The 72,089-nt window shown below is 36.9% G+C and overlaps 1 protein-coding gene across 1 annotated transcript; it reads right to left on the bottom strand.

Moving 5' to 3' along the window:
• Nucleotides 1-36,580: 36,580 nt before the first annotated feature.
• On the bottom strand, nt 36,581-40,972 carry LOC131029942 (oligopeptide transporter 4-like). Its single transcript, XM_059218446.1, has 6 exons — nt 40,193-40,972; nt 40,018-40,115; nt 38,753-39,319; nt 38,396-38,648; nt 38,116-38,298; nt 36,581-37,462 (listed from the first exon to the last, which is right to left on the bottom strand). The coding sequence occupies exons 1-6, from the start codon at nt 40,685-40,687 to the stop codon at nt 36,848-36,850; spliced, it is 2,211 nt and encodes a 736-aa protein (XP_059074429.1). The 5' UTR covers nt 40,688-40,972; the 3' UTR covers nt 36,581-36,847.
• Between the last annotated feature and the right edge of the window lie 31,117 nt (nt 40,973-72,089).

The raw sequence follows: 72,089 nt of genomic DNA, 5'->3' as shown, positions 1-72,089 counted from the left end.
TTGTATAACTTCCAAAAGGGTGTTTGAATCCATAATTTTTTTTCCAAGGTGTTTGGGAAAAATTTAACTTAGGGTCCCTTTACCCGCTAAATAGGGCTACAAGCAAGTAGGCCTAATTGGGTGAGTTTCTTAAGGAATGAGCATGTATCCTTGCAACTGGTGCTTTGTCTGGCCCTAGGGAGTCTTGTATGAACCAAAACTAGTGTGTAAATGATTTTTAACCCTTGGAGGTATCATGGAGTGTGTTGTAGCAAGATACCCCTAATTGAGTAGGCAAGAGTCTTGGAGATGGTGAGAAGATTGTACAAAAGTTGTAGAGCCTTGCCTTGATAGGATCCCATTCATGTGCTAGGGGGTCAATGTCATACATTTTGAGGTGTTTTGTAGGTAACAAGGAGGGCTCTGCATCAAGTGGTATCAGAGCTAGTAATGACTTTGGTAAGGAGATAGAAAATTGAGAGATTTCAGAGGGACAAGAAGAAGAGGTCCCTAGAGGACCAATCACCAACATGGAATTGGCAAAGATTGTGAGAGAGCAAGCCACTGCTTGCAAGGCAATGCAGAGGGAGCTAGAGAGGTTGAGAGGCAGAGTAGATGGGAAGGAAGATGGAGGCACTGGTAGTTGTGATGAAGGGGATGAGGATGAGATCCCTATGCCAGAGGAAGAGGCAATTCCTCCTGACTAGAGGCACTTCCTTAATGCCCTCAAGTCCATGGAGAGGAGAACCATGGAGAAAAAGATTGATTTGCCAACTTTCACTAGGAAGATGGAACCAGATGTTGTGATGGATTGGATAGACTCCCTATCTAGTTTCTTTGAGTGTGAAGACATTCCCAGACACCAGAAGGTGAAGATTGCTAAGTCCAAGTTGAAGGGAGCAGCCCTAACTTGCTGGAACTTTGTCCAAGAGGAAAGAGAGAATGACAATAAGACCATGATTGTTTCTTGGAAGAGGATGGTTGCCTTAATCAAAGAGGCCTATGTACCAAAAGACTATGAAATACAACTCCATAAGAGGAGACAAAATCTCAAGTTGACGGAGATGGATTTGAACTCATATACAAAGGAGTTCCAAAGGCTATGCATGAAGTGTAAAACAAAAGAGGAAGAGAGTGAGAAAGTTGCCCTGCACCTAAATGGATTAAGGTACAACATTCAAGAAGAATTGAACCTTCTTAGCCCGAATACCATTGGTAGATGACATCAACTTGCTATCAAGGTGGAAGAGAAGATCAAAAGGAGACAAGAGCAGAATAATAAAGGATGAGGAAGACAGCAAAGGGGTGGAAGAAATTTCTTCAGAAGTAAAGGAAATGGATTTGGAGATCAAAGTGAAACCAATCAAGAAGGCACTAAAGGAGAGAGCAATTCCAATAACACTGGAGGATACAATTAGAGAGGTAACTTCAGAGGAAGAAGACCACCATTTAGAGGGAGATCTCAAGGTAGAGGTCCAATCAAATGTTATAACTACAATCAAGAAGGACACATGGCTAATAGATTCCTAGAGAAACCTACTAGTTCCATGGGAGAAAGGAGAAGTAACTTGATTTTAGAGGCCGACTTGCCAAAATGTGGCAAGTGCAAACACATACCAAAGTGTCAATACCCTTGATAGTTATGGATACCCTAAAAGAGGTGAAGCCTTGATGATTAGAAGAGTAGCAACCACTATGAAGATGTCTGATAGAGAACCCCCACAGAGGAAGTATCTATTCAAGACCACTTGCAAAGCAGGTGGAAAGGTCTGCAAGGTCCTAATAGATTCCGGTTCAACTGAGAACTTTGTGTCTCTAGAGATGGTGGAGAAACTGAAGTTGAGGAGACTACCTCACCCTTACCCCTACAAGGTCTCATGGCTCACACAAGGACAACAAGTTCTTGTGGAAGAGCATTCTTGGGTGGAATTTCATATTGGAACCTATAGAGATAGGTTGATGTTTGACATTGCAAAGATGGATGCTTACCATATCCTATTTGGGAGACCATGGTAGTTTGATTTGAAGCTACAACATCATGGTGCTAGGAATACATATTCCATTACCAAGGATGGTAAGTTGATTGAGTTGCTACCTTTAATGGAGGGTGAGGAGGAGACCAAACAAAAGGAAGCCAAGGTGTTGATATTAGGAGGGAAGAAGTTCATAAAGATCATGGCAAATGAAGGCATGGTCTATTATGCCCTTATCCCTATTCCAACAGTAACAAAGGTGGAGAGGTCTAAGGATAAGAAAGTGGACAGATTGAGGTTGATTGACCCTGCAGTGCAGCAGCTACTAGACAAATACAAGGGTGTTATCTCTGATGGCATGCCAAGGTCACTACCTCCCATGAGAGACATAAACCATTGTATAGACCTTATACCTGGATCCAATTTGCCTAATAAAGCAGCATAAAAGCTCACACCAGATCAGAATGTTGAGATGGCAAAACAGGTTGAAGAATTGTTGGAATCCGGATTAATTGGAAAAAGTTTGAACCCATGTGCAGTCCCTGCAGTCTTGGCACCCAAAAATGAAGGCACTCAGAGGCTTTGCACTGATTCAAGAGCTATCAACAAGATTACTATCAGGTATAGGTTTCCCATGCCTAGGATTGAGGATTTGTTAGATTGTTTGGGGGTTGCTAGATATTTTACAAAAGTTGATTTAAAGAGTGGCTATCATCAGATTAGGATTAGGCCGAGAGATGAATGGAAGACTACATTTAAAACAAATGAGGGGTTGTATGAGTGGAAATTCATGCCCTTTGGCTTATCCAATGCACCTAGTACCTTTATGAGGTTAATGAATGAAGTCTTGAGGGATTTCATAGGGAAGTTTTTTATAGTCTACCTAGATGACATTCTAGTTTTCAGTCAAACCAAAGGAGAACATATAAAGCATGTAGACCTAGTTCCAAGGAGATTGCATGAAGAACAATTAATGATCAGCTTGGAAAAGTGTTTCTTTATGCAGGAAGAGATCATTTACTTGGGATTTGTAATCTCATATGGTGAATTTAAAATGGATCAAGAAAAGGTGAGTGCCATATTGTCTTGGCCTACACTTAGGACAATGAATTATGTTAGGAGTTTACATGGCTTAGCTACCTTCTATAGGAAGTTTATGAGAGGATTTAGTCATATTTGTGCCCCTATGCTTGATACAATAAAGGGAGGAAAAAAGTGTAGGTTTAGTTGGATAGAAGAAGTAGATAACTCTTTTGAAACACTGAAAAGAAAAGTTGCAGAGCAGCCGGTCCTTACCTGATTTCAACAAGATCTTTCAAGTAGAATGTGATGCTAGTCATATAGCTATTAGAGCAGTGCTTAGTCAAGAAGGAAGACCTATTGCTTTCTTCAGTGAGAAGTTGAATGAGGCAAAGAGGAGATATTCATCTTATGACCTAGAGATGTATGCTCTAGTCCAATCCTTGAAAAAAAGGAGACACTAATTGCTACCAAAAGAATTCATAATTTTCATAGACAATCAAGCCCTTAGCTTCATAAACAGTCAAAAAAATTTGAATCACCAACACATGAAATGGGTAGAGATCCTACAAGCTTTCACTTTCATTCTTAAGCACAAGAAAGGAGTCAAGAATAAGGTGGCAGATGCTTTGAGCAGAAGAGTCCTAACTGCAAATCAAATTCAGTTTGAGAGTGTTTGAATAGACTCTTTGAAAACCATGTATGAGGATGATGAATATTTTGGAGAGGCCTACAAGGTATGTACTTCATTTGATGAGCGGTTTCATGTTGAGTATTTTGAATTTTTGATTCAAAATGGATTGTTGTTTAAGGGTGCACAACTATGCATACCCAAATGTTCTATGACACTAAATATCATTAAGGAAAAACATTGTGGAGCAATGGCAGGACATTTTGGTCTTGACAAGACATTAGATTTGGTAAAAAGACACTAGTTTTGGCCCAAACTATAGGCAGATGTTAGGGGATTTGTGGAGACATGTGTGATCTGCCAAAAGGCAAAAGGAAAGTCCACCAATGCAGGCTTATACCAGCCTTTACTCATACCTTCAAGACATTGGGATAGCATAAGTATGGATTTTGTTTTAGGATTGCCTAGGACAAGGAAAGGATATGGTAGTTTTTTTGTAGTGGTGGATAGGTTCAGTAAGATGGCACATTTCTTTCCATGCAAAACCACTTGTGATGCTTCTTATGTAGCAGACTTGTTCTTTAAGGAGATTGTCTGGATACATGGTTTGCCTTTGACCATAGTCTCTGATAGGGATGTAAAATTTATTGGTCACTTCTTGAGGACCCTTTGGAAGAAGCTTGGTACAAATTCATCCTTCTCCTAAGCCTACCATCCCCAAACAGATGGTCAAACTGAATTTGTAAACAGATCACTAGGGAATCTCTTAAGGTGTTTGACTAGACAACATGGAGAAAGGTGGGATAGTATATTGTCTCAAGCATAATTCTCCTATAATGATACAGTGAATAGGAGTACCAGTGAATCACCTTTCCAGATTGTATATGGCATCCACCCAAGGGGTGTGTTGGAGTTGAGAGAGATACCTCAAGGAGAAGCCATTAGTGCAGATGGAGAAACCTTTGCTACTACCATAAAAGAGATCCATGACCAAGTGAAGACTCATCTTCAACAATTTGTAGAGAGATATAAAGCTCATGCTGACAAAAAGAAGAGAGATGTTTAGTTTGATGTGGGAGACTTGGTGTGGGTTCACTTGAAGAAGGAAATACTTCCAAAAGGAAGATACACAAAGTTGACGCAAAGAAAGATTGGACCCTGCCAAATCTTGAAGAAATGTGGTTCAAATGCCTATGAACTTCAACTACCATCTGATCTTGGTTTGTCACCTATTTTTAATGTTTGTGACTTAACTCTTTATAAGTGTAGTGTTGATGCAGGCCAAGACACAATTCAGGATATTGCTGATGATGACATTCCCAAACATGAACCGTTAAAGTTGCATAAGGTTCTAGATACTAAGGTTGCCAAGCAAACTAGGAGTAAAGTTTACATGGAGTATTTTGTGGCTTTGAAAGGACAACTTGATACTGAAGCGGTCTGGATGATAGAGCAATAGATCAAAGATAATGGTGCAGACTCTCATCTCAAGTGGACTTGAGATTTCTTCTTCTGGGGAGTATGGTGCGGGAGCACCTCATCAAACCCTTCAAGATAACAAGTCAGACTCTAATAAGGGAGGATAAGGCATTTACAATGTCTTTAGGATGTTTTATATAGGTTTTCAATCATGCATTATATGTTTGTAATAATGACCCCCATCTTGTGAGCCAAACTCCTATTTTGGCATTTCTATGAGCCAATTAGGACTTTTGGACAATAGGGGATCAAATGTGTGGTTTTAAGTGTTTTAAGATGTTTTAGGATGGGTTGAACTTGACCCAAGGCATTAGGAGGTGAAAGATGACATTTTGACAACTTTTGCCAAAGTTGTCAAAAGTTGTCATGAGCAATTTTTATGCACTTTTTGCATTTTGTAATTTGAAACTCCTCCAATGGCTCTAACCTCTTTATTTTTGATTGAAAGTAGTTGAGGTATGGTATATACACCTCGTGGATCCAATTTACAAGATGTGGTTGTACGGAGAAGAGTTTTGATACAAACAAACTAATAGAATTCTGAGTTTTTCCTGCAATTCTGGAGTTTTGGTCCATGGTACGGTTCTGTACGGATTGGGATCCAATCCCAATGATGTGAATTGGTTGGAGAGGAGAGTTAACTATGTTTTGGTTTTGATTTTAACTCTTGATTGTGTTTGTTGCTCCTAATATTCAAGTTTTGTTGTAGGTACCCCGGAAAACTAGGGTTTACCTTGGGTTTTTCCTCCTTCATGGCCATATCTTGCACTTTACCAATCTAAGGCTCATGGGACTTGTGAAAGGAAATTATTGTCAATGAATTTTATATTTCCAATAGTTTTTTTCAGGAGGAGCAAGGGAGAGAAGTGTTTGGAGCGACCCTAAGTAGACATCTCTATGTGGCTACCTAGACCTTGAACAAATAAAAGTACCTTGTGTGAAAATGATGATGCTTCCAGGCATGTAACCCTGGAATCCCTATTGATTTATGTTTCCCAACATTCCCATGGGATTTTAATTGACCGGTTCATTCATCTGAGCATAGTTGCTTCACAAAAGAGGCCTAATTAGCCCTTTTAGGATAGTCAACATCCTACCGACAAAGACCTTTATTTTCCATACCTTGACCCTTCCTTTTGGGGACTTGTATAACTTCCAAAAGGGTGTTTGAATCCATATTTTTTTTGCCAATGTGTTTGGTAAAATTTGAACTTAAGGTCCCTTTACCTGATAAATAGGGCTACAAGCAACTAGGCCTAATTGGGTGAGTTTCTTAAGGAATGAGCATGTATCCTTGCAACCGGTGCTTTGTCTAACCCTAGAGAGTCTTGTATGACCCAAAACCGATGTACCAATAATTTGTAACCCTTGGAGGTATCATGGAGTGTGTTGTAGCAAGATACCCCTGATTGAGTAGGCAAGAGTCTTGGAGATGGTGAGAAGATTGTACTAAAGTTGTAGAGCCTTGCCTTGATAGGATCCCATTCATGTGCTAGGGGGTCAGTGTCATACATTTTGAGGTGTTTCGAAGGTAAAAATGAGGGCTCTACATCAATAAGAATTAGAAATTTGAATCAAATTATCTTTACAGGCTGAGATTTGCTCGTCTATGGAGGCTGTAAGCTTTGAAAAATCTAGACAAGTCTTGTAAATTTTTCCTCCTTCCACCAATGTTGTATCAATGGATTGTAAGAAAATTTGGAGTTTACCCTTCTCAGATGCAATCATTTGTAAAAATGTTTGTTTCTAGGCTTCTACAAATTTATTCTTTGCCTCAATTATTGAAATTTTTACCAAAGAATCATATTGTTTGGGAATGAAATCAATGATCTCCTATATTTTACTGGATGAGCTTGCGCTCTCCTATGCCTGGAAATCAATTACTAATCGATTCAAAACTTCAAAAGTATTCTTAATCAATTCTGTCTTTGGATTCCTCCTAGGCCAATTCTTGAGTAGCTTGTGCTTGGAGTGCTGCAGCAACCAAAATTTTCTCTGTCAGAAACAACATGTGATAAGGCTTGTAAAAATTGATAGAAAATTGATGCATATTTCCTTTGGTTATGGATGATGTGTCAATTCCCAAGCCGAAAGAGAAGTCTATCACAGTTTCTCTTCCTTTTTCTATCGGAGATTTATTCATTGTATCCTTTATTTCTTATGCACCAGTGGCTTTGCCACTTTGTGCCTTATTTTGTTCTGGTGCTTCCTCGGCAACTTTATTATCAATATCCTTTTCTTTTTCAATATTAACTGTGTGTCTTGTACACTTTCTGCCAGAGTATCCTCTGTTTCAAAATTAGACTCACTATTTGGTTCAGTAGTAACCGGTGGAGTGCTAACCGGTGGATCAATATTTACATTTTGTTCATCTATTTTCATTGGTTCCTTGTCCCCTGGTAATTGTATATTTTGTGATTGAACAAAACTAGGGCTCAACTCATATCCTAGACTTAAAAGAATTCTAACCCAACTATCAAGTGTCTCTTTTTGGATTTCCTCAAATCTTTCTAACATCAAGTTATTTATTCGGTGTTTTGGATTGAATTCTGATGAACCTATTTTATTGATTAAATCTGCTATCTCTAGTGGGGTTATTGATGGATAGAGTTTGACTAATTTTGTCTCTTTTATTTGTCGGTCCAGAGATTGAGCATGTAATTTTCTGAACTCTAATTTATCATACAATTTCTTAGGAAATTTTTTCTCTAACTCAATCAATGCTCTACTGAAATAATAAAGGTATAAAACAATAGCTTCCTCTAACTGCTTCTTATCTTTATCATCAAAATCATCAAAGAATGTAGAAATATTATCCAGACTACCATCAATAATAATTTGATCAATGATGTCTTGAGCATCTAGTTTCTTCTTACCGGTTTTCCTCTTTGCTTTTGGTTTAGACTACTCATCAAACTTTGGCTTTCGTTTATGTACAATGGTGATTTTGGGCGTTTTCCAGGAAGGCTCCTTAGGGTAAGTGCACAAAGATGGTGGTCAAAAAGGGGAGTATAAGTGGACACTTTTTTTCTGAAATCAGGTGAACCTGAACTTGGAGGCAAAATTTGAAAGTCATCCACTCAAGATATGAAGATAATCAAAGAACAAATATTGTAGTAATCTGAATCTAGTTTCCAAACTAATAAACTTTTTCAAAATTGGATAAGATTAAGGGGGACAAATCCTTCGTGCAAAAAAGTGACCCTGATTTTTTTTTTAAAACATAACATAGTGTCTGACGTGCGCATCAAAAAAGTCATAGTTAGATTTAGTATTTTGACAAATCCTTTGACAGAAAGATAGTTAAGAGTGAGAACTAGAAGATGTGTATTTTTTTGTAATTTTTTGTTGAGTATTTTTTTTTTATGATTTTTCCAATCGAGCACATCCTGAAAATTAGGTACCTGTTCATGCACGAAGCATAAGTTGCACTATTTAAATAAAAAATACAATTTATTTTTTTTAAATTCTAAAGAATCAAGTGCACTACAATAATTTTTTTTTTTTTAAATTCGGATAAGTATATCAAAAGTTATTCAAAAAAATGGTGCACCTATGTTTGTGAGAACTATGGAGACACTGGTAAAAGAAATTCAATAATAATATGTTATTGTTGTTCAAATTGAAAAAAAATTATATGGTTAGAAAGCTCAGAAGATGGGTGAAAATATGGTGGCAATTTTAGAAACACCCACTTGATGAAGTGTAAACCTGATGATGACAAAGTCGATAAACCAAGTTGATAAAATAAAACACGTCAAAAATGAGAGAAATGGAGGGAAATCAAACTTCTAGATTGTAGCTTTGTCATCCAGACCTATTTCCAAGCCTAAATAGTTAAAAGTGCGTATGGGGTACTTATGGTTTAAAAAGCGCTTATGGGGTACTTATAGTGTAAGAAGCACGTACGCGCTCTTTTTACTATAAACAGCGTGTACGTGCTATTTTATAATATGATATTGTATATATAATATGTGTATATACATATAATATATGTAATATATTATATGTGTATAATATGATATTGTATATATAATATGTGTTTATATATATATATATATATATATATATATATATATATATATATATATATACTATATATATATATATATATACACATGTAAGTGTATTGTCTCCCCCTCTCAAATGTATACAAGGTGCCTCTCTCTCTCTCTCTCTCTCTCTCTCTCTCCCCTTCTCCCTTCCTCCATACCCCATCCCTCTCTCTCTCCCTCCCTCTCTCCCCTTCTCCCTTCCTCCATACCCCATCCCTCCCTCTCTCCCCTTAACCCTTCCTCCATACCCCATCCCTCTCTCTCTCGCTCTCTCCCCTTCTCCCTTCCTCCATACCCCATCCCTCTTTCTCTTCTTCTCTCCCTCCCTCCCTCCATACCCTACTGCAACTGTGTCTGCACTTCTATAGAAGTAAGTGAATTTATTTATTGTCTACAACTTCCTCTTTGATTTTTATCATTTATGCTCTCCTAAGAAAATTGACTGATGGATTTGTGTGTGTATGTTGAATAGGAGGAATAGGGTTTGAAATTGAACCACGGGTGTATTACCGTGACAAACAAGGAAACCTACAACAATATTCTTCTCGAATGTATTTTTAATGAGCAAAGCAGATGCGGAAAATAGTGTCAACAAGGCAACATGATGAGTCAGAGTACCTGCAATATATTTTTCAGAAGGAAACAACCGGTAGGAAGAGAAAGAGGGAGAGTAACACAGATGATGTCCTGGAGAATGATAGTGGTGGGTATGCGAGAGTTCCCATGTTGTTACACAATTCCTGTCACCTAAAGAAATTAAAGTTTGTTGTATGCATGGTAGTGGTAGTATATGATGATCATCACTTGTCAAACGGCTTGGAACGGTACATAACCATGAAACAAATCAATTGTTTAATTCCTATAGTCACAATCGAGATCAGTCCTATAACCTTGCAAATTTAATAGCATCATATGTTTTAGATCTTAGGCAATACTCTTAAGGTTAGGTCAAGCTCTTACACTTGCTTTTTAGCGAAGCCTCGTTGTTTGTTCGCTTGGAGTCTCGTTGTATGATGTTCTATTCATAACTTTAAATTTAATATATCTTTTTTATTATCCCACCATATGACCCCTTAGGTGTCATTAGAGGTCGTATTGTTTCCTAAGAGTTCATATGGTGTCTTGTGACCCCTTAGGACACCATATGAACCCTTAAGACACCATACAACCCATAACAACACCATATGGTGTCCTAAGGGGTCATAGGATGCCATATGACCCCTCGGCACACCAATGACCCATAACAACACCATATGGTGTTCTAAAGGGTCATATGGTGTTCTATGATCTCTTTGGACACTATTTGGTGTCGTTATAGGTCCTATGGTGTGCTAAGGGATAATATAGTGTCATATGACCCCTTAGGACACCCTATGACCCCTTAGATGTTGTTAGGGGTCATATTGTGTTCTAAGGGTCATATTATGTCCTGGATTCAATATCTCTTCCTCTCCCTCCTCTCTCTCTCTCTCTCTCTCTCTCTCTCTCTCTCTCTCTCTCTCTCTCTCTCCCCCCTTCTCCCTTCCTCCATACCCCATCCCTCTCTCTCTCTCTTTCTCTCTCCCCTTCTCCCTTCCTCCATACCCCATCCCTCTTTCTCTTCTTCTATAATTCCTATTATCCCACCATATGACCCCTTAGGTGTCATTAGAGGTCGTATTATTTCCTAAGAGGTCATATGGTGTCCTGTGACCCCTTAGAACACCATATGACCCCTTAAGACACCATACGACACATAATAACACCATATGGTGTCCTAAGGGGTCATAGGATGCCATATGACCCCTTAGGACACTATTTTGTTTCATTATAGGTCCTATGGTGTGCTATTTGGTGTTGTTATATGTCCCTCCCTCCCCCCTCTTCTCTCCCTCCCTCCTCTCTCTCTCTCTCTCTCTCTCTCTCTCTCTCTCTCTCTCTCTCTCTCTCTCTCTCTCTCTCTCTTACCTCTCCCTCCCTCCCCCCTCTCTCTCTCTCTCTCCCTCCTTCCCTCTCCCTCCACCCTACTCTCCCTCTCCCTTCCTCCATAACCCTTCTTATCTCCCACCCTCCCCCATCCTCTCCCTCTCTCCCTCCCTCTACCTCTCTCCCTCCCTCTACCTTCCCTCCCCCTCTCTCTCTCCCTCTCTCTCCCTCTTCCTCCTTCCCTCTCTCTCTCTTCCTCTCCCTCCTCCCCTCCTTTCTCTCTCCCTCTCCCTCCTTCACTCTCTCTCTCTTCCTCCCCCTCCCCCTCCCTCCCCCCTCTCCTCTCCCTCCATCCCCCCTACTCTCCCTCTCCCTTCCTCCATACCCCTTCTTCTCTCCCACCCTCTCCCATCTTCCTCTCCCTCCTCCCCTCCTTTCTCTCTCCATTTCCCTCCTTCCCTCTTCCTCCCCCTCCCTCCCCCCTCTCCTCTCCCTCCCTCCCCCTACTCTCCCTCTCCCTTCCTCCATACCCGTTCTTCTCTCCCACCCTCCCCCCTCTTCTCTCCCTCTCTCCCTCTCTCCCTCCCTTCTACCCCCCCCTCCTCTCTCCCTCCCCCTACTCTCCCTCTCTCTCTCTCTCTCTCTCTCTCTCTCTCTCTCTCTCTCCCCCTTTTCATTCACATTTTTTCTACTACCAATAGTGGGTACGGGGTACTGAAACTATTAGTTCACTACCCTGCCATAACTTTTTTAAGGCGTAGGAGCGCGTACGCGGTACTTATTACTTGTAAGCATGTACGGGGTACTGAGCCCATTATTCACTACCATGTGATAACATTTTTTAGGCTTAGGAGCGCGTACGTGCTACTTATTAGTATAGAATGGGAAAAAAAAATTGTTGGGCTTGCCAACATTTTATGGACTAATAGCGCATACGTGGTTATTAATGTAGCACGTACACAGTACATAGGCATAGTTTTGGCTACCCAAGAGCCTCAACGACCTCAAAACAAGTTTTTGAGGTCGTTGAAGGCCCCACTAGAACTGTGTCTACACTTCTATCACTATTTTATACATAGAAGTAAGTGAATTTTTTTTTTTTGCATGATTTCAAATAATTGAATTATTGTTCTTATTAGTTTTGTCAATAGTATTGTGATTGTTTAATGGTTTGATTCCAAAAAATAGTGATAAGATGCGTATTTATGGTTATTTGTTTGTTTATGAACTTTTGTTTACATATATATGTAATATGATTCTATTTAGGACAACCGATATCAACCATGGGAAAGAACAAGCGAGGAACGATGGAACAATGAGAGGTTGAAAAGGAAAGACAAAGACAACGTATGAAGAAATTACATGACATAAGAACAATGGGAGAAGAAGGTATGTCATCCTCAACATCTCAATTTGATTTACCAAATGAACATACTGCACCTAATGCAATTGAAGAAGAGACATTTGATTTACCATATGAACCTAATGCAATTGAAGAAGAGACATTTGATTTACCATATGAACCTAATGCAATTGAAGAAGATACCCCATTGAATAATCAATTAAATGATGAACATACACCTTCTCTATTTGATGAATTGAATGTACATAATGCACCGATGTTAACACCTCCTAGAATCATCCGTAGGAAACCAAAGTATCGAATTGACATTGATGAGAGTATATTGAAGCCAATGCCCAATAAAATGAATGAACAAAGTTGTAGGAGAATGGTTAAAAGAATATGGCAAAACTATTTTGAAAACTTAAATCAAACCGCAAGATGTCAATTAATTGTTCAAATGATTAAAAATTTGAATTTTAGAGAGACAATGAAAATTCTAGGCCTAAGATCATCTGAAAGTAATAGTGAAAGAACTATTGTTAGAAATCTATTTGATGCATATCAAGCTATTGGTTCAAAATCACGTACTAAAGATTCTAATGTTGCTCGACATGTCATTACATCAACCATAATGAGAAAGAAGATAAAAAAAGATCATTTGATAAGCAAAACAAGTAAGTCATTAAACGTTAGTAGAACAACATTAAGTAAAGCATTAAAGAGGTGGGAAAAAATAGAGGAACCTAAAAATAATTCTCTTTGGGTATTCTTGAGTAGACTACCACGCAAAGACAAGGTTGTTGTTGATGCACTAAGAATTGAAAAATTTTGGCATGACAACAAAAGAGTTTTGCCCAACCAAAGAGATGATGTTGTTAGAAGGCGAATTGGGTCTAAAAATCATGAGCCACATGCCAAACACTATTTGGATATGACTCAAACTAAATTTTATGAAAGATTCCTTCAAAAGTTTCCTCAAATAAGAATTTCTCAAAGATTTTTTGAAATGACAACCTTTTTATATTAAGATTAATCCTGTATGCAGCACGTGTTGTTGTAGGATGCATATTGAATTTTCCATGCACTATGATATTTTTCATCATATTTGTTCTACTTTGCACACTAACGATGTTTTGCAAGAATGCAATATACAAGCACCTCCTAAGTCGGTAAGAGAATTTATTCCAAGTGTGCTATGTAATAGACATGATGGTTGCATTTATTATAAGATGCCTTGTTTGGAAGGTTCTTGTGCTACCTACAAACCAAAAATTGGACCAAGCATTAAAGATTGTTAGTATATCTTGTATTTTTTTGAATTCAAAGTGTACTATTCTATTTTAACATGTTGCAAAATTTATACCTCAAGCATCGAAGTTGTAGCTATAGTAACTGGGGGAGGAGTATGGGATACCGCTGCTACATCCTGAAATGCATATTATTTGTCTCAATTTAAATCAATGTATAAATGAAAATTCATTTATGTAATTACAAATTTAAAGTGACTGATAAATAAAATGCTATGAATTCAAATCAACACACGTGTCTGTTGCTCATGGGAAAACACCATGTCCATCAACTCATCTGTTAGCACGAAATCCTTAGTCATGCGGGCCTGACATCTACTCTCGCAAATCGTGCACAGATGAGATGAGGATCCATCTGCACCAGCTGCATCATCTATCCCCAAGCATATCCCCGAGTAACTGACACACATATGTTGGATGGGCTCTCTATCGCCACCTGGAGCAACTAATGGCTCATCATCCAATACAATAGGGTGTACTAATGATGTCCCATGTTGGATGATGGCACCAGTCAACGTTGTGGCCGCCTGAAGAGTCTATAGCTCCATCGACTCTTCCAGCTCTACTGGGACAACCTGATGCACCTTGGGTTTGGGTGCTAGGGGGTGGCGACTCTTCGCAGGTAATCGCCTACGGGCTCCAGGTCTATCTTGGGCAGAGCCACCACCTCTACCATGGAACTCTCTCATGTCAAAATAGTTTGGGCGCACATTGAACACAAACTCACAATATACTTTTCTCAAAAAATATAATGGCACCTCATAATTATTACAAGGTGGATCATCAAAGACCATCCACCACCTCTGCCAAAAAAGATTCTTCATCTACTCATTGGTACACCAATGTATGGGAAACCTCTTTGCATTAAGAGGTAATGACTGACCAGTTTTGGGATCAACAAAAAGGGCACATATTTGTTGTTTACTAATATTTTTGTTTTTTACTCCCTCGTATGATAGCCCATTGGCATAGAATTGACGACACCTATCCCTATAGCTTCCCCATTTGGTAATTTGTGTGGAAACAGCTATGGCACCACTAGCTAATGTTTCTAGGCTAGTGGCGAGGGATTGATGATGCTCAAGTTCAAATGTTTTCAATTTAACAAGCAGTCTATTCATTTTAGACGTATTTTGTCCTAATTGATTAATTAATTGCTCCTGTGTTTCGGGTGTGCGGTCAAAAGGAGGAATTGGGGGTGTATCTTGTGTGTTTTCAGGAGGTGCATTTGGTTATTCTTGTGGGTTTTCAGGAGGTGCATTTGGTTGTTTTTGTTGTGGATTAGAAGAATCTGGTTTTTGAAACAAAAAATGAAAAAACCTAGTCAAAATTAATGAAATTAAATTCAAAATGTAAAACAAATTGAACAAACGGGAAAGAAAGACAAAAATAAACAAAAACTAACCTTGATCCATAGCCTGGAGGAGAAATCTAACACCCCGTTCGTGGTTTAGGAGAGAAAATGAAGAAAAACCAAAGTAAAAACGCGCTATTCACGGGAAAATAAGACCCAGATTTTTTTTTAAAACTTTTTTTGACAGGCACCGCATACGCGGTTATCTTGGGATTATTAGCGCATATGCGCTCATTTTCCTATAAGTAGCACATACACGCTCATTTTCCTAGGCTTAGCACATACGCACTCATTTTCTTAAAAGCAGTGCATATGCACTACCTTCTCTAGGCTTGAGAACAACAAACCTAAGCGCGTACGCGGTGAATTCAAATTTTAGAACCGCGTACGCGCTGCTTGTTTTTCCATGTTTTTTTTGGATGGTGTCCACTTTTCTGACCACCATCTTTGTGCACATACCCCTTAGCTGGTTCTTTCTTCTACTCCTCCTTCCCTTTTACAACCCTTGCAAAAACACCTTTCTTCTGTAGAGCTTGCTTGATTTCTTCATCTAATTCAGTCTCCTCCGAAGACACAGTCATATACTGCCTAGTCGCATTTTGTTTTCTTTTCATTGACTATGTCGGCTTAGGACTAACAGGCTCACCGGTTGGTGCTTCCGGTTGTTTTGAAGTCTCTGTAGAAACCGGGACCACATTTGGAGTGGCCTGAGCTGCCTTTCTAGCTTCTCTCTCCTCTTTTCTTTTCTGCTTCATCTCTTCTTTTCTCTAGGCCTCAAGAATTTTGACTTTTTGCTCAATTTTGGTTGGGTCATGACCCTCACCTATTAAAGCTTCTGCTGCAACCCTTGTCATTTTCTTCCTTATTGCAGGTGCAACTTGTTCCTAATGAACTTTTAAGCCTTTCTCTTGGGTTGTGCTAAATTTTTCTTCTTTTTCATCAACTGGAGCTTGTAGTAGATGTTGTGCATATGCATCCAGTGTGGCCTCGTCCACTTCATAGCCCATCGACATAATCCAAACTATTCTAGATTGGACTGCCTCCATCATACACTCATCCTTATTTACCATAAAATAAATAGTGTCTTTATAGTTTTCTACAATTGATTTAGGAATCCTAGCCCTATTTTTCATTTCTTCCTAAAAATTTTTTAAAAATTCCCATAAGTTGGCCTTTTGTTCTTTATCTCCTTGGCTATCCAAAATTTGCGCTATCTGAGTGGCTACCAGTCTATCAAAAGCCCACTGTATTTTACCATAATCGGGAACTATATTCAAAAAGTAGAATGCCAAACATATAATAAAAGATCCATACCAGAAAGTATTTTTCTTGTCATGTTTTATTTTCTAAAGGTTTGTCATTAATTCCTCCAGCATCACACTGCACAAGTCATAGTGTGCGTCCTCCTTTACCATTTGATGAGCAATAAGAACATTATTACCGGAGACAGAGTTCAGCCGGTTTGATTGGTAAACTTTGTATCTGATTACCGTTGCTGCAAATTTGACATCAATATCCTTTATATCATTAACTCTCATCAATCAACCATCGAAGGCGGCGCCGATGAGTTTGCAGAGTTCAGTGTTGGAGAGTTTTGACCTAGGGCCGGGAAAACCTCTAACCTTATGTAGGAAGGTGATGTTCTTGATAACTTCCTCGATGATCTTGTAAGGCCGGTCCAACCAAATGAATTCTCCATGAATGTGGCTGAGTATATATTGGACCCATTCAGCTTCGTTAAATGTCGAAAAGTCCATAAATTGGGTAAAACCCTTCTTCTGTAAATGGGCAAATTTTGACTTCAGCTAATTGTCAGTAATCAGATTCTTAGTTAATACGTAGGACATTTCGTAACCTCCAAGCTCTTCGATGTCATAATGGATGTACACCCTAATGTCTTCGGTATGAAGAACACCATGACAAACACTCGAAAATGCTCCCAATGGATCATCCAAAAGAGACTTGAAAGGGTGCTTCTTAAATTCAGGACGGGGGTGGTTCTTGATTTCCACCACCAAAGGAGTATCGACACTTGATGAAGAAGCCATGATTACCAAAGGAGTATCAAATGTGGATACTATAACTAGGGTTAATGCAATGGTAAATACCTCAAGATTCTATCGGATGATGAAATCGCCTTCGAGTGTAGATGCTTGTACAAATCGCCTTTGGACTCTTGAAATACTCAGGAAATCGCTCTTCAGAATGCTCGATTGTTGTGTGAAGAAATGACTTAACTTTTTCCCTTTTATCGCCATCAACCCTAATTTTCCATTATCATAAATGTTGTAGTCTGACCAGATCACATAGTCTGCAAATAGGTTCCGGTAAACACCTGAAATCGCCTAAGTATCCATCCACAATCAAAATTCTCTGACTGCAAATCTAATCCGGGGTGTTTGCATGATATTCAATGATTTGCCTACCCCTAAGGCAGAGTACCTTAGTTACTAGTTGCCCCTGCTTCCAGTGCAGGACTTGATGGCTCTATCGATTGTTCTATTAGTTGTGTGTCTGATCTCCTAACCCATCTTTTCTCATGTTGTTTTCTGATATCTTCTACCTTTGCCTCTCCCTTCTCATCTACATTTCCATTAGTTACCGGTGGGTTCTTACTTCTACAATATTTAGCAATATGTCCAATCTTGTTGCATGCATAACAGATAATATTGTTCCTCTGAATTGTCTTGTTAAACCCTTGATTTCCTTGATTTCCTTTTGATCTGCATTGGTTAGCCATATGACCAAATCTACTACATCCATGATATCTTAGATTTCCAAGACCGGTGAATGATGCATTGTTATAATTATTCCTATTCCTGCTCTAACTTGCTATATGACCATATTTATTGCAAACAAATCATGTACCATTGAATTTGTGAGCATTAGGTTGTCTTACCGGTGATTTCTGGTTCCAATTGTTGGCATGATTATGCTTCTAACAGGATGATTGATCTTGTTGTGCAGTACCAGAGCTTTCTCATTCTTCAAACCAAGACCTCTCTTGTCATTAGCATCTCTCTGACTCTTCAGTATTTCATCAAGTTTGGCAGAGTTGGCTTGAATTTGTCCTTGTACTCATTTGCAGTGACTAAATCATCTCTCATGATTATGATCTGTCTCTCAAGTTCCTGTTCATTGTTCCAAGACTGGATCAACTCAAGTTTCAACGTGTCATTCTCATGTGTCAGTCTATTGCATTCATCATATCTATCCTATAATGCTTGAGCTAGGTTTTCTTCATTCTTCTTTCTGTCTTCAATCTCCTTGCGCATTCTCATGGTTAGGGCTTGCATCTCATTCTTAAAGATAGTGTTCTCCTGAGTGAGTTTCTGACATTGATCCTTCATAGAATCTTCCTCATCACTATTCTAATTCTGCAATTGACCACAGAGTTCCTTTCTCTTAGCTTGAAAAGGTAAAAGCTTTCCTTGTAATGAAATGATGTGTTCTCTGGCTTGCATTAGTTCATTCTTTAGTTTACTGTTTTCCATTTGCTCATTATCAAGATCCTCAAGAGCAAGTTGAAGTTGTTGCTGCAGACTGGTTTCCATTGATTCCAAGTTCCAGATCTTCCTCAAGTGGTTAAACTTCTTCCGAGGAACTGGGCTCTGATGCCAATTGTTGGAATCCAAGAACACTGGGAGGGGGGGGTGAATCAGTGTTCTACTGGTAAATCTAATTCTGAACTTATTGCTTATGAACTAGTTAACAACAAATAAAATTAAAGTGCATAAACCAAATAACACATAAAGAAGCACAACCATAACACCAATATTTATACATGGAAAACCCTAGGTTCTTCTGTTTATTTTGGCTTGAAGGGTAATATATTCCCTCAAGTTTCTATATTCAATCTTATGTAAATTTTCTCTTTACTTCTAAATGATAAATAGAATATAAATTGTCTATAACCAATTTGAAAAAGAGATATATGAACATACAACACACATACTAATTATTGAACAATGTTATTTTTATTATTGAAATATTTGGCCAAAGTAATGCAAAAGCATTGCTTGCTTTATCAGTTCATTGCATCTAAAGATGCAAAAACCAACCCAAATATTATATTTAGCTAGAAGGTATCTAGAGTTGTATGATAGGTTATTTGTATTAGTACACAAGACTTGTTCTTAGATGGCATAATGATCTTTGAAGTTCCTTGGATCCAATACTCTTATGAAGGGTAGAATCCATTCTTATAGGAACATGTGTAGGGGACCATTGAACTGTGATTGGAGAAAAAACAATTGAATGATGCTCTCCCTCTTGTAATTAAGTTTCCAAAGACTAGACATATGTGAGATAATACTATTAATTTCACGTGACTTTATTATAACTATTTCTAGACCATGTTACTAATATGACAAATAAAAATGGATTCTTATGTACCATCCTTAAACATGTAATTTGTTATGAACAACTATGCACTCTTAACATGTCTAAATTTATATCAAATTTTACATCGCCAGTTATGAATGATGTCATTCTTATGAAGGAATGCTAATGTTGATTAAATAGTAATAGTAGCATATTAGAAATGGATGAACCTTCTTTTTTTTTTTTTTTTTTTTTTAAAGATGCTAGCACATATAAAATATATTAATATAGATAAATATTTTGGTTACAAAAGAGAGTAGCAGAGCAAAAACCAGGATATAGCTTCTATCCAGAAATAAGCGAAAAGACAGCCAGAATATGAGAAATGAGCAGCCAAGGATAGTAGATGAACGTCAAATCATACACAACAGAGCAATGAATAAAGATAGTAGGAGCTAGTTATTATCTTCCTCACTGTTCATATCCACAGTATCCTTAAGAAGATCATTAGTAGCCTAGATTGCACAGTTTTCTTCATAGTGAGCAATGATAAGACACTTTAGTCCAAATTATCTCTAATTGGGCAATGAAGAGATGCAGAGCATGGAAGTTGTTCTTCACTTTCTTGATGAATGTTTGATCCAACTTCTCAAAACGGGCATCGATGGTACATTTTAGAAGAATTTGGTAGTTACATAGTGATCCTTCTACAGCATTTCTCTAGTGAATAGGATCCTCAAGAATATCATAGTGATTCAAAGCAGATTCCAATTTGGTCATCACTTACAACAGCGTCCCAAACATACTTTTTTCATAGAATGCAAATCCTAGACTGACATTTTATGATGTCCATTGCATTGGAGAGGAAAGCCATTGCCACATCTTGATAATCATAAAAATAATGGGGATCTAATAGATTTTTCTAATGGCCCATTTGATGTTGCGATAATCAAATTTAAACACTACTTTTAACTTATCTGTAATGAATGGGGTGGCAACCATGAGAGCATGAACGTCTCGTAGACTTCAAAATGACCTTAAGACTGATTCATAGAGACCCTCAATAGCTAAGAACATGAGTAGAATAGAATGGAATGACTGATACTTGCTCAAAGAAGCAGAGATAAATTTGACATCAAGAGAAATTAATGCACAGATTTGACAGGATAAAACAGATCTAAACAGACATAAAACTACTGCAACACCTTATGACTGCGAATATAATCCTTCTCAACATTGAACCAACTGTATCACCTTATCATTATTCAATTCCAAGTAATCTAGATTGTCTGTAAGGATCTTCGCCTCTCTGTAGCAGCGCATTACTTCATAATTGTTCAACTTACTGATGATCTAGAAGACTCTTGTTGTCAAGTACCCAAGCTTCTAATTTGGAGAGCATTTGTGCACCAAAATAATAATTTGAAAGCTAGTTCTAAGCCCGTTCTTATCCATTAACTATGATTAGAATTATAATGTTACATCATGCCTCAGTTTAAGTATCACCCAGGCAACATATTAACTTTAAGTATATGATTTTTGGTAGTGAAAATGTTTAATGTTGATCTTTCAGTTAGATTTTAAAATGGTCTTAAGTGTATTCTAAGGATTTTGACTATGTTGACATGTTATGCTCTAAGTTAAATGTTTGGTGGAAGATTTGTGTAAGGACTTAATTTACTATTGTAGATTATCTTCTTAGTTTGAAGATGACGGTTTGATTTTTCTTTTAGGATCTCATGAGAAGCAAAAAGAAATTTCAACTTCTTTTATTCTACTAAGACCACAAGTGATCTTTATACTTAAGAAGGTTTTTGTCGTGGTTTCATGGGCCACTCTGCAACTTTCAAAATTGAGAAGCAATAGAAGCAAAAAAGAAACTTCAAATGAATTCTCTATGTATTTGGTAAAAAACCTAGAAAAATAAATGGTAGATCTCAGTGGATAATTGAACTATCTTTCCAACACCTACTTGTTTACAAAAAATGGAGTGTGGATGTGCAAGATATGGCCTCAAAAGTACAAACAAGAAGATCTAACATCAATGACCTATATAAAATACTAGGAGCCTAATTTAGAAAAAATAGTAGCACCATTGGATTAGGCTCAAAAAAATCTTTCCATTGATATTGTGTTCAAGCAATCAAAGGGGCCTATAAGGGTATGTATCAAAATAAATATGCTCCATCTATACACTTTGAATCATTGGAACCAATCTGGGTCTTGATTCACTTATAGAAAATTCACAATATGTCTATTACATTGTATCAAGGACTTTAATAAGTTTGTGTAAGTTAAAAACAAATGATCTTGTACTCTCTCTCAAGTTTCAAGCTACTAACCGAGTATAAGGCTAATCCACCCTAGTAGTTTTTCTAAGGATTAGAAACTATCTTTTTCAATTGTTATTCTTGGTATTCCTTTATTTTGTGGTTAAGATTAGAAAAGGCTATATTTAAAACCTCACAATGTCTTTTATATTTGAGGATTGATAATATCCTACATACCTTGTTCCATAGAATAAAGATAATAGAGAACCAAGGGTATGAAATACGTAGTTCTATTTGAAAATATGTTTATGAAACTATATGAGCAAGTACACAGCCTTTTCTAGGGTTATATTTTCCTAGATATTTTTTCAGCTATTGCCACCCACTTAGGTGAAATAGTGGAAAAAAAAACACTAGAGAAAGATCTATTTCCAAACACCTAAAGGGGTTTTCAACATGAAGTTTAATTTGGGAAGGTTTCCTTATTATCTAGTAAATATCTTCCATTTTCTTATTTCAAAAGGTTACTAATTTTATGTAATAAGTGAAATGCCCAAAAACTAAAAAGTTTACTTTTACATAAATCATCTTAAACTGAATTGGTAAATCATCTTAAACTGAATTGGTATAATGATTATTTTTCTATCACATTGGATCAAATTAAATCACTTAAATAATAAATAATACATCACATAACTAATCATAGCCACAACGTATTTAACTAAAATAACATATCATGAAAATACTTACTAAACAAGTATCCTTGAAAGAGTGATACACAATAATCTATAATTGTTAGTAATCCATAACAATCCTAATTGAATGGTCATCTAAACAATAAGTTAATATTTCATATTTTAGACTTATCATTTCTATCTCAAAATACTTAATTACTTACAATCTCATTAGAATAAGACATCCAATATCAATTAAGAGAAAGTAAATTCATCTATTCTAATTGATAAAAATTGAACTTATAAATTTGGAGTTAGATTGATTGCAAAATTATTCACCATTTTCTAATCATCTTGAGATGACTATTGGGTGAGGTGAGAATATACAATGGATAATAATTTAAATAACAAGAACAATCATAAGTCCAACCTTAATATAGTGTAAAGTATACAAAATGATGACCTAAGTGATTATAACTTGATAAATTTTTAAAATAATTATAATTATTGTAACTTGATAATTATGAAAAACAATAAATTGTTAGTAGATCAATTATAATGAATATTAATTACTAGTTAATATTAGAGAATATCAACTAATTAACTTTTGTATATATGATACTTATCAAAACTATAATTGAATATATTAAATAAATTACTAGACAAACTAAAGATTATGTCCTCAACCATTATTGAATGCTTATAGAAATCATGTTGATTACTATTTATACAAAAAATATCAAATCACTAACTATAACTTTTCAATACTAATGGGTATCACATTAATGACTAATATATCAACTATAACTATGCAAGTGAACATCAAAATATAACATAATATATGGTTTCCCCAAGATAGTATAAGAATATCTTAACATACAAAACTTTCGCACATTCATTCATAGTAATATTAACATAGTATTACTGCCAACAATTTAAATAGTTGAAAAATTGTGTGTTATCATCACTAGGGGAAGAGAACCAGCAGTCATCATAGTTCCAATAACCGCACACGTATTGTCATAGTGAACCCCCAATAGCCATCATAAATCCAATTTTTGAAAATCCCATTAATAAATTTCACATGTAACAATAGCCGATCACTTTTTGTCAATTTTTTTTCATAATTGGCCCATTTGTGCACCACTATTGGGACATTTGTGTAAAATTATTAGGACATTTGTCCACAAGTACTAGCGATTTCGAGTGGACAGTTACTGGAACATCTTTAATTAGGTATCGGGCAACACTTTGAAATGTGTACTTTTTGACCTTTGTGTGCATAAGTGATCCCACAACGTGCATCGTTACTACCCAGAAGCCAGAACAATAGCTATAAGTAGTTAAGTTGCATATGAAGACAACTAATTTATTTTTTTTGCCAAAATCTGATGTACCGTTTAGGATCTATGGGTGCATGAAGCTAGCTATGATGGCTACTAGTGCTCTTCCCCTATCAAATGGTGTAATGATTCATTTTTAATGGCGAGCAAAAGTGAGAGTGGAAGCAGGAGGATTTTTGAAATCTTTGGCGATGACAATGGGGAAATAGAGGAAGAAGATGGTTAAGTTGAGTACTAGATTTGTAATTGTAACTTACAACATAGGTACGAAATTTGTGGGTTTTATGGTTGAAGGAGCAATGTCTCATGCATGAGCATTGGGAGGCCATTTTTAGGTGCATTCTTTAAATCTGTTGCTTCTAAAGAGGCTCTAGAAGTATGCTTCTAAGGGCTATTCTACTTTGGGGTTGCATGAGGGTTTTATCTCCTCTACAACGCTTTCTCCTTTTACAACCAAAGTTCATTTTTGGATATGATCTTGGCATTCGAAAAGGGTTTCTCCTCTAGGTGGCGGCCTATGTTTCCCTTTTCAGTTGTGTCGACTCCTTTGACATCTAATGGGGATGAATCTTGTGAGAGCTTTGATAGGATTGTGTCATTTTCTTTTCCTTGAGTGTCCACAAGAATGTTGTGAGGAGGATGTCAATGATGATCTCCATGCCCAAATCATGGAATTTTTATATATAGTTTCATCCTCTTGTACTAGACTCGGATCTCACACGTCTTGGTGGAAATTTGGCTCTATGTTTGAGGGCAGTGGATGATGTGCTTTCTCTCAATTCAAATACTAGCCTATACAAGGGATTTTTTCCCTAGGTAGTTAGTTGTTCAGGTCGAAAGGATTGGTGTTCTCTCTAATGGGGGCCTTGGAGTATGCACATTTGCATTTTGGGGAATGTCACCTATCTTGTGGATCCCCCACTTCCCCTTCTAGTTCCTTCTATGCAGGACTCAATGTAGTCAACGCCTCCTAGTTCTACAACATTTCTTTTTCCTTGTTAAGGATTCCTAATGATTTTTGGATAAGACTGCTATTGGTTTACAATCAACCCTTAGTGGGAGATTCTTTGGAATTTGGTCTAACTTTGATGTTAGTTGTTGTTTGGCAGATCTAGAATTTGGAATATGTTAGATCAACTTCATTTTGCTACCATGTTAAACGGTTTCCTCTTATTCTCCTTTCAATCCTGGGAGGATTGTTTAAGTTTATTAGGGGGGAGGTCTTTGGTTTCTTGGCAAGGCTTATCTCCATTGAAAACGACGGGCTCCTAGCTTTGTTACTACTAACTTAGTTAACATTATTTCTATTTGGGTTAGGCTCTTTAAGCTTCTATTGGAATTTTGAGATGAAAGTACCATTAAAGGTATTAATAATGCCATTGGCTAGTGTGTTGTCATTGACAATACTACAAAATTTCAAAATATGTTTCATCTTTGCTAGATTTTGTTTTTATGTCAGAACTGATAAAGATTTTCTAGGCAATTTCAAATTATTCTCTAAGCTAGGTGTTTGAGAGTAGAAAAAGCATTATGAATCATCTTCATTGATTAAACGATACTCCAAGGTGAATTAAAAAGGAAAAGTTTTGGATACCCTAGGATATCCTTTAAGGACAAGGTGCATGTTGGGTTGTGCCCTCTATCTACATACTATGAGAAGGTGATAGAAAGAATTAGGGGGCCCACTCCAGCATGGGTTGTGAATCCCCATGTAAGGAAAAGAGAAAATCAAAAGTTAGAATTATTTGCCTTTTAATTGAGACTAGTACTTCTTTTAGGGTAAGTGCACCAAGATGGTGAACAAAAAGGGGGATATAAGTGGCCACTTTTTTTTTTCTTCTAAAAACAGGTAAACCTGAACTTCAAAGAGATATTTGAAGGTCATGGACTAAAAACTAGGAGTTGAGAAAAGAATAATAATTGTAGTGCTCTGAATCTAGTTTCTAAACTACTAAAGTTTTTTAAAATTGGATAAGATTAAGAGGGTCAAACCTCTCACGCACGCCTGATTTTTTCAGAAAACATAACATAGCTATTTTCGTGAGTTGCACAAAATATAAAGTTAGATTTAGTATTTTTAAAAACCCTTTGGTAGGATGATAGGTAAGAGCGAGATCTAGAAGTGTATTGTTTTGTAACTTTTCATTGAGTATTTTTTTTTAATGATTTTTTGAAGTGACCGCATCTTGAAAATTTGGTACCTCTTCATGCGCTTGGCATAACTTGCATCAAAATAATAAAAAATGCAAACTTCTTTTTAAAAGTGTATAAAATCTAGTGTAGAACAATAATATGTAATTTATTTTGAATTTGGTCAAGTATATCAAAAGTTATTAAAAAAAAGGTAGACATATGTCTGTGAGGACTGTCAAGGCACTGGTAAAGTTTACTATGCTAATATTATCCAAAAATAGAAAAATTTATATGGTCAGAAAAGTAAGAAGACGTGTGAGATTATGGTGGTAATTTTAGAGATACCCACTTGATCATTTGTAGACCTGATGAAGACGAAGTCGAGAAATCATGTTGGAAGATGAAAAAATGTGTAAAGGGACAAAAATGGGGGGGGAATGGGCTTGCAAGCCTCAGGGACGTTTTCCAACCCTCTTACCAAGCCAAAACTAGCACGGGTTTTGAAAAACAAAAAGTACTATTCACAGTTCTACATAACCCGTACGGGTTATGTAGAACTAGAACTAAAACCAATATTTTGTGTTTCACAAAACCCGTATGGGTTATGAAGACATAATAATGTATGCTTGTAAACTTAGCATTTACTACACATATGTATAAGACATACATATATAATTGTGTTTAGGTATGTATGTATGCATATATTTATATAGATATAAGTATAATATGTTTGTATACATGCATGTCTCTTGTCTTTTCCTCTCTCTCTCATCTTCCTTCCCCCATCACCGTCTTTGTCTATTCTGAGCCCTAATTATCCTTCTTGAGTTCTTCTCTCCCCCTCACACTTCTCTCGCTGTCGAGTCTCTCCCCCTCACACTTATCTTTGTGTTGAGTCTCTCACCCTTTTCTCCTTCTCGTTCTCTCTCTACCTCACGTCTCTCACCCTCTCCTCCTTCTCCTTCTCTCTCTCTCTCTCTCTCTCTCTCTCTCTCTCTCTCTCTCTCTCTCTCTCTCATCTCTCTCTCTCTCTCTCTCTCTCTCTGTTTCCCTATCTCTCTCTCTCCCTCTCTTCTTATTCCCCTTCTCTCTTTGTCTCTAACTCTCTCCCCCTCACCCTTTCCCCCCTCTGCCTCCCCCTATCTTGACCCTACTCTCTCTCTCTCTCTCTCTCTCTCTCTCTCTCTCTCTCTCTCTCTCTCTCTCTCTCTCTCTCTCTCTCCCCCTCCTTTTTCCAATCTCTCTCTCTCTCTCTCTCTCTCTCTCTCTCTCTCTCTCTCTATCCTATTCTCCCCATCTCTGGCCTCTCCCTCTCTCCCAATCTCCTCTCTCTCTCTCTTCTCTCTCTCTCTCTCTCTCCTCTCTCTCTCTCTCTCTCTCTCTCTCCTCTCTCTCTCTCTCTCTCTCTCCTTTTTTCCAATCTCCCCTCTCTCCCTCTCCCCCTCATCCTTTTTCCAATCTCCCTCCCTCCCCCTCTCCTTATCCTACTCTCTCCTCTCTCTCTCTCTCTCTCTCTCTCTCTCTCTCTCTCTCTCCCAATCTCCCAATCTCCCTCATCCCCCTCTCCTTTTCCCAATCTCCCTCTCTCTCCCTCTCCCTCTCCCCCTCTCCATTTCCCAATCTCCCTCTCTCCCCTCTCTTTTTCCTAATCTCTCTCTCTCCTCTCTCTCTCTCTCTCTCTCTCTCTCTCTCTCTCCCTCTCTCCCTCTCTTCCTATCCCCTTCTCTCTCTCTAACTCTCTCTCCCTCCCCCTCTTCCTTATCCTATTTTATCCCTCTCTTCCTACCCCCTACTCTCTCTCTCTCTCTCTCTCTCTCTCTCTCTCTCCCCATTTCCTATTTGGTTCCTAGTTCTACATAACTCGTACGAGTTATGCAGAACTAAGGCCTAAACTTGTAGTTCTGCATAACTCGCAGGTTTCTAAAAAATATTATGTTACTTTTGATTTTTTATTATAAAATATAATGTTTCCAGAAACACGCACGGGTTATGAAAAAATTTCATTTTTTTTTTGCATGTGGCCACTTTTCTATTCACCATCTTGGTGCACTTACCCTCGAGAAAAGGTAGGAAATTTCATTTCGGTATTTCTCCTCTTTAGAGCCCTTTGATTAGATTTGGTTTCAAACTACCTTGACTATTCATTTGGCGTCCCACTTCTTTTGGTTTGATGGATCTATTGCCTGATATCTTTTTTTGGGTTTCCTTCTTAGGCGAATTCCTTTGTCTTTCATTGCTCCATGTTTCTTGATGGTCTTGTTGTAAAAGAAACTTTCATAACTTGTTTTCTGATTCATAACTCCAATAAAAAATATTTATCTTAGTCAAAACATTATCAAATAGACATGAGAATTACATTAAAAAAAAAGTTATAGAAAAAACTCTTTAAATTTTCTTACAAGAAAGATAAAAAAATGAATAAAAACATCCAATCCTATGAATACATCATACTCTTACTAAAGATAACTATGATATTTGTCACTAAGAATCTATGTGCTAATCTGTAATATTCAAGAATAAAAACATACCGTAGACACCTATTTATGTCCACTTAATTAAATGAATTTTATTTGTTTAATTATCATTTATCCAAGCATTAATTAAATTAAGATTTAATTAATGTCTCATTTCTTCTATTCAGCTATTAATCAATTTAATATTTGATTAATTAACCTTTCTTCTATTAATTGAATAAATCCTATTTATTTGATTAAATCCCCTTTCCACATTTAATTAAATTCATCTTCTGATATAAATAAATCAATATTTATTTATAAATTACCCTCCCACTTGTGTTTCCCCACAAATGCAAGTTGCACCCATTAATTGATATAAATCATTTTATTATAATTAAAAATCCTAAATTCTTCCACTTTGCATCCTCCTACAAGATCCACCTTCATTCTAATCATTCTTCTAGAACCTCCTAAATCCCACTTAATTAAATCTAATCCTATCCTAAACATTGTCACATTCTTAAGCAAAAACAAGTCACTTCTCAAACCCTCAAAATCTTCATAAACCATTAAAGGCTTTGTGTCTCCAACAAGTTTAACCTCCAAAGTCTTCAATAACCATTAATAGTTAACTCAACCTCAACCATTGGTTAGAAACTTTCTCTCTAACTTAACCCTTACCTAACCCATGGGTCTCTTCATGCATTCATTGCTTTGACCATGTTTATCCATTAACTCTTGCACAAGAGTTTATCCTTTGGACAAAAGGATTACGCAAGAGCTCAACCCTAACCTTACCTCCTAAGGTAACCACCATGTCTTCTCAGGCATTTAATGCCTCTTGCATTCCTCTCAAGCCTCCTCATGGTGACATTTGTCAACCTAGGATTGGGGTGAAAACCTCACAAGGATTGAAGATCATTCAATACTAACCCTTGTTAAGATTACTCAATCTTAACCCTTCAATTGCCCATTTCTTCTATAAATAGGCTTCATTTCCTTCATTATCATGATCCAAGTCTTCATGCATTCAAGTTATAGTCTCATTCATCAAGCATTTTTAGCGTCTCTTTGATAATAGCAATTAGATCATTTGGTAGCATTATAATCTTAGAATAATTCATGTTTAGCATATCATGTTAGTATTAGATCATCTTAGTATCATCTTCATGCTAGCTTAAATATCATACTAATCTCATCATCTTGCACCATATCATAGCTAATTTCATATAAATATCATGTTAGGATCTTAGTTGTTTTGCATTTAGATCTTTGATCATCTATCCCTCATTCTTTAGGTAGTCGTCCTAGAAATCAAGTGCTCATCCAAGATGAGAGTCACCTTGATTTGAAGGATCCTTGGAGTTAGAGAACAATGGAACAATCTTAGGAGATATATGATTTAATTTGTTTTGTCATTTAGATCTTTGTTTTGTTATATTTCATTGGTATACTTGCTTGTCTATGTTGTTTATTGGCTAACCCTCATTTCAGGTATACACATACCAACTTGTATACCAATTTCAATAAGAAGTGAACCCATGTATAAGACCTAAAATGTGCGAATACATAAGCTCAATGATTTTTCACAATATAAGACTAGTCTTCATACATGTATGCAAACTAAGAAGAAAATTGGTTCTGGATAATACATCAAACAAGTAAATGATGTTTTTGAGGAATGTAATTTTGGTTAGACATCATGCAAAACTATTTCCAAACATACCATATTAGCAGATCAATAAAAAGAAACAAAAGAAGCAAGGGTTGCCAAATGGAAAAAGCAAATGAAAGAATGATAGAAACTGATGAAACAAAGGAGGATATGAACTAAATGCCAGACCAATATATAATATAATTATGAACCTACTGCAAAATTAAATAACAATGAAAGTAGCAATGCATTGTAATCTAGTGTCAGTAACTTTGCAAGGATATAGTTAAAACACGGTCTGCACTATATGATTCAAAATAATCCAAGCTGCAGATCTATATGATTCAAAGTAATTGTATTTAGTTTCACATTAGATCACAATGATTTTGTTTAACAAAGTTTTGCTTCCTAATGTTGGAGCCATTGATTAAATCATGCATCTGCAGGTTTTAGAAATGGTCTTTGCAGCATTTCAATACCCTCTTTGTGTCGAGGAACTACTTAAATTTAGTTTTTCTGAAATAATAGTTGTGTCCATTACAATTGAGCTTGTAGCGAAGAATGTGATGATGATTTGTTTTTGTCTGGTTATGATGCAGTATACAAAAGACACAACTTAACTTTTTGATATCCCAAAAGTGCAAAGTAAGAAGCATCTGAAGGAAAATAGGCTACTTGAAATGTAGGAAGCTACATTTGATGCAGGCCCCAGGGTAGTTTCCTCTATGGAATGATTCAGATGTGGGCTCTAGGACTTGCATATCAGGTGCTCATATTCCTTTAATGTAAATTTCATTGTGTAGTTATATCCCTTGCTCAATTGTTGAGAAACCAGATTGTGTCTAGTGCAATTCATTATGCTCTCTTTGGTACCCAACATCCCATTGTTCTTCCTTACACCATTTGTGGGCTACACAGCTACATTGTTCACTGAAACAACGCCCCAGTCAAAACATGAATAAATGCCCTCATTAGTTCTTGACCATGTTATTCTCATTGTTGAGAGTGGGAGCTATTCAGGACGCATTTGTTTAATCAAATTTCATTGTTGTGCAACTAATTAATGTTTTTTTTTAGACATTCGGGACTCTGATACCAATTTGGTTCTTACATTTCTCTAAGAAGCAACTTTGTGGAAAACTTGAAATTTTGTTAGTGTGGAACTATTTTGTAGTACTTTTGGGCTTCTAAAGTTGGCATAGAATCTAGTTTTGTCAATCATACATGCATTATTAGTGGGAGTTTTTCTTCATTTTATTGTTAACTTTGCAGAGAGAGGAACCTTCCTTTCTTACACATGTATATTACTGCCTAGTTTTCATGATTGTAGCATTTTGGCTTACATGATAACTTCATTTCTGAGGTGATTGATAAACAAACAGATAGGATTATAATTTCTAAAAATTGTTTCGGGAGACAAGTGTAACTGTAACTAATCTTCTACTAAAATTTGCCCCTTAATACTCAAGAAAAGAGAAATCTCTAACAAATATGGATCATGCAAGTAATAGAAGGAAGATATCAAAAGTTTGTGCCTCAAAAGGTAGAATATAAAGAAATTGTCGTCAAAATATGTTATCTATGAAAATTAAAAATAACCTGGTGGTTTTTGTTTTTAGTATTCAAATAAATAAAGGATACAAAATCTATAGATAGTCTGATGTTTTAGAAGTCTAGGGTTATAAAACAACAAAATTATTAGTTAACTCTTCGTAAGATTGTTGGCTTTTTTACGAATGGATATATGTTTGACGCAAAAAAGCACATTAAAACAGCAAGGTACCAAATCCATGAATAAATGTGTTTTCTTGGAGTTTGAGCACACACTAACCATTATAGAAAGGTACTCACATCCCTACTCACTCTATTGACTAAAGCTAGTTTAGTTTCTAACTTTTTAGTCAATACATGAGGTGCTTCTTAGACATCTTTAGAATCTCCAATTTTTTGGCAAATGGCCTAACCTTTGATTAGAGTCATTTGTAATGAATTTATGAGGTCAACTATAAGAGACTTGTTCTTCATCCACCATTAAGCATTGTTGGAGGAAAAACAAGAGACAAGAATATGTTCGCTTGTGAATTGTGTTGGCATTTATGCAAAATGTGAAAGCATAGACAAGGCACTTGAATTGTTTTAACAATGTCACCTATCAGACCTTGTAACATTTTTTGTGTTGATAAAAATTAAGAGGAAATTTGCAAAAGTCGGTATGGTAAATTTTGGAAGATTGAAAAAATAGATCTTATCTTTGAAAATTGATTGACCAATTTTTTTTCCTTTATTTTCAAATAGAAAAAATAAAAAACCATGAACAAAAGTATTAGCTGCCAATCGGAAAAAAGGAATAACTAGAAATAAATAAATAAATTGAAAAATGAAACTACTACAAACCATACCATATCCATATTTCTTCTTTGATGGCACAATTTCCAACCTGCATGCTAATTACAAAAATGAATCGAAAACATTCATCTCCACATTAAACGATGGACTAATTACAAACTTAGAAATAAACATGAGCATCTAGAACTTGAGACTCACCCAAATATTGAATAGGAACTTCAAAAAGGATCAAGAAATATACCAGATTGAAGCATGTCCACAATAACTATTTCAAGGAATGGCCAAGGCATGTCATTGTTTAAAACCATGTTTATAATCCTCCCTGCCTACTACATATGGAAGCTTTAGAATAAAAAATAGATATACATCAATACATGAGGATAATGGGATGTTGTTAAACATAGTTACAACCACCCTAGTAGAATTGATTAAAAGAAACTAAAAAGGAAAGAACAAAGCATGTGAATTGTATAACATATAACAAGATCTCATAGGTTACTCATTATAAACTCAAATTAAAAAATAAATGAACTATTATTTAATTTAAAATGCATTATTTATTAAAAAAATAAAATAAGGGTTGTGGCAATTTCCAAATTCTAACATATTTATAATGTTTATAAGTGACCTACAAACAAGTACATATAGAAATTTTAGATGAAAAGGAGAATAAATTTTCCATCCAAAATTACAAAATGAAAAAATTACTTGAAAAGTCATGAGTTAGCCTTTTACATTAATGTTCTACAATTTCAAAATGCTCTTCCAATTTTTGACTGAATCCATAGACTCTACTTGAGCAAATCAATTGTCATCCATAAAAATAATTAGTTGCATTTTTTTCTTTCCAAACCTCTTACACTTCTTTTTGTTAGTTTTGCACTATACAACATCAATCCTTGATTAAATGTAAGCTTCCTCTTATTTTGAACTGACTATATACCTAGCTCAATCACATGTATCTTTGAAATATTCTTCCACCTTCAAAAAACACCTTGAAGAACTCAAATTATTGAATTCTTACCACTTCCATTTGGACTAGTCCCAAGCAAGCTTCTTTTTTGGAATGACTTCAAAAGTTAGTGGTTGTTTTTTACATTAAAATGGTTTTCGTCTACCTTCAAACTTCCCTGAGATGACTCCAATCTTTCTGGTTCATTTTGTCATATGGTTCACATGTTTAATAATTGGCCTCCTGATACATATTTCATATTGGAGGTATTCAAAAGTTGTGGCCTATTCAATACCATATTTTTCTTAGACATTCTATCAAATAGATCATCTATACATACTGCTTTTATCTATTGTGGTCGTATGTACTATTGAATCCTCTATATATATGCTGAAATCCTCATAGGCATGGAGGATGTGACCTTTCAACTTCCTTTTATTTCATAATTTAACACTTTGGAACTTGAGATTTGTTGATCAAATTACAAATGCTATTGTGCAATTGAAATTGGAGTCTAAATTTACAAATTGCAATGCAAGGTGCATCCGTGATATAGGAGATTATCTACATTTTACAACTTGGAGTCTAAAAAACTTCTAGTTTTCACTTTAGGCTTTGTGTAACAATTTGTTACTCTACACTTTGGCATTTGGTGACAATTTACATTTTATATTTCATAAATTTATCAAAGATCAACCCGTACTTTATAGCATTGACATTTGACATACAACTATGACCTATGACATAAAAAAATATCAAAAGTATTAGAATTTTAAACATTGAAATTTAAATTTATATATCAAAAACAAAGATCTAACATTAAATTTCAACTTTAATTTGATAAAAAACTTAATTTTAAATCAATTAAATAAGAAAATAGAAAATTTAAATATTTAATTTTAAATGTTCGAAAATAAAAAATAAAAAATTCTAACTATTAGATTTGAATGTTTTCAAATTAAAACTTTGAAATTTGGCAAAGATGTTTTAAAAGTTTAGATTTGAAATAATTAAATTAAATTTTTTAATATTTAAGAATTTAAATATAACTAGTGAATCAAACTTGCAACACAAGTAAATATATTGCATTAGAAAAAAGATTGCAACATTATTGCTACTAACAAAGTGTGATCCTATAAAAATGACTAAATGTGACATGTGATGTCATTGTCACAAGAAAGAGGAAAGATGCAACACAAATATGACAACTAACTAACCATGACAAGATAGAAGACAAATATGATAGGATAAATCAAGTAGGTTGATACACCCAACAAGATGATAGATTAAGTGACCTTAACACATAGTCTAGAAAACACTCAATCAATATAATTTGTTGATGATATTATGAATCATATCTATTAATTGTGTACGACTTTCACATAAGACAAACTAGCAATTTCAAATAGTAAATTCGTGTCATGTCAAATGAGCATCATGATCATAGTCTTAGTTATCATCTCAATTGTTATCAACACAACTACTAGAATAAATCTTGATATCATTATAGATTCGGTGGACATGCTAGGGTTTGAAAGAGTACACATCAATGAAAGAGTAAGATCATGAGTAGCTTATGACAAAAATAAAAAGTAAAATAATAAAGTGCTCTAAAATATAATTTTTTCGTCAATGGGCCCTTGGTCTACTGGTGAAGTTGAATGGCTCCAAATGAGCCCACTAGGGATCAAGTCTTGTTGAGTGCAAGGCTCCGACATCATAAGGGATGAGGTTGGGACCGTGCCCCGAGCGAATTTGGTGGAATGGATACCCCTCAGTCCTTTGCTCTTAGCCGAAGAGGTTCAGCCTATTGGCTCATGCCCCCGTATCGGGTGGCAAAAAATACTTTGTGAAGGCCCTAGTGGGCTCCATGCCCTTGCTAGGTTGTCGTGCTCGCAGGTTTGGACCTCCATCAATATATATATATATATATATATATATATATATATATATATATATATATATATATATATATATATAATTTTCAAATAAAAAGTAAAAGTTATTAGAAGTATATCAAATATGAAAGTGAAACCTTAATAGTATTTCTCCTCTAGTTCTCTTTTATCTCAATAATGGATCACAAAGTGTGATTCAACAACATTGATACAAACAAATCATACACTATTGAATCTAGAAATTACATGTGTCAATTATTATGGACTTTGGAAATTTGATGTTTTTGACTTAATGGTATATTCAAAGGTGTCTATACTAAACAAAAAAAGAGTAAACAATGAATCTTAAACTTGAAAAAGAAGATAAATATCAATGAAAAGCACACAAAACCTTAGCAAGATCTAAAATAAAATATATAACGATAAATATAAATCTAAATGCCTAAGTAACATCTTAGGGGAATATAGAATGAAAGGGATTCACCAAATATTAAAGGAAAATAACCTTTCCCTAAACTTAATCTAGGTTGATCCAATAAATGCATACACATAAGCATAAATTAACATGGTTTAATAATTGACAACCATAAGAATGATTAATTCACAACTATATGCTAATTATAAGAAATTAAATGTGATAGTAGGTATACTTAGCTCTAGGATTCATGAAAAAGATTAGAATTGAGTAACACTAGAATCAAACTCTCAAGATTGAAAGTGAATCCTCTCTAACTTTATTTAACTTCAAATTTTGTGCAAGATTTGGATTTTTGTTTAGCTTGAGCATGTGCTTATAGATGACCTCTATGATTGTAAATTCATTCTCTATTGCACAAATTTGATCTTGCTACTTGTACACTTTTGTTTGTCAAATTTCTTGATATTTACTTTTCTAAAAAGGTTGGTAGTATTTATGAATGAATTTAGAAGGATGTTAGATTGCAAATGTACAACTTCTTCCAAGTCAATCTTTAAAATAGACTTTTTTAACAATCATGCTAATGATTGATAACCAACAAGCAATAATGTAAATATCATAATATCAAAGATGATGCTATTCTTTTAGTATTGCATTATTCTTCTAGTGGTTGCTCTTAAAAATCTAATGATCTAGGATGAGAGAGAGCTTATCAAAGGTTGACAAAATGTAATTGCGATTGAATTTCTTTAAATATAGATACACAACAATAAATCACATAAACATGTGTTTAATTATCTCACAATAGCTAGTGAAATGGATAGTAGTCAATAAAATTTAAGAGTCAAACCCACAAATGTAAGATCAATCCTACACTTGCAAGAATAACATAAGATAATAGAACAATGAAATCACACAAACATATGTTTAGTTAACTCACAATAGCTAGTGAAATAGACATTAGTCAATCAAATTTAACTTTAATTTTAAAATTTTAAAAATCAAATTCACAAATGGAAGACCAGTCTTACACTCTCAATGAAATCTATAAAAAAACTAACTCTCTTGAATCTAAATCCCTTCATTCATTTATATTTAATTGTATAGATACAAAGCTAAATAGAAATGGACTTGGGGTCTGCAAGTTTCATTATTACACCTAAATTATTTTGGGCGAGTGTGTCCATTCCATTACAAAGAGGATTTAACGAACCATTTTCAAGGCTTGCATCTTTTTAGTCAAGCCAGTCATACAGCATGAATGCAATTCGACCTCTTTTTTAATCCAATATTGGGCTCACTATATTAGCGAAGAACATGTATTCTTGGGAATCAGAATGCAGGGCAGCCATCAACAGTGATGCCCTTAGCTGTAGGGCAGGTGGCCAAAGGGCAGTGCTCACCATTGGTGCCCCACCAGAGGACGCTTTTGTTCTCAAGTCCCACTGTAAAATACAACAATACTGCCATGAATGCCACCCCTGCATCCAGGGCCCCTGACAGCACATAGTTGTAGCGCTGCCACCATGCCTTTCTGTAGCGGAAGACAAAGAAATTGAAGATGGTTCCCAAGGTGATCCATGATGCATAATTTACACTAGTCGCTGGAGGCATATAAGCCGTCGATCCCAACAACACTGGCATATTGATGAGAGGAATCCATGTCACAGTTGGGAAGGCTTTATGCAGCACCCAAACAATTACGGGAGCAAGTAATCCCCCTAAGAAGAACCAGTTCAGTTGGGGATAAACTCCGAGTGTGCCAAATATTCTTTTGGGACCTACTAGACCCCATATGACCGAAGCATCAAAAAATACACGGTCACCTGGGCATGTCCAGGGGCTGTCTGGAGGGAGAAGAGACTCTTGGCATATGTTCTCTATGGACTCCAGCAACCACCATGCAACTCCCAGGTTCACCGTTCCAGCCACTATTGTGCCAATAAACTGCATTTTAACAGACAAGCTTATTAGGATGCCATTACTATTAAAACCCATGCCCTGCAACTACTTGTTTGTTACTTATCAGAGATTAACATATTTGACTGTATTAATGGTCATAGTGAATACTTCAGTTGACCTTAAGAACTTGAACTTGAACTTGAACTCTATTTGATGGTGACAGTAATTATTCGGATTGATGAGTTTTGACTCCATTCATAATAGATAGGGTCAAGCATAAGCCTTATCTTTTAATAAGCATGATGTTTCCACAGTATAATATCAATTTATCACAGAGTTCTGAATTAGATTGTGAAGTTTTTTAATATCAGCATTTCAGACCATCACGATGAGATACCCAAAAGGGGAATCTCTTATTAAAAAAGTAAAAACAGAAGATGTGGGTTTGTTAATTTGCTAAGTGACCAGATTCATTGGGTCTACTATTTGGGTTTTTCCTTACATTATCTGAGGAATCTAAGGCATTGAGGATGACAGTCAAATTAGGTTATGAGTAAAAACTAAATGGCAAAGAGCATGGCTATTCTGTATATTAAAATATAGTTAGCAGAAGTGTGGGGACGTGATGCAGTTCCTGTTCTAAACATTGATGAATATGAAAATCCAAGCTGTAAAGGAGAGGGTATTATAGAAAATACCTGCACAAGAAACATGGAGCGAGGTGGGATTTTCATATAATGCCCCAACTTGAAGTCCGACAAGAATGAAACCGCCTGACTCATACTCATGTACCCATAAACCTTAAAGCAAACGTTGGCAATGGGTTTTCCAGGAAGAATGTATCCCATTATGTATTCCGTAATTATGTTCAGCCCTGGTGTCTGTACAGCAACTTGAATTAGGATCTTCCATGAATTGATAGAATATACAACAGATTAACAACCATAACCATCTTTCGTCAATATATTTCAGTTTTACCTGATTAGTTGTGGCCGTTATAACACTGATGGGTAAAGTGAAAAGGGATGCTAAAGCGCAAGCCAAGATTAAACCCCACCATGGAAGCTGCACCTGTTCCTTGTAAAACTGGCACAGTGCAAAGGAAACAGCCAAAGTAGCAATCAAGAGTGAATAAAACCACCATTGTGGGATGTCTTCATACTTGCGCATCAATTTAGTATGGATATCTGGTGGACTGCTTCTAGATGCTGTGGCCCGTTGCCATATTTCCCTGAGCAGAGAACATCGACAAACAAACATTTCTGTGTCAAAAAGAGAATGCAAAATATTGGGCACCCTGAAGACAACCATAAAACCTTCTTACCAAAAACCTACCTTCCGTAGAAAAGAGAAACATGGGTAATTGTGGAAGCTATGGTTGCAAAACCAAATCCATAGCTCAAAGCAAAAAACACGCTCAAATGTATCTGACCATTTTCCTCGTAGGCTGCATGATCCAGCTGAAATCGGTTGTTCACGATAGCTGTAATATTGTAGTTCTGGCCTTTAGCATTAAATAAGTGTGAGCTAAAAATAGGAAAGTTCTTGGCGTTGTATGTATTAGTCCCCCAATAAGCCAGAGGCATAGCAAAGTATACCACCAGGAAATAGCCGACAAATACATTTACAATAGCAAAGAATGGAGAAACCAAAGGACTGAAGAGAAATGCTGCTATTGCGCTCCAATCCAAAGCAAAAGCACCAAATCCCAGCCCTCTCATTCCAGATCCAATCTGCTGTGCTGTCACTGAACGAGGCCAAATCCAACACACCCATGATATGCTCGACAGGGTGGAAAAAAGATACCCAGGAAATACGTAGTAACAAAAGCTGCAGGTCATTGCAATAAAGAAGAATTTCCCACGAGACATGCCCTTCCCATCGTGCTTCTCGTGCAATGCCCTGAAAACACCAATTCAAGCGGTGTAATCCAGCAAGAAAAGCAAGTAAAGAATTAATATCAATAAATGACTTAACAGATCGATTCAGGCAATGTAAGAGTACAGCCCACTGAGAATGGACAAGAGGAACATCTCCAAAAACATAAGAAAGAAAAAAGATTAAAAGTTCTTCGCCCACTACAGAACAGGCTAAAGTAATTTAGCTTTATGAGAAACTGCAGTCACACCACCATTACGAATATTGTCCACCAAGACTGAATCTTTTAAAGAAAATGAAACTTATTATCAGAACAGCCTCATATAATAAGATCCAGTAATAAACAGTACAGAAAACCGAGGAGGAGCTTATGAATAAATGAAGGAAGTAATGAATTTTAATGACATCTATGAGACTGGCAATCTGACTAATCTTTGATAATTTTATGCTATTTCTATGCTCCCTTTTCTATTACGAATCTTAATCAAGAAGCAGTTCTGTAAAGGCTTGTATCTTCAAATAGCTCATGTAGGTGGGTCAGTAATTTTGCGAAGGCCTGCATCTTCAAATAATTCATTTAGACTACCCACCTATTCGGTAACTGATAAACGAATCTGATGAGATCATGAGAATATCTGGATCTTAATAGGAATCACCCACAATTTGATAATAATCAATAATATCATCAACTAAGCAGCTAAACAGAGGATGGTGAGTTATACCTGAAGAGAGAGACCTGGACCAGGGTGGAAGGCCACCACATATGTGCAGGCTCTACAACATACTTCCTCAGAAGCCCAGCCCATCCATATCCCAAAACCTGCATTACACCAAGGATCATCAAAAAACCATATGGTTAAAAACATGAAATTTTTCAAAAATATAGAGTAGAATTACCTGGGTAGTGATGATGATGAGCCAACTAGCCACAACCGAGATGTCTCTGTGGTAAAAGGCCTTGATGATATTAACAATGCCCACAGCATAGGCAGATCCATTGCCAAAGGCATAGCCTGCGTTTGCAAAGATTGTAATGAGAACATGCTCTTTCATATTGAAAGGGCCAGGATTCAACGAGAAGTGACCCAAAAGAGGCACTCTGTATTTTGTAGTGGGCAGAACCGAAGCCATGAAGCGTCCAATGGGAAGAGCTGCTACCTGCACTGATATCTGTGTAATAACCAGAGGCTCTGTCCTGTACCCAAAGAACTGATTCAGAAAGGACAGTGTTATGCAGGAGAGCAGCCCCAAAAACCACATTCGAAAAGTCCATACTGGAGTTGAAGGATCGTCGTCTGTGCTCACAGTGAAGGCCACTTGTTCCACTGGAGAATTCTCCTCCTCTTCTTTTTTGCCATTCTCCATCTCCCCTTTTCTTTCAAATTCCATCATCTTTCTTTTTCTGTTCTTTCACTCTGCAGATGTGAAAGCTTACTGATTCTCGCTCATTTATTAATGTGATCGGCTCACTCTAGCTATAAATAAAGTTTGAGCACAGATCACGTCCGACGGATGATTCGCACACGAGTTGAATTGGGAGACTCGTTTCGGTATAGTTGGAAAGATAATTTCAGGGTCAAAGGACAAACATTAAAATAATCAAATAACTCAAATCGAATTCTAATAACCCGTTTCAGATCTGCTGAAAATAGAAATTTGTACCCAATGTCCACACGAATTGAAATGGAGACTTGGCTCAGTATAGTTGGCAAGATATTTGGGATTTTACCCCCACCTTTACTGAATGAATGATAGATGATTGTTTACAAATTCCTTAATGTGAAAGCATTTACGAACCTAACTCGCTTCGCCAACAAAGAGCTATCAGGTTCCAAGCTGGCCTCACTCTGCGGTAAGCGGGAGTCACTGGGTCTTAAATTTGATGGCCGTATGGCCCTGTTTATGAGTCCTAGGGCTTAAATTTGAAGGTCATATGGCCCTGTTTATGAGTCCTAAGGTTTAAATTTTATGGTCGTATGGCCCTTTTTATGGCATCTGTTTATAGGTCTTGCGATTTAAATTCGATGGCTGTATGACTGTATTTACACATTTATTTTACAACACAAGACTATCACATGGATGTGAGGTTTTTATCAAAAGGCTGATTTTCAAATTGAGATCTTAGGTAAAACAATTGAAAGGAAGCAAAGGTGCAACGTACACTTCTGACATGGATTTATGAGAGGAGATATGTGAAAGGAAGCTAAGGTGCGGAAAATGCTTCTTAACACTAATCTAGTGGGGGAGATAGTGATCTCAGGTAAAACAATTGAAAGGAAGCAAAGGTGCAACATACACTTCTGACATGGATTTATGAGAGGAGATATGTGAAAGGAAGCTAAGGTGCGGAAAATGCTTCTTAACACTAATCTAGTGGGGGAGATAGTGCAATGTTTTTTTTTTTACAATCTTTAACTATCTTAGAATAAGAAACACATTCACAAGGAGATGATGAACATGCATAAAGATATATAATAATCGACACAAAATATATCGTAGCGAAAACCCTTTCAAGAGAAAAAATCCCCCACTCCAAAATCACAATTGTTTGTATTATTGAAACAATAGTTACAATACAATAGTAGTACATTGTTTCTTCTATAAGAGCCTTCAACAATCAATCCAACAAACACTCTAAATTGATTTCAACAACATAACACTTCACCTACAAACATAACATATATAATACTCTCCAAGGCTACCTTATAGAGAGAAATACAGCCCAAGAGGTAGCTTCTAGATGAAGCAAGAAAATGGGGTTGTGCAAAACATTGGGCCCTTTTTTCAGCCATTAAAAAAGCATGCAAATGACACATGTACACTTCCAAATGACTCCCCATTCAAACCTCCTAAGTTGGGCACCCAAAATTTACTATTTTGACGTGTGACAAATGCTCTTACACATCTTATAGCTGTCATAACTTACAACACTTACAATTGTAAGAGAATTCGTCATAACTGACTAATTTTAGTTGATTTTCTTACAATTTGCCATAACCCACCTTAGGCACTCACCTTCTCCATGCAAAGGTATCTCTTGCCACTTGTCCATTTGTCATAGAATCTGTCATAGGTTGCCATATGTGTGTCATAGAATCTTGTCATAAAATTGTCATAACATGACACTTGACAAGATCCTCAAAGTGGGATGCCTACCTCCACATATGCAACATATGTGTCATGCAATCATCGCCAAGTACGATGCCACCAAGCTTGTGGGTCCCACTAGATGACTAGACATTTGTAGGCAATTAATAAATTAAAACAATAATTAAATATAACAAAATCAATGTTAGGAACGCAAAGGCTAAGACACCTTAATCCCAATAACATGTGCAAGTTTAAACTAATCATGTAGTCAAAAGGAAACAAACACAATGTAATATACAATAATGTAGTGATTTACATGGGAAAAATTGTTTCAAAAGAGAAACCCACAATCAAATGTAACTCAATTTATTAATAAAAAGTTACACTACCCTTGCAGAGTCTAAGTCTTCATAGGATTATCGCTAACTAAAGATTTGGAATAAGTATAGAAGTGTAAATCCACCATTGAATCCTTCATGTCAAATATTCAATATATAGAAGTGATACTAGATATATGAAACAATCAAATGGTAATTACAAAACCATAAGCTAAAACCACCCAAATTGTGGCACTTATATCCCTAGTTAAAAGTCCAACACCCAAATTCTAAGATAATTCCACATGCTACAATTCATATAATCCATCTCTTTTTTTTAACACAATCTTGTAAGATAGATGACATTTTGTGGCTATAGTGGGCATAGAACTTTAAGGGAGAGATCTTCTAGGAGGTCGAGTTTCGGGAAACCACTAGACAATTAGTTGGTAGTCTTTTATATTTGACACACACTCATACCACCTTCACTATTGGGCGTGTCTCTCACTTTTCACATGAAACTCATGAGATTCATTGGAAGGTATCCAAGCACAATTTGAGTTATTTTGGGGCATCAGACATTATAGAATTCAATACACACTAGGAGCTTCATAGATAGTAGGCTTCATCAACTCATATTGGGTAGGTGACATTGACTCATGGAAGTCCATTTTTAGTTTTTCTTTTTCCGTCTTTCTATTCTAATCACATGGTCTTACAAGATAAAAACCACTATTATATTATCATCCATTGAGGTTGAGTATCAAGGTGTAGTTCTTGCTAACCAAGATGTTATATGGCTTTGATAACTTATGAGAGTTGGGTTTACAACTTAATCATCCTACTTTTATTTGGTCTAATAGCCATTCACATTTCATGTAACTTAGTGGTGCATCATGGGATGAAACGCACAAAGATTCACATGCATTTTATTTGACACCTTATCCATGATGGTGTTCTCTCCTTAGAGTATTTGTCTACTTAGGAGTAGGTTGTCAAAATTTTCACTAAACCTTTATGATTGCCTATCTTGAGCTGTAATGTATTATTGGGGTGAACGAAGTTATCGTTTGGGGATCTTTAGTCCTCCTTTCTTTGTATTTAACTCTCTTTTTTTATAAGTCTTTCCCACAAGGTTTTCCCCTTTACTCCATTTCTGAGATACTTTTATTTTTTAGATGAGTACCACATCACGCCTTATTATTGAGACTTTCTTTTCAATTATTTTCTCTCTAAGTATCATTGAAGGGGGTGTATTACTATCAAAATATATATTATACATCTATTTTACATTTATCTAGTTCCTAGTTCCTAGACCTAATGGACCTATTCACATTAGCTTAAGTTCACTTAATGGTTTATTTCTCTCACCTCATATACACTTGGCACATGATATCACATTTGTCCCAAGTATTCTACATGTGCCACTCCTCTTAGAGGGCTAATCAATATTTCACTCTCACCTTTCTACTTCCTACTTATCCTACATATCCAAGGATCTTCTTTGTACATTTCATATATTTTCATGATGTTTTTTTGGTATTTTGTGTGTACATTCATTTTATTGCTAGTTCAACAATCCACACTAACATAAATGATCCATATTTAAGGATTATATATAAAGATAATTATAGTTCTATGCAAAATATGAGACAAAGGATGCATCTAGATCCCTTATTTTATATTCAAAAGCATCAAAATTTGAACTTAAATTGGTTTTAGTTCCAAAGCTAAGTATACTCTTGCTTTATAATTAATTTTTAAAAATAACATTTATTTCTAAATTATATAGTCTTAGCCATAAGTGATTTAATCTAGGTTTTTGATTACGGGAAAAATAGGTTTTGAAGGGATCCTGAAACCCTTTACAAAAGATCCTTAAAAGATAATAGCATTAAGAAACATGAAAGACATACTGCCAATTCCATGCATTAAGATTTAATCTAGGTTGATTATTTCTAATTCCATGCATTTTATTTGATTAACCCACATTAACACTAAACATCCATAATGAACGCAATCCAAAAGTATAATCATCTCTCAAAATTATTTGCTTGATGGAAGTAGTTGGCAATGATTTAATACCACATGGTGATGTGTCCTTCATTATTGAGTATAGCTATGTTATTGGTATTTCAATTTCATTGTTTCCTATTTATGATCTTGAGTGTGCATTTTGGTTTAAGGAAATATTTTATAGATGTGTTCATGCACTATTTTTTTATGTATCTATATATAAGTATGTACTAATGATGAATTATCGAGCCCCTTCCCATTATGAAGGTCTATTTGATAGGATGTTTGTTTGCTCATTATTCCATACCAAAATGCCTTATGTTTGAGGTAATTTCTCCATAAATTTTTATATCAACTTTGTTGTTTAGATTTACAACACATGCCTATTTTTTTTTCAAATTGGGGACCCTTTTCTTGATAGAGTTAATTGTTGAGTTACATTTGTGTTATCCTTCCTTGCTTATGCATAATAAGTTGCATTATATTCATACCTTATCATTCGTCACATTTTGTATTCTAGATGATTTGTTCACTCTATTACTTTGCTTTGTTAGATTTCATTGCATTGCACTTTGTTTTCACAATCCTATTGCTTGCATTTACACAATGTTATTTTATCATAGGTTGTAGCTTATCATAATTTATTGAAGTTTATTAGACTATTTTGTCACATACTATTGTGTGTCAAGTTTGTTTGCATCTATTGGTCACTTTCATGTGCAATTTTGAACTTGCACATATCAATTTTGCCAAAACTATTCAACATTTAAATATAGTTTTGTATTTGAACTTCAATTTTACATAGATTAAATCAATCCTTCTAATTTTTGTGAGGGTTAGAAATCTTATGAAATGTGATTCTTTTAAATCATTTTAATATGATTGCATTTAAAAATAGTATAAATTACTTTAATATACTTGTAGAAGTTAGATTTATTGGATTTAAAATGAACCTTTGAATTCAAAATATAAAGTGCATATTTGAGTTTGTTGTAATTTTTGAAGTTGTAAATTTAACTTAAACATTTTGATATTTTTTGATAGGTTAAACATTTTGATATTTTCTTTGTCCTTTTTGAAGGTAATTGTAAGTTTTATTCCAAGCCCAAGTTTGAAAGGAATAGGGTGAAATAGTCAGCGATCTAAAAAATGCAAGGATAGTTGCAATGTGTAAATCATTTCTAGTTTTTGGAACATCACAAATTGTAAATTTTTCCCCAAATCTATGAAGCCCACATACAAGTTGCAAATTGCAAGTTGTTTCTTGAAACCTAGAATATATAAAATTTTTCCTAAAACCCAAAATGTAAATGTAATTTTTCCCAAAATCTGAAGTTCTTGTACACAAGCATATTGTAGGTTGTTTTCCCACCCTTAACCTTAGGGAAAAAAGTAAGGTGGTGATAATGGTAGTTCAAACATTGGTATACAAAATGGATTTAGTGGAAGGTGATATAAAATTTGAGGCAAATACATAATTATAGAGGTTCTCACTTTTCACCAAATCTTTTTACTATTATGGTTGAAAGGCTAGGAAGGTTACTAATGTGGATGAGAGTCATTGATAGTATTTAGGGTTGGCAAGTGGCAATATATTTTGATTCTTATTCTCGTCTTCAATTTGTAGATGATATTGCATTAATGGCTATTTCTTATTTTTTGCGAGGCAACCAGTTTCAAGATATCTTTGGATATATATATATATATATATATATATATATATATATATATATATATATATATATATATATATATATATATATATATATATATATATATATATATATATATATATATGAATTATTTGAGTCAACAAATTAATAAGAGAATCAAATATTTATTTTTTAACACCCCTTTGGAAATTCAACAAAGAAGTGCCTTTATTTTTCAATTCAAGGTAGAGAAAATTCCCATGGAATATCTTGGCATTTTAGTTACCAATCGATCTTCCTAGTTACCTCCATTGGAAGCAGATTCTTGACAAGTTCATATAGAGGGTTAATCATTAGGCTTTCAATTGGTTATCTTTTGTTGGTTTTCTTACCCTTCTAAAATCAATGCTACAAGCTCTTCCTATCTATAGATTTATCGTGATTTATGCTAGACTAAAACGTTTTTAAAATAATTTGGTTCTCTATCTATTTGGGCAAGGAATTTGGATTCTCATAAGTAGAATGCTATTAGGTGGAATTGAGTTTTTAGACCTAAGTAGAATGAAATTCTTAATATTAGGGATTTTGAGTTTACTAGTCAAGCCTTGGTTGCTAAATTTTTTTTATAGATGGCGTTGGCTATAAAATCATCCTTGGGCAAAACTTCTTCACCATATGGTGTTGTTGTAGAGGCAATTTCAAGAACAAGTTTGGTTGGTGAAGGGAGCATCTCTTGTTAAGCAAGGATTTTTCTGAATTGTAAATTTAGGGACAATGCTCTTTTTTAAATAGATGCTCGGGATCTTTATCTTCTAAAATTCTCACTTCCTTTCTCCATCTTCTAATATTGAGTAAGGTTCTTTTAGAAGTTGGTTGGTCTATATTTTTAGATTTCAAGTCTTCTCAGATGGTGGGGGGAACTTGTATTTACTATTAGAAGGATTTGAGTTGGTGGTTAGTAGGAGGTGATTTGAATGATTGAGTTGTTCTTTGTTCTATTTTGACAAATTGACCTTTTCCTGGAGGGGTTTGATCCCCTTTTCTATGGTTTCGATCCAAAGGGGGTTTATTTGCTATCTCATGGATACCAACTCTTAGAACATGAAAGAAACATGGGTACACGATTTTTCCTAGTGACAAAATCATGGAATAAATAATGTTGACTAAAATGTAACTTCTTTTTTCGCTTCTTAGTCAAAATAAATGTCTCAGTTGGGACAACCTAAGAGAATGATGTTTCCAAGGTTCTTCTAAATGTGCTCTTTGTGGGGTTAGTGAGGAGTGTGCATATCATCTTTTCTTCAAGTGTTCCCTTTTTAAGGCCTTTGGTGGTAATGATGACACATTTGAAATCAACCCTTTTTCATGCTACCTCTTTAACTGAATTTTGGGCTAGCTTGGGTGACCTCTTGCTTTGACCTTTATTTTGTTAGTTGCTTGGGACTTGTGTCATGTTTTCATTTTGGAAATTTTGGCTAGAAGGAAATCATTAGATTTTCTAAGGTTTTAAATTTTATTGGGTTTATTTAGCAAAATATTTTAGATTTAGTTATAGATGTAGTACTACCTCCTCCTAACAATCTAATTTTAATAAAATTAGATTCGAGACATTTGAATATTTCTACTAATATTAATTCTAGGATTAAATCTTTGAATAAGGTGAGTAAAGCTAGTAAATGATCTCCACCACATAGATTTTTTAAAATTAATATAGATGGTTCTTCATGAGGCAATTTGGGAGTTGCAGGGATTGATTGGTGGAGTTGGAATGGATAGTGCCAGTTCAATTCAATTATTTTTTTCTTTACCTATTGGGATCAATACTAATCAAATTGAGGCTTGGGCTATCCTACTGGTGATGAAGAATGCTTGTGAACTAGATTGGAAAATATTATTTGTGAGATAAATTCATGATTTAGGTTTCTTTTCTAAATAGGGAGAAAGTTTCAAAGTCTTTTTGGAGATTGGCTTTGCAATTTATTCCATCTCTTTTATTCATGTTTCTAAAGAGTAGACTGTTTTTGCTAATTGTTTGATTAAATTGGTGTCTAATGTTGATAGCAACTAGAATGTTATGGATTGGAGATCTCTATCTTTAGCTCATTCTTTACAATTTCTAACAATTCTTCGAAATGATTTGGATTGATAATTATTTCTATATTAAGGTTATCTAAACTTTGATTTTACAATTTCTTCTAAATCTTAGAAATGGATCTCTAATAAACCTCTTTGAATTTTTACAACATAAAATCTAATAACATTTGTCAGTATTTCAGATCTTTTTGTATTTTTTCGAAAATAAAAAAATTATTATAAATATTTGTGGAGTTCAAATCCATTACACCTTTTGTGGCAAGTGTGCATTGGTTGACTTGCATACGAAGTAAAGAGCATGCGAATACCACACAAATAGAAGTCAACAAATTGTGATTTCATAGACCACCGCAAAAATAGACTTTTTTGTTGTTGTTGTTGGCAATGCTTAGTTTCACATGGACAAAGCCGACCAACTTTTTAGAAATTGAAATATCACCTCGCAACGCCGTACACACGAACGATATGATCCAAATGGTTTTTTGAAGGATTTATTTGGGCCCTAGTGCCCGGAGGATACCTACTAATATCACCTTGAAATATTCTACATTAAAATGGATTTGATACTTCTGTCTTTTATTTGTGGTTGTAGGTTTAATTCATGTTGACATACTCACAAAGAAGCATATTAGAAAGAAATTTTGAAGATTTTACAATTTGGGATATAATTCAAAATCTTAGAAAATTTGAATCACATAAAATTGTAAATAGAATATAGATTATTGAAACGAGGATGGAGTTATAAGTTTAAAGATGAAAATTATTTTGAGGATGATAAATTTGTTTCATAAAAAGGGAGTACTACAACACAAAATTGTAAATGTGACATTTTTTTGAATGTGTAAACGTGTAAATATTTATTTTTGAAATAAGTTGGAGAGGAAATAATTGGACAAAAAGTGTTGAATGCGAAGGGACAATCACGACTCTTCTCATTTTGTTATTTTGTGATGGATTTCGAGGGAAAACTGTTTGTATTTTTATCTAAGTTTCCTTTATATACTTGTGTAATTGCTCAGTTGTACTCACATGGAAATTCATTAGGGTTTGCAATGGTTGAACATAAATGATTTAACTACTATTTGCTTCTATTTTTGTAAATTTTATTTTGTTCAATGTAATTTTTCAACCTCTAAATCGACATTCTTTCTACTTTTCTTATTTTCTTAGTTCAAAGGATGTTGTTGAAATCTTAATAATGTGTTTATGCCACTTGCATTTGACCACTTGTGGAGTGCCTTGTGTGATGGACTAAACTTGTGTGTTGATTTTAATTCACTAACTTTCTCACATGTTATCTTCCTTTCAAAATTATAGTAGCTCACATTAGGATTATCGATAACTAATTTGGTCCAGAGTTCAATTTAAATGTCTATATCATCCATTCATAAAATGATACATAAGAAGGGAATGTTAGGGACCTAAACGCCCCTAATAAGAAATGCATTCTAAAGCGTTGTATTTTTTATTCAAAAATAGATCTAGCCTTAATCTAGGAAACAAAACTTAGTCAATCGGAAATCAGAATCTTCAGGAAGAAATTGGGTTTTCTAGAATTGGATGCAATACCTGCATTGGGAGCCTCTGGAGGCTTGGGAATCATATGGGACCCTAGGCAGATTATAGTCAATTTGGTAGCCAGTAACGAGAATTGGATGGTTGTCGTTGTCAGACTTTTGAGCTGCAATTTAAACTTTATTCTTTTTAATGTTTATGGTCCAGTTTTGACACATGAGAAAACAATACTATGGAATGGAATAGGAACAATACTAACTTCCCTTTTGGAGTGGAATTGCTTTTTAGGAGGAGATTTTAATACTATCTCTGATAGCTCTGAAAAAAAAGGTGGTCTACGAAGAGAACACCAAATTTTAGTAGATTTCAAAGAATGGATTAATAATCACAATATGGTAGACATAAAAACAGATAATGGCATCTTTACTTGGAATAATAGAAGGTAGGGTTTCAGTAACATAGTAGAAAGATTAGATAGGTTTCTATTCAGAGGTGATATTTTAACCTTCAACTATATTTTTAAGGCTTCAATTCTCCCCATCTCGGGCTTTGATCACTTCCTAGTCCAATTAACCATTGAGGAAAATGTTAAGCCTAAGAGGTGTCCTTTCAAATTTGAAAAAATATGGATAAAGGATGAGTCTTTTACAGAAAACATTGGAATTTGGTGGAAAGAAGTAGAAGTAACGAGATCGAAATTATATTGTTTTGTTACCAAAATTAAATATGTTAAGAGCAAACTTATTAAATGAAATAAGGACAAGTTTGGAGATATCTTTGTCAATAAAAGGGATATAGAAACATCCTTAGCACAACTTACTAACAAAGTTATCAGGGAAGGCATGGACCATAACAATTTCTTGCTAGAAAAAGAGCTTCTCTGCAGACAGGAAAAAATTTTGTCAAAGGAAGAATGCTATTGGAGACAAAAGTCTAGGGTGATTTGGATCTCGAAAGGAGATTAAAAAAACCAAGTTTTTTCATGCTACTGCAAAAAGTAGAAACATGATTAATAAATTAACCAATATTAGAAGTGAGGCTGAGGTTTTATTAGAAGACCCTGAAAGTATAGCATTTGAGGCGGTCTCCTTCTTTCATAACTTACTAAGCAAAGAGCTTATCTCGGATTTGACAACCTAGACTAGTCTGATCAACAATATTCCCAAAATTATTAATGATAATCAAAACTTACTTCTTAATCGAAAGTTTACCAAGTTGGAGATAGAAGAGGTCCTGTTCCAATTTCACCCTGATAAGGCGCTTGGTCTAGACGGTTTCCTGGTGTGCTTCTTCCAAGAGTGTTGGCATATTATAGGTGATGAATTAGTGGAAACTTTGGAAGGTGCAAGGCGGTCTGGCAGATTTCTTACAGAGATAAACCACAATTTCTTAGCCCTTATCCCCCAAAAGGAGACAGCGGATAGTATGAGCGATTTTAGACCTATTTCACTCTGTAACACCATTTATAAAATCTTTTCGAAAGTTCTAGCCAACTGGCTAAAAATGGTACTTTCAAGCATCATCTCTGAAGAACAAGCAGGTTTTGTGCTAGGTACATCTATTTTTTATGGAGTCATCATCAAATTAGATGTTAAGAAAGCATATGATATGGTAAACTAGAGGTTTCTTTGCAAATGCCTAGAAGCTTTTGGTTTTAGAAAAGTCTGGATCAACTTAATCTTTGAATGCATCTCAACACCCAAGGTCTCAGTCCTGGTCAATGGACAACCAAAAGGCTTCTTTGATATGTCAAGAGGATTGAGACAAGGAGATCTGTTATCACCCTTCCTCTACATCATAATGGTTGAAGCTTTAGGTAGGACCATCCAGAAATCTCAAGAATTGAGCAATATTGATGGAATCAAAATCTCCAGTAGTATTCCTCCCATCACTCATTAGCAATTTGTTGATGATACCCTCCTTTTTGGAAAGAATAGCCTGGTAGAAGCTAGAAATTTTAACATTATCCTAGATTGGTTTTCCAAAGCCCCAGGTCAAAAGTTTAATAAAGATAAATCAAACCTGTATTTATTCAATACAAAGGAGAATCTATCCAAACATATTGTCAGTATTTTAGGCTTCCAAATCGGGATGCTCCCTTGTAAATATCTAGGCCTACCTGTGGACAAAGGGCATAGGTCATCCAATCTGTGGGGGCATATTTTGTCCAAGCTAGATCAAAAACTTTAAAGTTGGAAAGGTAAATGGTTGTCAGCAGCTGGTAGAGTAATAATGCTTCGTTCTGTTCTCTCCTCCCTTCCCCAATATCAAATGACTTGTTTTCCATTACCAAAAGGAGTGAAAAAGAATCTGGACCAAAAACTTAGAACTTTTTTCTAGAAAGGACTAGTAGACAAGAAGAAATTTGCACTTATTGCTTGGGAGAAACTCTGCAGACCCAAGGATTGGGGTGGAATAGGGCTAAGAGACCAAGAGTTACAAAATAAGGCTTTAGGGGCCAAGCTAGTATGGAAAATTTACCAGGAACCATATAGAAGATGGGTGAAAGTTTTAGCTAGCAAATATTTAGATTCTTCGGAACCCACTAGCATCTTTAGAACAGTTAACCCCCCCCCATGGTTCTAGAATTTGGAATTTTCTGATCAACTGTAGGGATGTTCTCATTCATGATCTTTCCTGGAATATAGGGACTAGGAACAAAGCACTATTTTGGTAAGACTCGTGGGGGGGATACCCACCAATTCATGCAATCCTTAATGATCAAATTTTAAAAAATAGGTTGGTAGGCAAAATTGGTAATACTGTGGCTGATTATATTGTCATACACCCAGTCGACCCAGCCCTAGGCTGGAGATGGAAATCATTTGATGACTTGGGCTTATCTCTTGAGGAGGGCAAAAAACTTGCAAAGATACTTGCACAAAGAAAGTTAACAATTACCAATAAAGACGATTGTCTTATATGGTCCAACTCTCCTATTGGAGAATACAGAGTCAAGGAGGGATATAATTCCCCCTGCAATAAGATTTACCCCTCTAAAACTAAGCTACCTATTACACTATGTTGGGACAAACCGTGTCTCCGAAAAGAAGGTCTTTTCTTATGGACAACAATACAGAAGAGGATATTGACATCAGACTGGTTTAAGAAGCTAGGTTATGTAGGGCCTAGTAGATGTCCCCTATGTCTTAGCAATGAAGAATTTGTGGACCATCTACTCTTTAGATGCAATTATACTAATATATGTTGGAGGAAGTTAATTAATAAATTAAACTGGGTTACTACCCTTGCCAACCATTTGATGGATCTTTTGCTATGTTGGCCATCCCATTTAAAATCTGGTCTTTATGGACTACTCTGGATTATTTCCCCATCGATCCTCTTATGGGAAATATGGAAGGAAAGGAATAGAAGGATCTTTAAAGACAAGGCCTTGCCCCATGATCGACTATGGAATAAAATAGAAGCATCTATCATAGAAGTAGCTAACAACATATTAAAAAATGGTCAAAACAATAATCTTCCTTTTATGACAAGGGATGAACAAATTAGAAAGTGTTGGAATGGACTTACAATTACCCCCTTCTATGGTCCTGGGGGAGCTAGATCTTTGACTTTAAGGAAAGAATGCAAATGGTCCAAGCCAAGTAAAGGTTGGTTCAAACTAAATTTTGATGGTGCCTCTAGAGGCAACCCTGGCATTGCAGGAATTGGAGGAGTGATCCACCTTTGGGATGGATCAATAGTGACATAGTTTTCCAAACCCATAGGCTTGGCTACAAACAATGAGGCAGAACTATAATCTCTTATCTTAGACCTCCTCTTATGTAAGGATTTAAACATCAGAATATTGGAGATAGAAGGAGATTCAACTATCACCATTAATGCAATTAGGACAGGCAAAACTCCAAACTGGAAATTAAACAATCTAGTGTCTAGAGCCACAGAGTTGCTCAAATACTTCAAAAACACTACAATCAATCACATTTATAGGGAAGGAAATATGGTTGCGGACTCCTTAGCAAACCAAGGTGCTGATGGTGTTTGGGAAGAAAAAGTAGGGATTGGTCAAGTAGTCCCTTTACGTTATATATATACTCATACTTATATATATGGATTGATATTTTGCATATGGTATCCTTCTGTTTTGCTATATGTGTGTGTGTGTGTGTGTGTGTGTGTGTGTGTGTGTGTGTGTGTGTGTGTGTGTGTGTGTGTGTACATACATACATACATATATATATATACACACACATATATATACATACATATATACACACATATATATACACACACACATATATATATATATATACATGTATATATACATACATTTATATATACATATACAAATATATACACATATATACATATATACACTAAATATATAAATACATATATATACATATATATACATATATATACATATACATACATATATGTATGTATATATATACATATATGCATATAGATCCTTTTCTCCCTTTGTAGTCAGTTGTAGGTTTGTTTTGTGCTTTCTTTGTCAATATTACTTTGGCTAGGTTTCTTAAATTAGTCTATGACTATCATGGCCCTAGACTGGGATATACTTTGTTTACTTAGATTCAACAAATTTTACTAGCTAAATATTTCTTTGGGTCTTTTTATACCTCGATTTTCTCTTTTATCTATTGTTAAGAATTGGTCAGGTTGGCTCGAGAGTAATATGATCTTTTATGGGCAATCTTTTGGTGCATTTTCACATTGGAAAGCTATGGAAAATGTTTCTATTTAGATATAACAAGGGAATTCAACAAGTCTGGTTGAAGAGGGGAAAAGACTAGTGAGGTGGATTAGATAGCAAATATGTAACTCAAACATATAAATATATGAAATTGAAAGACATAATTTGAGATGCTCAAAACAAGAATGAAATACATATACCTCACAAACCTTGTACCTTCTCCTTCGGATGGAACTTGATGAAGTGAAGACACCCTTGGATGATGCTCCACTTGATGTGCTCCTCTTGCTTACTTAGTGTGGATGGCTCTCCAATGTTGTGCACAATATGAAATGGATTTTGGAGGATGATATGGATGAGGTGATTAAGTGTGGATGAGATATGATTTTGACATGGTAAGGTTGCTAAGATGAGTTTCCTAGGCTCAAAAGGGCATCATAAGATTACTAAGCTTGGAGATGAAAAATGGAGGGATGGAGTCCTCAATTTATAGGAAGAGGAGAGGAAAAATGGATGGTTAGGATGGATCCAAGATGGAGAGATAAGATTGCTTGTGAGCTCACACAAGGCCCAAGAGAGGGTGCAAAGACCAAGAGATATGCCTTAAAGGCATTTCTTGTCTCCACACTCCTCAAGGTGCATGGGGAAGACTTCCTAAGGTACCTTGAGAAGAGCAAGGTGCATTGGGAAGACTTCCCAATGTGCCTTGAGAGGAGCAAGGGATGTGACATTCCTTGAAGAATGGAGAGAAGGAATTTAAAATTCTCCAAAAGGGGATAATCATGGGGATTGGAGGGATAAGAAGGAATTAAAAATTCCTTGGGAGAGGTGATGCCTAGAGGATTGTGAGATTTTGAAAATCTCACATTCACCTCGGAAAAGAGCATTAAAAGATAGTGGTTGGATGGAAGGGACAAGGAGTTGACTTTGTGGCTAATCATGATGGTTAGCCACTAGCAACTCAGTAGAAGGGGATTAGAGGAAGAGTTAGGTGGGATTTGGATTTGTAGGAGGATTTGACTAGGAGAGAGAATGAGTGGAGGGAATTAAAAATTAGAAGAATAAGGTTAAGTGAGTTTAGGGAGTTTCTAGAAGAATTGATTAGGTTAATGATGGATTAGGAGGATGGTTTGTAGGAATCATGTAGGTTAACTAATTAATCAAAATTAATTAGCTAAGAGGAGGATTTGAGAGAATTTAACTTTTTAGAAGAATAAAGAGAGGGTTTGATTTATTAAATAAATCAGTCACATACTATAGTGACAATATAAATTATAATTAATTAATATTGAGGAGAATTTGAATTAACATAACTAATTAATTAATTATGTGAGGAATTAAAAATAATTAAAATAATTATTTTTAATTGTCTACATTTTGCCCCTCTTTTACGCAACGACAAATTTGGTGATGGGTAGAAGACATAAGAAGAATAAGATGCCCCAAGGTGAAGGGTGGGTGGTGTATGCCCCCTCGATAATTTTTTCAGAAAAAAGACGAAAAATTCTTGAAAATAGAGGAAGAAGAATTAGGGTGGAAAGGATAAATGAGGAAGAAAATTATGAAGCTGTCCTGAAGAATTTGGAAAGAAGAATAGGAGATGCGAGGCCGCGGAGGAAAATGGGCCCTCATAGGGGCCCATATAAGCCACAATGGGCCCAATGAGGGGTCACTGTTACACACAAGCCTTGGAGCCACTCAGAGCAAAGAAGAAGACAAGGAGAGATGGACCGCATTCCCGTTCGTAATCATCGCGTCGAGAGAATCTGGTGATTCAACCGACCGACGAGCTATGGACCACCAGTGAGTAGGTCTATGACTCTTTTAAAATTTTTGCTTTTAGGCAAGTTTTTAAGGCTAGAATTAGGGGTGGATATTAGGCGAGGCGCTCGCACTGATCGTCGTTTCAGTGCGCACACTCCTAGGTCAGCGCAAGCTCTAGCGATCAGTGCAAGCACTAGCGGTTGGGTTAATTAGAAGAAGGGTTTTAGGAGGGAAGTGTGGGATCAGTGCGGGCGCTCACGCATTAGCGCGAGCGGTCACACTTCGACGCAGGTGCTCGCACTTTAGTGGGGGCACTCACATGGAGGGGGGCCCAAAAGGGGATCAATGGAGGGTAGGATTCCTCTGTTGGTGCAAGCACCTGCAAAATGGCGTGAGCGTCACGGTTTTGGCGTGAGCGCAAGGTAAATCAGTGCATGCGCTTGGGAAGGGGGGATATGCAATTTTGGCTTAAAATTTTGGAATAGGGGGAAGGGGATGGTTGGTTTCAGGGGTCTAAGATGTAAAAATAATGATTTGATGTAATGGATGCAGGTGGAGAGGGGACCACTGTCGTAGAGAGAGCATTGGCCTGCGACGATGAGCCTGTACCATGAGCTAGGCCACGATGAGCTGGAGGTTCTAGATGCACTGGGATTGCATTATGTAGGTAGGTGGCCTAGGATACAGGTGCATACAACTATGATGACTGTGCTAGTGGAGAGGTGGGATAGTCAGTATAACACCTTTCGTTTGCCAACTGGAGAGGCTACAGTGACCTTGTTAGATGTTTGGAGGATCTTGAAGATCCCTGTTCATGGCGTGATCCCTGAGTATCAGCTGGATGCAGCTGATTTTTATCTGAGGGAGGTGTGCGAGTATGAGATGCCGCCGATGCTAGATAGGAGCAGGATGCACTTGGGCTGAGCGATGGGTATTCGACAGATTCCTCGGTTGGTTTTGGTGATTTGTGGCTTCTTGAGTGGGCGGATCCTACCGGATTTGGGTGGACACGGATTTCCTCTAGGGTGGAGCCGATGTGTTTACTTTATGGTGCACGATGGCATTTAGTATGCATGGGGCTCAGCGATGCTGGCCCATCTTTATCATGATATGCACCTGGTGACCTATAGAGAGTATGCCAGTTTATCCGCAAGGGTGACACTATTACACATCTGGGCATGGGAGCATATTGCAGTGACTCAGCCATTGGGTATTCAGGATAGGCAGCCACGCCAGCCATTTGTGGACAGTACAAGGGACTGCTGCATTACACACAAACAATGTCCATGTGGTTTTGGAGGAGGATTTTGGATGAGCTGGCAGAGTTCACATGGAGGCCATTTTTGGGGTGTGAGCGGTGGAGGGATGACTGGCAGTTGCATTGGGCAGGAGTTGAGATGTGGATTTTTGGCAGGTCAGTCTATATCATGGAGTACTATGCTCCATTCAGGGTGGCCCGATAGCTTGGGCAGGTGCATGATATAGTGGGTGATATTCCAGTGTATCCCCGGATTACACGGGAGGTGAGATATTGGGGGCCTACAACGAGTACCTTGGATGGGCAGATGAGCTTCCAGACAACTTTTTACATAGTCTGGGATGAGCGGATGGGAGTAGGGGAGGACCCAGGTATGATAGGTGGATACAGGAGATGGTGGGAGGGGCACTTGCCAGTGCGTCTTACCATTCCTGGGGTTTTGGATGATGAGGAGTTGGAGCCTGGGGTTGATCAGGTGGTGGGTGGGGAGGATGATGACCTAGGAGAGAGAGTTATAGTTCGAGTAGGGCATGGCGCTGGCGGAGGGTAGAGGAGAGTCCGAGTTGTGTGGTGGAGGGCTCCAGAGGAGGAGGAGGGGGATGGAGGGGAAGCCCCAAGGGAGGCTGTGGAGGCTACAGTTGGCGAGCGAGAGGAGGCTGTAGTTGGGGAGGGAGGGGAGGTTGTTCCCATGGATATCCCTGAGATATAGGCGGGGGAGGGGGGAGGACCGACACAGGCTGATTTTGACTGATTACAGTAGGAGTGGGATAGCTATCGAGCAAGGCTTCATTCCGTGGAGGATGAGCTATAGGTAGAGAGGGATCAAAGGGAGAGCATGAAGGTAGAGGTGGGGCGGCTGACACAGGAGATAGCTGATCTGACAGAGAGTCTCCATACTGCTAGGACAGAGGTGGATGCCTTAAGGGTGGAGGGGGAGGAAGCGAAGAGGATGTTGGAGGAGGCTTGGATAGGTACAACTATTGCACGGCTCTAGGATTCTCTTCGTCGGTAGGATACTAAATTGGAGGGATTACGGGCCAGAGTGCAGAGGGAAGAGGTGGAGGCTACACGGTTGCGGGGGAAGAGGGATGCAGCCCGACATGCATTGGTGTCGACATGATTAGCGCAGATATTTTCTGATAGTCTGTAGCAGTGAGAGAGAGCTGAGAGGTCAGCTCGAGAGGCACAATATTAAAGGGGATTATATCACGGAGTGGTGCCTACAGAACAACAAGCAACCTCGTATACTAAGAGTGTGCGGTCTCAGAGGACCCATAGTCAACGTCTGACTCAAAGTCAGCAGACAAAGGGATCAGTGGGTTTTCAGCCACCAGTAGGGGGTGCAGGAGGATCAACGGGGGGGGGGGGGGGGGGTATAGTAGAGGGGGGTGGTACAACAGAGGGGGGTGGTGAGACAGGAGGGGAGAGCTAGCTCCTTGTACTGCTTGTGTGTTATATTTTGACCCTTCAGGGTGATCATTGTATCAGGACAGACACATTTTCCTCTTTATATATATATATATATATACATGATTTGATTGGTGACAGATGATGTGTAGCATTTTTTGTGATGGATTATTTTCTTTCTTCTTATGATGCCATATATGGATGCAATCATGAATGTGTTATGCTGACTTATTTTGTGATGCAGAGTGGATGCTTATACATGTGTGTTTATGATGTGCTGCTAACATGATTTTTGGATGCAGGATGAGTGATTTTTATGTTTTTATGTATAAATATATATGCGAAATGGTTTTGTGGATGTGAAATGATTTATGATGCAATCTAAATGTTATATGGATGAATGTCTATGTGAGGCAACCTAAATGCAACCTTATATGCTAAATGTTTTGTGGAAAAATGACTATCTCAACAATGCAATCTATGTGACGTGAATAAATAATACAAAGAGGGACTATGCCAATAAAAATATAATGATCTTAGATAGAAGAATATGGAAGAGATGGGTAATGGGGGAAATTGAGAACTCCATGGGATTATTTGAGTTTAGGATTTTATGGAATGATGATGAGATTTTGTGCACAACAAATGTGGAGAGCCAACCTAGTTTGATATTGCCCTGGGTGACTTGCACCACTGATTATGAAAATCAAGATGCTATGAGAAAACCAGGGCATGAATTGACTCTCAGATAAACGGGAATTCCTTACACACAACTATGAAAGTGTTAAGAAACACTGATACAGAGTTGTGGGTACTATTGAAATGTGGCGACTGATCAGCAAAGTACTGTACACTCAACACGTATCCTTGATGAAAACTGACATTGTAATAAAACCCTAAAAAGGCTGACTTTGTTGCCCTAAAAACGCATGTTATAAGCGGTTGGGATGCTTAAGGCAATGTAATGTTGATGTACTATTTTTGCTAGATAATAAGAAAGATTGGACGGCTGTGTATGGTGGACGTAACCCATTCTGGGTGAACCACGTTAAATCTCTGTGTTATCTGTGTCCTATTTTATTCCTTTATCTTTTGTATTTAAATCTGCATATAATTGTTAGTTCATATTTGCTTCAGATCTGCTTAAAACCCTAACAGGTATGTGGAAGGAGACCCTCAAACACACCGATAACCCTTGTACATGAAAAAGGTAGGTGTTGACAAACACTAATACTAGATCGTTGGTTTTGAAAAGGGAAAAATAGATTTGAAAGGTAAACTGATCAAAACATAACGAAATAAACATACAGAATGCTAAAATATCATAAAAAGACTATTTCCCCTTGCTATTTTACCTTCTCCTTCGGATTGAGCTTGATGAAGTGAAGGCGCCCCTTGCTAATGCTCCACTTGATGTGCTCCTTTGATTGCTGGATGTGGATGGCTCTCCAATATTGTGCACAAATGATAAGGATGAGATGATCAAGTTGCCAAGATGATTTCCTGGGCTCAAAAGGGCAGCATAAGCTTACTGAATTTCAAGATGATTTGAATGAAGGGATGGAACCCTATTTTATAGGAAGAGGAGAGGAAAACGGATGGCTAGGATGAATTCGAGATGAAGGGCTAAGATTTACTTGTGAGGTCACACAAGGTCCAAGAGAGGGTGTGGAGACCAAGAAATATGCCTTAAAGGCATTTCGTATCTCCACACTCTACAAAATGCATTGGAGGAATTAAAAATTTTCCAAAAATGGATATTATGGGGATTAGAAGAATAAAAAGGAATTAAAAATTCCTTGGGAGAGGGAAATGCCTAGAGGAATGTAAGATTTCGAAAATCTTACATTCATCTAGAAAAAGAGCATTTAAAGCTAGTGGTTGGATGAAAGGACAAAGAGTTGACTTTGTGGCTAATCATGATGATTAGCCATTAACGACTCATTAGGAGGGGAATTAGAGGAAATGTTAGGTGGGATTTATATTTGTAGGAGAATTTGACTAAAAGAATAATGTTAAGTGAGTTTAGGGAGTTTCTAGAAGAATTTATTAGGTTAATGATGAATTAAGAAGATGATTTGTAGGAATCATGTAGGTTAACTAATTAATTGAAATTAATTAGCTAAGAGGAAGTTTTGTGAGGATTTGATTTTTTAGAAGAATAAAGAAAGGGATTGATTTATTAAATAAATCAATCATATGCTATAGTGACAATATTAATTATATTTAATTAATATTGAGAAGAATTTTAATTAACATAATTAATTAATTAATTATGTGAGGAATTAAAAAATAATTAAAATAATTATTTTTAAGTGTCTACATTTTGCCCCTCTTTGAAGCGAGGTGTGATGATGCATTGATTCAAAGAATAATCTTGTTTTGATGTTGATATTGGTTTGATAGGATGCCCCGGCTCTTGATTTATAAATTACGGTATGGTGATCCCCCCTCGGGAGATCAATTGAGGTATTTGATCTTTGGAGTTTTGCGAAATTGATATCCCGATAGATTTGATTTGATTCGATTGATAAGATCTAGATTCAGTCTGGTTTCAAGAAGAATTCATCCTGTATAAGACAAAGATGATCAAAGTGTCTGGTTTCAGGAAGGATTCATCCTGTATAAGACATGATTGATCACAACGTCTGGTTTCAGAAAGGATTCATCCTGTATAAGACATGATAAGAGCGTCTGGTTTCAAGAAGGATTCATCCTGTATAAGACATGATCAATCACAACGTCTGGTTTCAGGAAGGATTCATCCTGTATAAGACATAATCAATCACAACGAATGTCTGGTTTCAGGAAGGATTCATCCTGTATAAGACATGATCAGAGTGTCTGGTTTCAGGAAGGATTCATCCTGTATAAGACATGATCAGCTCGTCTGGTTTCAGGACGGATTCATCCTGTATAAGACATGATCAGCTCGTCTGGTTTTAGGAAGGATTCATCCTGTATAAGACATGATCAGCTCGTCTGGTTTTAGGAAGGATTCATCCTATATAAGACATGATCAGATCACAATGTCTGGTTTCAGGAAGGATTCATCCTGTATAAGACATGATCAGATCACAATGTCTAGTTTCAGGAAGGATTCATCTTGTATAAGACATGATTAGAATCAGAATTGATTATGTGAGGAAAAAAAATAAAAATAAAATAAATAAATAAATAAATAAAAATAAATAAATAAATAAAGGAAGAAAAATTAGGGTGGAAGGGATAAATGAGGAAGATATATGAAGTAGCCGTGAGGTATTTGGAAAGAAGAATAAGAGATGCGAGACTGCGGAGGAAAATGGGGGCAATTGAGAACTCCATGAGATTATTGAGTTTAGGATTTGATGGAATGATGGTGAGATTTTGTGCACAACAAATGTGGAGAGCCAACCTAGTTTGATGTTGCCCTGAGTGACTTGCACCACTACTTATAGAAATCAGGATGCCATGAGAAACCCAGGGCATGGACTGACTCTGTAGACAAACAAGAATTTCTTGCACACAATGATGCAAGTGTTAAGAAACACTAATACAAAGTTGTGGGTTTGTGCAAGGAAACCCTCAAACACACCGATACCTCTTGTATACGAGAAGGTAAGTGTTGATAAACACTAGTACTAGGTCGTCGGTTTATACAAGAAGGATCCGAAACATACCATACTATGAAATATGCCCCAGTATGCACCTATCAGAACATACCTGGATATGGAAGAACCCAGGCAGTCATAAATAGTGGCATTTGTAGGGCAAAAGATGCAAGCCTATATGAAAAAAATCTAACAAAATCTAACAAGTCTCTTCCTTGTGACCAAATGATACCTCTTGCCAAGAGTAGAACTAGGATGGACTTGGGATTGTTTCTCAAGACTTCTTGAAGCTTATATAGAGGCATGAAAGCTCAGTTTCACTGGGACATTTCTTGTTCATGACTTAGGCGAAGACTCATCATCATACGCATGTTTTATTGGGAGGCGGAAAAGAAGGAATGTTGTGCATGGGTGGGCTAGATGGCAGATGATTTGTAATATCGACCTGATAGACAGTGGATCCGGTTATTTACCTTGGCACCCGCACAGAGGTTTTCGCCAAGATACTTTCCCATAGCGCCACGAATTGTTTTTCTTTCTTTTTTCTGATTTTCTCTTCTTCTTTTTTTTTGTTAATTTTTAATTTTTAATTTTTTTTTTGACAATTTAAGACTTTCTGAGGACTAAGCATAAAACCTTTTGAGGTGTATGATATTCATTGGATCATCCAAAGGATCGCCTTCAGGAGTAGCCAACTGATAAGCTCCTGATCCATATTTCGCTGTGATTACATATGGTCCAAGCCAGTTAGGCTCGAACTTTCCTTTCTTTTCTCGTTCTTGTAGATTTTTCTGATTCTCCATGAGGACAAGATCACCAACTTGGAATTCTCGGGTTCTGACTTTTTTATGATAACTCATGCGCATACGGTTTTGATATACTCGGAGATGATTCAAGGCCTTGAGGCGCCTTTCATCTAACAATTCTAGCTCTTGTAAGCGGGCAATTCTGTATTCTTCCTCTGGTAGGATGTTTTGTAGCGATACCCTTAGAGAGGGGATCTCGATCTCAAGGGGAAGGATAGCTTCAGAACCAAATACTAGGGAATAAGGAGTGGCGCCTGTGGGGGTGTGGATGGAGGTGCGGTAGGCCCACAATGTAGGATGGATTTGCAGGTGCCAATCACGGCCTGCTTCATTGACTGTCTTTTTGAGGATTTTTATTAGGGTTTTATTAGAAGCCTCAGCTTGGCCATTGCCTTGGGGATAATATGGAGTGGAGAAGCGGTGTTGGATGTTGAATTTTTGGCAGAGTTCTTTGACATCCTGGTTTTTAAATTGTTTACCATTATCTGTGATGATAACTTTTGGGATGCCATATCGGCAGATTAGGTAATTCAAGATGAATTTGGATATTTGCTTGCCGGTGGTGAAAGTAAGAGGGATAGCCTCTACCCACTTGGTGAAGTATTCGGTGGCGGTGATAATGAATTTATGTTCGTTGGAAGATGAAGGGTGGATTTTCCCAATGAGATCGAGCCCCCACTGCGAGAAGGGCCATGGTGTAATAAATGGCTCCAATTCTTGTGATGGTGCATGAATCTTGTCACCATGTTGCTGGCAAGGGATGCATTTCTTCACATAATTGTATGCATCTTCTTCCATTTTAGGCCAATAGTATCCTGTTCTCAAAAGTTTTTTAGCCAATGTGAGTCCACTTGAGTGTGCCCCACAGATGCCCTCATGTACTTCGCATAATGCCCATTCGGCTTCTTATTTATCTAAACACCTTAGGAGGGAACCATCAAAATGCCTTCTGAACAAGGTGTTTGCAAGGATGGTGTAACGGGCACATCGATGGATGAAAGTTTGTTGTTGGGTTTTGGTGAGATGTGGGGGAATAGTGTTGTCTTTGAGGAAAGTGAAGGTTTCTTGGTACCAAGGGGACTCTGGACCAACGAGAACACACACCATTTCAGATTCTGGTAGGTTGTATGCCGGTATAAACAATTGCTCAACCAAGAACTTGCACTTCTGACTATGTGCTGGCATTTGAAGGAGGGAGCCAATGGTGGCCATTGCATCTGCAGCCCTATTGTTTGTTCGTGGGATTTGATCAAACTTGATTGCCGTGAAATGTTGCTTAAGATCTTCAACCATGGTACAGTAGGGAAGGAGTTTATCATCTTTTGTCTGGTATTCATCATTGACTTGTTTTATGACGAGCTGGGAATCGCCATAGACTTGTAATTCCTTTATTTTCCAATGGATAGCCAAGCGTAAACCTGTGATGAGGGCCTCGTATTCTGCTATGTTATTAGTACATGCAAAGGCTATCTTGTATGATTTGGGGATGCCATCTCCTTGAGGTGTGACCAATAATATTCCTGCCCCCGATCCATTTTGAGTGTAGGAGCCATCAAAATACAATTTCCATGTGGAGGATGTGGTAACAGTCATAATGAACTCATCTGGTAATTCTGTGAGAAGAGGATGGTCGCCTGGAAGTGGAGCTTCAGCCAGTTGATCTGCAATGACTTGTCCCTTGATTGCTTTTCTGTCCACATATTCAATGTCAAACTTGCTTAAGAGCATGACCCATTTAGCTATTCTACCAATGAGAGCAGCTTTTGACAGGGGATATTTAAGTGGATCAATTTTAGCAATTAATTTTGTCTTGTTGTTTAGCATATAGTGTCGTAGTTTCTGTGTGCTGAATACTAATGCCAAACATGCTCTTTCAATGGGGGTGTAGTTGAGTTCATATCCTACTAACGTCCGACTGATGTAGTAAATGGCGTGTTCCTTCCCTTGATCATCTGTTTGCGCCAGCAATGCCCTCAATGCCACTGTAGTAGCACATATGTACAAAATGAGGGGTTTTCCAGGGGTAGGTGGCATCAGAACTAGAGGTGATGCTAGATATTCTTTTAATTTTTCAAAGGCCTTTTGACAGAGGCAATCCCATTTGAATTTTGTGTCTTTTCGTAACAAATGTGCAAATGGATGGCACTTGTCGGCTAGCTGTGAAATGAAACGCCTGACAGACTGGAGTTTTCCCTGGAGACTGTGTAGTTGTCTGAGAGTTTTTGGCGGAGGCATTTCCATAATAGCTTTTACTTTTGCGGGATCAACCTCAATGCCTCTGCGGGAAACAATGAATCCTAGTAGTTTTCTCGATGTGACGCCAAACACACACTTTTTAGGATTTAGGCGTAGCTTGTATTTTTCCAATCTTTCGAAGATCTGTTTTAGAATAGGGATGTGCTCTTGTCTTGTCTTGGATTTGCCTAGCAGATCATCCACATAGTCCTCCATAATTTTGTGCAAGAGGTCATGAAAAATTGTTGTCATTGCCCGTTGATATGTAGCTCCAGCATTTTTAAGGCCAAAAGGCATGACCCGGTAACAGAAAGTACCCCATGGTGTTGTGAATGCGGTTTTATGCTGATCCTCATCTGCTATCCTGATTTGGTTGTATCCAGAAAACCCATCCATTAGCGATAGCATTTCATGTCCTGCTGTAAGATCCACAATCATATCTATGTTTGGAAGTGGGAAATCGTCTTTAAGACAAGCTATATTTAGATCTCGAAAATCTGTGCAAATGCGGATGCCCCCAGCAGGTTTGCCGACAGGCACAATGTTGGAGACCCATTCAGCGTAGTCTATGGGTTTGATAAATTTTGCGTCTAACAACTTTTGAAGTTCTGCCTTGACCAAGAGAGCAATATGCGGGTGCATTTTGCGGAGTTTTTGTTTTACAGGTTTTGCATCTAGGCGGACGGCGAGATTGTGAACCACCAAGGCAGGATCCAACCCTGGCATATCAGAATAGGACCATGCAAAATTGATTTTAACCTCTATAAGGAAGTTGATGAAGTCTTGTTTCTCGATTTCGGTGAGGGATTTGGCAATGAGCACATTTTTTGGAATGACTTCAGTGCCCATGTTGATGCTGTCTGTTTCTTCTATCAACAAATTTGATTTGTCCTATGGAAGATAACCAATGGTAGGGAGGTCAAATCCCTCATCATCAAGTGCCTTTTCCAGGTCTTTACTTTCAGATATGCCCTTTGTTTTTATTTCTTGTTCATCCAAAGGCGCCTCAGGGAGGTTTTCACCTAGGAAATCATATCTTTTTCTTTTATTATCTTTTTTGTGGATAAGGGTATTGACTTGACTACCAAAGTATCCCTTTTCGTGTAGTTGAATACCCTCAATTCTATTACCATCTTCCATATTTTGCGTTGTTAGGAGAGCAATGAGAGCATTATCGTTGACGCAAATATCTAAATTGGGTTTGTCTCGTTGGCCCCAGTCAATGAGTTCAGGATGGACAAGATGTAGCTCATGTGAAGTGGGAGGGGTTACGGGGGTGATGGTATTGATGTAAGCATCGAAGAAGGTATCTTTCTCGTATTCATAAGGCATTTCATGGAATTCCTCTTCGTCAGCGCTTTCGATATCCAAAGAAGGACTAGAAGGGGCACCAGTGATAGTAATCTTAGGCATCGGGGTGTACCCCAAGCCTCTATTGTATTTGTAGGAGATAGGATTTATGGGTGCTTTTCTTCCTTTCTCCTTTGGTCCCAGACCATGTCCTTTGTAACCCATTTTTTCAACTATGGCAAATGCTTTTGGATACATTTCATTGGATATTCTTGTTGGATCATCGTCCTCTTCCCGGTACAGCCATGAAGAAATATCTGCTTCGAGGTTCTCGTTATCAAGTGGGCCCCATTGCTAGAAGGTGGTGCTTTGGCATTGCATGACTAGTTTCGGGTCCTTTTTTTAGCTCTTTTGGTTTGCCAAATGACTTAGGAGAGAGAGGGAGGTTTCCTATTAATAAGACGTCCTCCAATTTGTATTCTCCATAGCCATTATCCAAGATCTTGATTTGATTATTTGGTTGGGATGATGTGGAGGCAACATTTGATGTGTCAGATGGAAGCATTGGCGAAGGTCTATTTAGTGGGCAATGATACGGATGCTTCCCCTCTAATAGTTTGCAATATTGAAAAGGTTGGGGATCACCTTTGATAGTGATCACTCTTCCATTATAGGGGAATTTGATGCATTGGTGATAGGTGGAGGGTACGGCTTGCAAGGAATGAATCCATGGCCTCCCGAGGAGAATGTTGTAGGGGAGATCAAGATCTAGTACTTGGCAAGGGGTTTCAATTGTAATGGGGCCCACTTGAAGAGGTAAGGTGATCACGCCCTTTGAAATTCTTTCTGCATCATCATATGCCTTTATTGTGATCCTTCCTGATGTGTCTATTAGATCCTCAGAAAGTCCCAATTGTTTTATCAATTTGTATGTACACAGATTAAGCCCGGATCCACCATCTATCAGGATTCGTTTGACCTTGTGCTTGTGGATGAGAGCTTCGATGTGCAAAGGTTTGTTATGGTCCTCATCTGCGAGAGCATCTTTGGAGTTAAATACAATGTGTTGCTGGGTAACAAGGTTTCCAATGAGGGTTTGAAATTGGGTGGCATTGATGTTATCAGGAACGCGTGATTGGAGAAGGGCTTGTTCCAAAAAATTTTTATGGACTGGAGAAGTCTTGAGAAGTTCAAAAATGGAGATATACGTGGGTGTCTTCCCAAGTTGATCAAGGAGGTCATATCGGCGGGTGGAAGACATGGGTGGAGGGTTTGGTGGGGGAGGAACTCCTTGGATGGTGACTCTTCCTCGGCGTGTAGTTGCATTACAATCATTCTGGAAATGGAAGGTGGAAGGCGTGGCACCTTGAATGACTATTCTAGCTGGGTTTGGTCTGCTTTGGGAAGAAGGAGGATTAACTCCTTGGATGGTTATGACATTGACATGAGTGTCTATACGTTCAATGTGACTTACTAAAAAATCAAAACCGGTTACGTGATTAGCATAGTCATAATCCATTACGTTAGATGATGAGCCTTTTCCTTGATCATGCTTTGGGAAGGGTTCTTAGTACATTTTGAGTTTGTCATTGTTATTACCAGGTTTTGCATTTGCTACCTCAATCTCACCTCTATCAATGAGATCTTGTATGTAGATCTTCAATTTCATACACTTTCGTGTATCATGTCCCTTGATACGATGGTATTCACAATACTCATTTTCATTATACCATCTTGGCTTAAGTTGATTGGGATCAAACGGGCGAGTGATTGGAAAAACCACTATACCTGCTTGGACAAGTTTTTGAAACACCACTTCAATAGGCTCAGCAAGAGGAGTGAAATCTCTTGGAGTCCTGTTATTCGATCGGGGTGGTTGTCCTTGGATTGAGACATTGTTGTGAGGTTTTTGAGATTGATTTGAATTATTTTGATTGTTGAATTGATGAATATTGGTGGTGGACTTTGGGGGAGTGGCCACGGTTTGGACCCGCTTCACATCAGTTACACCATCATTGACCATGTTTTTATTTTTAGCCCAGAATTTTGGCTTGTCGTTATGATAAGAGGAAGAACTTTGTGATGACTTCTGGTAATGTTTCAAGGTTCCTTCCTCCAACAAAACACGTTCGAGGGCGAGGCCCTTATCGGTCAATTTTTGGAAGGATTTGATACATTGAGATATTAAAGGTCTTGAAAGTTCATGCACCAAGTTCTTTTGAAATAGTTCAATTTGATGTTGTTCTGGCATGTCCCACTAAATTTTTTTGATAAGATGTCGCCATCTTTGTAGGAAATTGGCGAAGGTTTCTCCAGGCCTTTGTTTTGTATTACATAGGTCCATCATAGAAACATCATTACCCATGTTGTATGCATAGTGGGCCACAAATTTTTCTGCCAAGTCTGGAAAAGAGACAATGGAACCTCATGGTAAAGATGAAAACCATGCTAGGGCATCTCCCGTGAGACTCTTGGGAAAGAGTCTGCGAAGATAAAGGTCACTATAGGAGACTTCTTGGCATAAGATGTGGAATTCACGGACATGGTCGCGGGGGTCTCCTTTGCCTTCATACTTGGTGAATTTAGGGATCTCAAATCCCGGGGGATACGGTGCAACTGATATAGATGGGTCATAAGGACAAGGGAAAAACTCTTCGAATGAGTAAGCTTTCCTTTTATTAGTCTTTTCTTTCATGTTTTTGATGATATTCTTCATGTCTTGAATTTCCTTGATGAGGTCTTGTTGTGGACTTTGATATTGATGAATTGTATCTGCTCCAAGCATTGGATGAACTAAAGAAGGTGCACCTCCACCAATATATTGATATGACGAGGAAGTGGAAACGTGGGATGTGATGACCGATGTTGTTGGGGTTCGTGTGATAGTTGGTTGTGATCCGCCAACTGTTGTGATGGGATTGAATGCGGTCTGGATAAAATTTGCGACATTGTTGGGAGAAAGGGAAGTTTGTGGAATAGAAATATGTGGTCGAATAGAAGGAGGTGGTATAGAAGTTTGTTGGAGAATGGATGAGATTGGATTTGATAGTGGTATGGATGGTAAGGAGGAAGAAGGCGGGATGGAGATCGTGGTGGGAGGTGTCGCGGGTAGCATTGATTGGGCTTGTATGATTGATGGGGCTGCAATTGATTGAGTTTGAATAGTAGGTGCAGCACTTTGTGTGGGAGCGAGATCTCCCTGTGGTTGTTGGACGAGAGCGGATCTATTAAATTCAGGTGGAAGTTGAGCTCCATGTTCAAGAAGAGTTTTCATAAGTGTAGTAGGATTGTGTTTAATAAACTTTTCTATCATCTCTTGGTTATAAGAATCCGCTAGGAAAGTTTGCACTTCCGGACAAAGTTCATCTTGGTTAACCATGTCAAGATTTTGGCTTTGATCTTGATCGCTTGGTTGCCCACTTTGTGTATGATCTTGTGTGGGATCTTCATATAGGACACCAATGTTTGGCATGCCATATTGTTGATCAGCCATCTTTTTCTTTTGGGATCGAGTTGCGACCATACACGATATTTGTGATGAAAAGACTTAGGAAAAATGTGATGAAATGACTTAGAAAATTTGTGATGGAAGGATTTTAGAAACTTGTGATGAAAGGACTTAAGAAATTTGAGAATGAAAGGACTTAAGAAATTTGTGATGAAAGGACTTAAGAAATTTGAGGATGAAAAGAATTAAGAAATTTGTGATGAAAGGACTTAAGAAATTTGTGATGAAAAGAATTAAGAAATTTGTGATGAAAGGACTTAAGAAATTTGTGAAATTTGAGGATGAAAAGAATTAAGAAATTTGTGATGAAAGGACTTAAGAAATTTGTGATGAAAGGACTTAAGAAATTTGTGGATGAAAGAACTTAAGAAATTTGTGATGAAAGGACTTAAGAAATTTGGGGATGAAAGGACTTAAGAAATTTGGGATGAAAGGACTTAAGAAATTTGTGGATGAAAAAAAAAAACTTAAGAAATTTGTGATGAAAGGACTTAAGAAATTTGAGGATGAAAGGACTTAAGAAATTTGTGGTGAAAGGACTTAAGAAATTTGTAGATGAAAGAACTTAAGAAATTTGTGATGAAAGGACTTAAGAAATTTGAGGATGAAAGGACTTAAGAAATTTGAGGATGATTGATGAAGAAGGTATGGTAGTGATGGTTTAGAAGAAAACTTGATGACTAGGTTGTCTTTGGCATGAACATGAAGGATCTATTTAAATGGCAAGTTGTATGAAGGGACATGACCACCCTGATTTGGACGATAGTAGGTGTTTCAAGGGACAAACTTGAATGTTGATGTAGAGGATAAACTCTTAGCTTCTCTCGTAGGCTTATGAAAAATGGGACGGACGAAGTTTTGACGCAATTTTGAACTTGGTGTGGGTAATAACTTAGACAATTTGTTTGTGTCTTGACAAATATTTTTGCAAAGTTTTTTGGGGATAGTGATGTGTTTTTAGTCTACTCTTGGCAAGTATGTATCAAAAAAAGCAAACACAATGATTAAATGCATATTATCTCAAAGACACTCATGCTCATATACAACATTCTTAAGGCTAGCAAGGACAATAGTCATTGAATCCCAATTGGTTTCCCATCTACGCTTACCCAGAGCGGACACTTAGATGCTTGACCCCACTGGCTCCCCTCCACGACACTCACTTCTCGGGGCAGCCAAACATCAATTCCCATGAAAACTCCTCATGGCGAACTTTGTGTCTCTACTAAGGGCCGTAAGAATATGGGCCGCTTCAGAGGTCCGACCTCCTGCACCAATGACTAGAGGGTTTTTGGCCACTATGAACAAGGTGTTTAGTAAGTCTTCCCGTTAGGAGCTACCCTTCGAAGTTGCGCAAGCGCAATTGAGGCTTATAGCCCAATGAAGCACCAAGAACTTAGTAGTCACGCAAGCATGATTGAGATCTCTAGGATCCTACTAAGCACCCAATGTGAGAGTGAACTCTCATATAGCCCCAACCATTAACCCTTTCATAGTCAATGGCCTATTTATTATAGTGAGTTGGGAACCCCAAGTCCGGGAGTACTCACTTGGGTCATTCCCCT

Source organism: Cryptomeria japonica, chromosome 3, assembly GCF_030272615.1.
Source record: "Cryptomeria japonica chromosome 3, Sugi_1.0, whole genome shotgun sequence".
Taxonomy (NCBI): domain Eukaryota; kingdom Viridiplantae; phylum Streptophyta; class Pinopsida; order Cupressales; family Cupressaceae; genus Cryptomeria; species Cryptomeria japonica.
The sequence above is the reverse complement of the archived record's forward strand: the minus strand, read 5'-3'. Positions and strand labels throughout refer to the sequence as shown.

What these genes read in the sequence shown, in the direction of transcription:
- LOC131029942 (XM_059218446.1), bottom strand. Translation starts at nt 40,687, where the DNA reads ATGATGGAATTTGAAAGAAAAGGGGAGATGGAGAATGGCAAAAAAGAA. An exon ending in GTTTCTCTTTTCTACGGAAG is followed by an intron (nt 38,649 to 38,752) that starts GTAGGTTTTTGG and finishes TTCTCTGCTCAG; the next exon opens with GGAAATATGGCAACGGGCCA. An exon ending in GCTCCATGTTTCTTGTGCAG is followed by an intron (nt 37,463 to 38,115) that starts GTATTTTCTATA and finishes GTTAAAATGCAG; the next exon opens with TTTATTGGCACAATAGTGGC.